This window comes from Ranitomeya imitator, chromosome 6, assembly GCF_032444005.1.
Source record: "Ranitomeya imitator isolate aRanImi1 chromosome 6, aRanImi1.pri, whole genome shotgun sequence".
Lineage (NCBI taxonomy): Eukaryota > Metazoa > Chordata > Amphibia > Anura > Dendrobatidae > Ranitomeya > Ranitomeya imitator.
The window spans coordinates 538,291,908-538,352,855 of NC_091287.1; the positions used below are offsets into that span (position 1 = coordinate 538,291,908).

At 44.7% G+C, this 60,948-nt stretch overlaps 1 protein-coding gene across 2 annotated transcripts; it reads right to left on the bottom strand.

The window, feature by feature from the left end:
• Nucleotides 1-5,793: 5,793 nt before the first annotated feature.
• Nucleotides 5,794-60,665, bottom strand: DNAAF11 (dynein axonemal assembly factor 11). Of its 2 annotated transcripts, none has more exons than XM_069731935.1 (12): nt 60,583-60,665; nt 57,897-58,064; nt 49,507-49,584; nt 45,073-45,245; nt 41,787-42,010; nt 39,293-39,469; nt 32,548-32,625; nt 27,952-28,017; nt 27,469-27,538; nt 22,673-22,768; nt 11,494-11,570; nt 5,794-6,075 (listed from the first exon to the last, which is right to left on the bottom strand). In XM_069731935.1, exons 1-12 carry the CDS (start codon nt 60,590-60,592, stop codon nt 5,889-5,891), a joined length of 1,404 nt encoding a protein of 467 aa, XP_069588036.1. In that variant the 5' UTR covers nt 60,593-60,665; the 3' UTR covers nt 5,794-5,888. The 2 variants fall into 2 exon arrangements, with proteins under 2 accessions (XP_069588036.1, XP_069588035.1); XM_069731934.1 differs by having other exon boundaries at nt 5,794-6,078.
• Nucleotides 60,666-60,948: the final 283 nt, after the last annotated feature.

Genomic DNA, 60,948 nt, shown 5'->3' on the forward strand with positions numbered 1-60,948 from the left:
GAGGTAGGGCACTGGACTTGGGCTCATCAAATACATCCCGGTAATCCGACAAGAACTCTGGGACCTCAGAAGGGGTGGATGATGAAATAGACAGAAATGGAACATCACCATGCACCCTCTGACAACCCCAGCTGGACACAGACATTGATTTCGAATCCAATACTGGGTTATGGACTTGTAGCCATGGCAACCCCAACACGACCACATCATGCAGATTATGCAACACCAAAAAGCGAATATCCTCCTGATGCGCAGGAGCCATGCACATGGTCAGCTGGGTCCAGTACTGAGGCTTATTCTTGGCCAAAGGCGTAGCATCAATTCCTCTCAATGCAATAGGATACTGCAAGGGCTCCAAGAAAAACCCACAGCGCCTAGCATGCTCCAAGTCCATCAAATTCAGGGCAGCGCCTGAATCCACAAATGCCATGACAGAATAGGATGACAAAGAGCAGATCAAAGTAACGGACAAAAGAAATTTTGACTGTACCGTACCAATGGTGGCAGAGCTAGCGAACCGCTTAGTGCGCTTAGGACAATCGGAGATAGCATGAGTGGAATCACCACAGTAAAAACACAGCCCATTCCGACGTCTGTGTTCCTGCCGTTCAGCTCTGGTCAAAGTCCTATCGCACTGCGTAGGTTTAGGTCCATGCTCAGATAATACCACCAAATGGTGCACAGTTTTACGCTCACGCAAGCGTCGACCGATCTGAATGGCCAAAGACATAGACTCATTCAGACCAGCAGGCATAGGAAATCCCACCATGACATCCTTAAGGGCTTCAGAGAGACCTTTTCTGAATATAGCTGCCAGCGCACATTCATTCCATTGAGTGAGCACAGACCACTTCCTAAACTTCTGACAATATATCTCTACCTCATCCTGACCCTGACACAGAGCCAGCAAATTTTTCTCTGCCTGATCCACTGAATTAGGTTCATCATACAGCAATCCGAGCGCCAGAAAAAACGCATCAATATTACATAATGCAGGATCTCCTGGCGCAAGGGAAAATGCCCAGTCTTGAGGGTCGCCACGTAATAAAGAAATAATGATCTTAACTTGTTGAACTGGATCACCAGAGGAGCGGGGTTTCAAAGTCAGAAACAGTTTACAATTATTCTTAAAACTCAGAAACTTAGCTCTATCTCCAGAAAACAAATCAGGAATAGGAATTCTTGGCTCTAACATAGAATTCTGAACCACAAAGTCTTGAATATTTTGTACTCTTGCAGTGAGATGATCCACACAAGAAGACAGACCTTTAATGTCCATCACTACACCTGTGCCCTGAACCACCCAAATGTCTAGGGGAAAAGAAAGACAAAACACAGTACAGAGAAAAAAAAATGGTCTCAGAACTTCTCTTTTCCCTCTATTGAGAAGCATTAGTACTTTGGGCCTCCAGTACTGTTGTGAACAGGTGATTCAGAACCACAATGGACCTAGTGGTTAAGAGCACACAAAGTGACCTGATAGTTACTAACATAGGACGAGCTCTGAGACGTGGGAACTCTGCTGACCGCAATCCCTAATCCTATCATACCACACTAGAGGTAGCCGTGGATTGCTCCTGACCAGACCTAGGCGCCTCGGGCACAGCCTGAGAAACTAGCTAGCCCTGAAGATAGAAAAATAAGCCTACCTTGCCTCAGAGAAATTCCCCAAAGGAAAAGGCAGCCCCCCACATATAATGACTGTGAGTTAAGATGAAAATACAAACACAGAGATGAAATAGATTTTAGCAAAGTGAGGCCCGACTTACTGAATAGACCGAGGATAGGAAAGATAGCTTTGCGGTCAGCACAAAAACCTACAAACAACCACGCAGAGGGGGCAAAAAGACCCTCCGCACCGACTAACGGTACGGAGGTGCTCCCTCTGCGTCTCAGAGCTTGCAGCAAGCAAGAAAAACCAATATAGCAAGCTGGACAGAAAATATAGCAAACAAAAGTAACACAAGCGAAACTTAGCTTATGCAGGGCAGACAGGCCACAAGAAAGATCCAGGAGAGAGCAAGACCAATACTGGAACATTGACTGGAGGCCAGGAACAAAGAACTAGGTGGAGTTAAATAGAGCAGCACCTAACGACTTAACCTCGTCACCTGAGGAAGGAAACTCAGAAGCCGCAGCCCCACTCACATCCACCAGAGGAAGCTCATAGACAGAACCAGCCGAAGTACCACTCATGACCACAGGAGGGAGCTTGACCACAGAATTCACAACACCCTGGGTGACCTGGGACTGAATCCTGTATATACCACTGGGTGACCAGGGACTACATCTTATACAGTATATACCCCTGGGTGACCAGGGACTAGGTCTTGTACAGTATATACCCCTGGGTGACCAGGGACTGAATCCTGTACATGCCACTGGGTGACTAGGGACTAGATCTTGTACAGTATATACCCCTGGGTGACCAGGGACTGAATCTAGTACAGTATATACCCCTGGGTGACCAGGGACTAGATCTTGTACAGTATATACCCCTGGGTGACCAGGGACTAGATCTTGTACAGTATATACCCCTGGGTGACCAGGGACTGAATCCTGTACATACCACAGGGTGACCAGACACTAGATCTTGCACAGTATATACCCCTGGGTGACCAGTGACTGAATTCTGTAAATAGCACTGAGTGACCAGAGACTGGATCCTGTATATACAACTGGGTAACAAGGGGGATCCTGTATATACCATTGGATAACCAGGGACAGGATCCTGTATATACCACTAGGTGACCAGGGACTATTGTATGTACCAGTGGGTAACTAATGGTTCTTTTCTATACATATATTGCTGGGTGACCTGGGTTCAGTATATACCACTGGGTCAGCAGGTATTCAGTCCTGTATATACCACTAGGTCTAATAGGTGTAAGCCGGCTTTAAGGGAGGAGGGTGGAGTAAAATGGACGGGAGAACCATCTGCGTAAAATATTTCAGACGCTGTGCGACGCAGCATCCAGCGCAGCACAGCCGGCTCCTACAATGTCCCTCTTGATAAATCTCGCCCATAGTTTCCGGTTTTCTAATTATTGAGGTATGACTTGAACCGCGAGGAGAAGCCAATAAAAAATGCATAATCGACCATCTGCAATTTATAATATTAGTGCCCTGTAAGTTTGCAGGGGGAACCTTGACGGTTCCCTCCGCAGCCCCCATAGAGTCCTGGCTGCGATCGTCCCCCCAACATGAGAACAATACTCTTACACCAGCTAACGACGGCTTTAATGACTAGAATTAATTCTATTTACAATGGATCCACAGCGATCCTCCGGAGGGGTGCGTGCCGTGCTCGCCGCTAATTACACAGGCAGAATATGCATTGTGTTGTGTAAACACATTCCAGGTAATTACGGCAGATGTGCATAATACTTTCGGTACGGTTTCCATTTTTTGGTTATATTGCCGACATTTTAGTGTGTGATAATATGAGGGATGACGAGAGATGCTGGGATATGTAGTCCAACGTTGCTCTCTGGTCTTGCATATGGCAGGCGAAACAGGAGCCAAATGTATTAAGAGGTGAATGCCTCTTAAAGAGAATCTGTCCCCAGGTTTTAGCCACCTAATCTGAAAGCAGCAAAATGTAGGGCCCGAGACACTGATTCTGGCGATGTGTCACTTACTGGGCCGCTTGCTGCGGTTTTGATAAAATCACTGTTTTATCAGCAAGAGGTTATCACTACAGGACTAGAAAACCTGCTGCCAGGTAGTCAAGCATATTCATGAGCTCTGTGTAACCCCTCCCCCTGCACGGATTGGCAGCTTTCTGCCAATCAGTGGTGTGGGCGGGGTTATCCAGAGCTGAACATTCAAAGAACAGCTAAATCTGTAGCAAATAAAGCAGTGATTGTATCAAAACTACAGTAAGCATCCCAGTAAGTGACACATCGCTGTAATCAGGGTCTCTTCCCCTACAATACGCTGTCCTCAGATGGGGTAGTAAAAACCTGGTGACAGATTCACCTTATTGAACTTGGTGCACCTTACTCCAGCGTACCCTTTGGTACCAAAAGCCGCTTTTTCAACCACATTCTAAGATTCGTATAACAATAAAAATAAAGGATGAAACATATTCTTAATCAAAAATCTATCGTTTAGTGTATACAGCTCCAATGCAGACCTATTAGTTTCCATGGTTACAGACTACAAAGAACTCTTGTGTAGTCTGATCTTGTAATCACAGATGACTCCGCTTCTTCTACTGTCTTTAACTTAGCAAGAAAATTGGCCAGAAGGACTGATGGCTGCAACATCAGACTCATATTTCCCTGTTTTGCTTTCAAGACTGTCCCGCCCCGATAAAATATAGGACATGCCTGCAAAGTGTCCCAAACGTATTGCCCTTGAACATATAGTAGTGGCAGCCACAGTGCCTCTTCTCTGCCAGTTGTACTGCCAACAATGGCCCACTAATGGCAGCAAGGACTTGTGTTTGTTTCTGATGCCTCGGGAGACTGTCCTGCTGCTGCCTGCAGAGCCATTCCTGATTCTGCCTGCAGTCTTTTCTGCTGCCGCCTGCAGAGTCTTTCCTGCTGCTTCCTGGAGAGTCTGTCCTGCTTCTGCCTGCAGTCTTTCCTGCTGCCACCTGTAGAGCCTTTCCTGCTTCTGCCTGCAGTCTTTCTTCCTGCCGCCTGCAGTCTTTCTTCCTGCCGCCTGCAGTCTTTCCTGCTGCCACCTGCAGAGTCTTTCCTGCTGCCGCCTGCAGAGCCTTTCCTGCTTCTGCCTGCAGTCTTTACTGCTGCCACCTGTAGAGTCTTTCCTGCTGCCGCCTGCAGTCTTTCCTGCTGCCGCCTGCAGTCTTTCCTGCTGCCGCCTGCAGTCTTTCTTCCTGCCGCCTGCAGTCTTTCCTGCTGCCACCTGTAGTCTTTCCTGCTGCCGCCTGTAGAGTCTTTCCTGCTGCCGCCTGCAGTCTTTCCTGCTGCTGACTGCAGTATTTCCTGCTTCTGCCTGCAGTCTTTCCTGCTGCTGCCTGCAGTATTTCCTGCTGCCGCCTGAGACTTTCCTGCTGCCGCCTGGAGAGCCTTTCCTGCTTCTGCCTGCAGAGTCTTTCCTGTTGCCACCTGCAGTCTTTCCTGCTGCCAAAACAGTCTTTCCTGCTGCCGCCTGAGGAGACTTTCCTGCTGCCGCCTGCAGAGCCTTTCTTACTTCTGCCTGCAGAGTCTTTCCTGTTGCCACCTGCAGAGTCTTTCCTGCTGCCGCCTGAGACTTTCCTGCTTCTGCCTGCAGAGTCTTTCCTGCTGCTGCCTGCAGAGCCTTTCCTGCTGCTGCCTGCAGTCTTTCCTGCTGCTGCCTGCAGAGTCTTTCCTGCTGCTGCCTGCAGAGCCTTTCCTGCTGCTGCCTGCAGTCTTTCCTGCTTCTGCCTGCAGAGTCTTTCCTGCTGCTGCCTGCAGAGTCTTTCCTGCTGCTGCCTGCAGAGTCTTTCCTGCTGCTGCCTGCAGAGTCTTTCCTGCTGCTGCCTGCAGAGTCTTTCCTGCTGCTGCCTGCAGAGCCTTTCCTGCTGCTGCCTGCAGTCTTTCCTGCTGCTGCCTGCAGAGTCTTTCCTGCTGCTGCCTGCAGAGCCTTTCCTGCTGCTGCCTGCAGTCTTTCCTGCTTCTGCCTGCAGAGTCTTTCCTGCTGCTGCCTGCAGAGTCTTTCCTGCTGCTGCCTGCAGAGTCTTTCCTGCTGCTGCCTGCAGAGTCTTTCCTGCTGCCTCATACTCAGACCCTGTGCATGTATACCTACGGCTCTGCGCAGACAGCAGAGACAACTGTAAAAGAGCTGTAGACATGAAATAACGGGGTATTTTTAATGACTATTTGCACAGGCAAACTTCAGAAATAACCTTATAAATATAAATGTGCAGTATACAATAGGCAGTTACAGAGAATTTCTTAGATAAGAGGAGGGACCTCTGAATGTTCAGTGAAATCTTCCTCATCCTCGGTCACATGTTTGGGTTTGCAGTTGCTCAGTACGAGAGGTCCTTGTGCTCCGCTTCTCTTCTGCTGGACGATATTTGCCACATCGGGAAAAGAACGCGCATTCGGATCCACTTCAAGTTTCTCCATTCTGTTTGAACTGCTGGAAATACAACAAAAGGCTGAAATCAGTGAGAGAAGAGGACGCTGCGATACAGGGAGCACAGAGACAGTCGGCGCTCCACGGGAGGAGGATAACAGGATGATGGACACAATCACCCTCAGCTATGGGGACAGCTAATGCTGATCAGTATACTGCCATATCCAGAGAGGTTAAAGCAGAATGAAAAAAAATCCCATCGCAAGCTGTAGTTTATAGGAAATGACATCACAAGCTGTAGTTTATAGGTGATGACATCACAAGCTGTAGTTTATAGGTCATGACATCACAAGATGTAATTTATAGACGATGACATCACAAGATGTAATTTATAGGTGATGACATCACAAGCTGTAGTTTATAGGTCATGACATCACAAGATGTAATTTATAGGTGATGACATCACAAGATGTAATTTATAGGTGATGACATCACAAGCTGTAATTTATAGGTGATGACATCACAAGCTGTAGTTTATAGGTGATGACATCACAAGCTATAATTTACAGGTGTTGATATCACAAGCTATTGTTTATAGATGATGACATCACAAGCTGTAGTTTATAGGTGATGACATCACAAGCTGTAGTTTATAGGTAATGACATCAGAACCTGTAGTTTATAAGTGATGACATCACAAGAAGTAATTTATAGGTGATGACATCACAAGCTGTAATTTATAGGTGATGACATCACAAGCTGTAGTTTATAGGTGATGACATCACAAGCTGTAATTTATAGGTGATGACATCACAAGCTGTAGTTTATAGGTAATGACATCAGAACTTGTAGTTTATAGGTGATGACATCTCAAGCTGTAGTTTATAGGTAATGACTTCAGAACCTATAGTTTATAGGTGATGACATCACAAGCTGTAGTTTATAGGTGATGACATCACAAGCTGTAGTTTATAGGTGATGACATCACAAGCTGTATATAATTGGTGCTGACATCATATAAACTGCAGTTTAGAACTGATGACACCAGAACATGCAGTTTAGAGATGATTAATTCAGAACCTGCAGTTTATAGATATTGACACCAGAATCTGTATCAAACAGATGTTTATAGGGTGGAGAGACCTCGGGCAGAAGTCGGACTCTTCTCTATAGAAAAACTCCATTCTTAGCTAAAATGGGGATGAGAATCTGGTACCAAGGTCATGAAATAGAAGAGGACGGGTAGACAAATCCCTTCCATCCTGAGTGGCAGAGATGGGCCCAGTAATGAAGCCCCTCTCACACGCGCACTACAGCCAATCTTCATCTTCACATAAGGAGGCTGCTGCTACATTTCCCAGACGTGAAGCTCTCCTCGCTGAGAGGCAGCTGTGGTGCCAACGTTATTATTTTAATTGTGAAATGAAAGAGTAACAAGGCGATTATGCGGAGTCATGATCCCGGCGAGCGGCGGCAGTCATGCACACAAATTTCAGATGTTGTGTACGCCGCAGTCCTGTTGGGATAATTACCGCAGCATTATTACCAACAAAGGAGCCCCGGGAGCAGGCGCAGCAACGGCGAAATGTTCCCATTCATACGGGATCTAATGCCAGAAAAATATGGTATGAATAACACTTATTTACCACTGATTAGCGGCTATATTCAGTAGCGATGCAGCGACGAGCCGCGCAGGCTTCACATACATGTCATCGCCGATAGCGCCATCACGGGCACGGATCACACTCAATAATGACTACAGTCATGCGCGTAAAGGACGTGTCTAGTCTAGAAAATCCATTTTCAAATATTGATGATACAAAGGTTATCAAGATCAGATTGGTGGGGGTCGGACCGGTGAGACCTAGTTGAATCCTAAAAAATGTGGGAGGAAAATGGGGGTGCTTCTTATAATTCAAAGGTAGCTAACTAGGGGATGGTGGCTGCAGTGGAGCGGGGTCGCAGGAGGCCGGCCGCAGCAGGAGTGGGGCGAAGCTGTGGACCCCGGCCAGGGAGGAGGGAGTGTCCAAGTGCTGCAAGACTACGGGCCCTAGGCTCTCCTAAGATGTCGGCATTAACAGGAGTCCTCCTTCCCATTGATTACCCTACGATGGGCTTTGAGAGAATGAACCCTGGAGGCTGCGCATGCGCAGATTGACATCTCATCTCCTGAAATGTTAATCTGCGCATGCGCTGCCTCTGGCGGCCATTTTACCGAAGCTGATCACAATGTAATCAATGGAAAAAAGGACTCTAATCAGTGGCAACATCTTAGGAGAGCCCAAGACCCACAGCCTTGCAGTGCAAGGACACCCCCTCCTCCCAGCCCGGGAGCCATGGCATCATCTCACACCTGCCTCCACCGCCATCCTCCTGAAGCAGCGACCCTGTCCTCTGTGACACCGCTCTACCACAGCCAATTTTATTTAAAAAAATGTTTTCCTATGTTACTCCGCCAAAATTTGGGGTGCGTCTTATAGTCCACAAAATACGATAATTCATTTTGTTTAAAATCGATTTGCTCATCCTTATCATCTACAGGCACTCACAACATGTACTTAAAGAGAACATTTCACCAAACTCTTCATAATGAACTGGTCACAGTTTTTTTATTTCACATTTTTATTGCAGAAATGTTAGCAATCAAAGTATTTGACATAATCAGTAACTTTCCATTAACTCAAGTGGGCGTTATCAGACAGTTTTCACTGGGGGCGTGTCCTTCTTCTCCCTGTATGATGCTGGCCAATCATAAAAAGGCAGCAACACTCAGAGTATAGAAGAACACGCCCCCACTACAGCTTGGAGCAGATTTCTCAGTGTGTGCGATGTATGTTAGACAGCTCTGATCGTCCTCCTGGTCTAACCTCTTGCATGATTAGAAAGTCATCTGTTATCTACTCCCAGCTTTAATACCTTTAAGATAAAGTCCCAGCAGTTCATGTAGGGGGAGGATAATCAAAGTGGGGTTTAATTGTCATATTACAAACCATTCTATCTGCTTAGCAATACTGCACATCACCAAAAGAACACCATACACAGAGTGAAGCATGATGGAAGCATCAAAATGCTTTGGGACTGTTTTTTAGGCAGATATAACTAGGTTTTTAGTCAAGGTGGAGGGGACTATGAACAGTTCTAAATATCAGTCAATTTTGCAACAAAACCTTCAGGCCTCTGCTAAAAAAAACCCCCGAAGACGAAGAGGAATTTTACTTTTCAGCAAGACAACGACCCTAAGCGATCTCCAAATCACCAAAAGAATGGCTTCACCAGAAGAAGATGAAAGTTTTGGAATGGCCCAGTCACATCCCAGACCTGTATCCAATTGAAAATCTGTGGGTGACCTGAATGGGGCGCTATACACAGGAGATGTCCTTGCAATCTGACTGATGTGGAGCTACTGCAATTCTAGTTTATTCTTCAACTGAATTCTACAGATTACAGATGACAATAAAGATGACAAAAGCTCTGAAATGATTCTTCTTGGTATGATTTTTTTTTCATGACAAAAACCTGTTATTTATATCCACTAAATATACATAGTGAGTTTGTCAGTAGAATAGTGAGTGTAGCTCTGGAGTATAATACAGGATGTAACTCAGGATCAGTACAGGATCAGTAATGTAATGTACGTACACAGTGACTGCACCAGAATAGTGAGTGCAGCTCTGGGGTATAATACAGCATGTAACTCAGGATCAGTAATGTAATGTATGTACACAGTGACTGCACCAGCAGAATAGTGTGTGCAGCTCTGGAGTATAATACAGGATGTAACTCAGGATCAGTACAGGATCAGTAATGTAATGTATGTACACAGTGACTGCACCAGCAGAATAGTGAGTGCAGCTCTGGGGTATAATACAGGATGTAACTCAGGATCATTACAGGATCAGTAATGTAATATATGTACACAGTGACTGCACCAGCAGAATGGTGAGTACAGCTCTGGAGTATAATACAGGATGTAACTCAGGATCAGTAATGTAATGTATGTACACAGTGACTGCACCAGAATAGTGAGTGCAGCTCTGGGGTATAATACAGGATGTAACTCAGGATCAGTAATGTAATGTATGTACACAGTGACTGCACCAGCAGAATAGTGAGTGCAGCTCTGGGGTATAATACAGGATGTAACTCATTAAAGGAAAAACCCTCTGCCTACCTTCTGTATGACACCCACAGTACATGAGGTGCATAGTAAATCTGGTCGTGGCTCAGCCTGAATATGTTTTTTTAGCTTGCTGCTCTTCTTTCTGCTTATATGAGGCAGCTGATGATGCAGAGGTAATAGATTAATGGAGCGATAGACTGTACATCCTCGGATCTGATTTATGTGCTGAGCAGATACAGACTGAAGTGTTTGCTGCACAGTTTATTCAGTATAAGCTCCACTTTCGCTTGCTAAGACCCAGACTTCCCAGAGGTATTTATGGCTTTCATATAAGATCTGTACGTATGGAGACTGCAGACCGCTGCTAACCCCTATATACGGATGATAATGGCGTCCATGTATAACTGTGATGGGGATGGAGATGGGATTCAAAGGAAATCCATTACTCTATTAACCTCTTAATAAATGGCCTCATTTTGGCCCTCGTGAAGCTTACTTTCGAGTGAAACGCGTGGGGTTATTATCGCTGTAGAATAGTTTTTGTGTTATTGGTGATTATTGCATTCTGATATTACTCTTCGGGCTCTTTTCATTAGTTATGTAATGTGTCTGGACTGCGGGTATTGGGAGCACAAAACCTTTGATTCAGAAGTGTGAGGTGGGGTTACCGTATATGACTATTGGCCGCCATGGCCATGATTGGCGGCCTGAGATTGGTGGCCATGATTGGCGGCCTGAGGTTGGTGGCCATAATTGGCCAGTGATCGGTGGCCAGTCATTGGTGGCCATGATTGGTGGCCTGAGGTTGGTGGCCATAATTGGCCAGTGATCGGTGGCCATGATTGGTGGCCTGTGGTTGGTGGCCATAATTGGCCAGTGATCGGTGGCCAGTCATTGGTGGCCATGATTGATGGCCTGTGGTTGGTGGCCATAATTGGCCAGTGATCGGTGGCCAGTGGTTGCAGCGCTTACATGTACTTGCTGCAACAAAGTAAACAAAGACCAGCAGGGGCCTCCGTAGCCTCGTAGCTGGAAACACAGACAACTTCTCACTATCCCTTTCATTAATTGAACTTAAATGGAGTCACACCCAAATTACCATTTACAGTAAGCATAGCCGCTATACAAGTCATACATTTACTGCATAAATCTGCCCCTGAGTTGCGCAAGAAGCGCTCTTTATTCCTGCCCCCTATATATGGGCTTAGTGTAAATTGTGCTTTGGGGGTGACAGACTCCCCTGTATAATAAATCTGTACGCTGTATGCTCGGGAGCTCCCCCTGCTGGTGACATCAGGATTCTATCAATGTGATGGTATAAAGTGATATTATCCATGAAATGTGTAACTCCGTGTTACCTGTCTTGCAGTTTCGTGCGGTTCTGGCTTCTCAGTGCAGAAGAGGTTGTCCTCGGCTTCTGGATAAGTTCTGAGGCCTGAAAGACAAAAAACGTTATATTGTTTAAAGGGCATTTCCATCCAAAGAAGAAACCTCCCTCGTCTGTGCTCTTTACAGATCCCACCCTTCCCAATTGCAGGGAATGCTACTTCCCGTCGCCCATCTTCTCATAACCCTCATCCTGTAACCAAGTACCATCTGATCTACCCCCATCCCTCACACTGGACCTGGCCAGGATGACACGTAGACCAGGGCGACAACACTCCATGTGTTCTGGACTGATCAGTGTCTGGATATTGGGGAGGGTCTGTTATGAAAGGCAATTCAGTATCACAATAGACATGGAGGTCAGAGCACATACAGTGATCTGACAATAACCCAGAATAATAGAACGAGCTCTGAGACGTGGGAACTCTGCAGACCGCAATCCCTGATCCTCTCCAAACACAACTAGAGGCAGCTGTGGATTGCGCCTAACGCTCCCTATGCAACTCGGCACAGCCTGAGAAACTAACTAGCCTGAAGATAGAAAATATAAGCCTACCTTGCCTCAGAGAAATACCCCAAAGGAAAAGGCAGCCCCCACATATAATGACTGTGAGTAAGATGAAAAGACAAACGTAGGGATGAAATAGATTCAGCAAAGTGAGGCCCGATATTCTAGATAGAACGAGGATAGGAAAGATAACTTTGCGGTCTACACAAAACCCTAAAGAAAACCACGCAAAGGGGCAAAAAGACCCTCCGTACCGAACTAACGGCACGGAGGTACACCCTTTGCGTCCCAGAGCTTCCAGCAAAACAAATAGACAAGCTGGACAGAAAAAATAGCAACAAATAGCAAAGAAGCACTTAGCTATGCAGAGCAGCAGGCCACAGGAATGATCCAGAGAAACACAAGTCCAACACTGGAACATTGCCAGGAAGCATGAATCAAAGCATTAGGTGGGGTTAAGTAGAGAAGCACCTAACGACCTCACCAGATCACCTGAGGAAGGAAACTCAGAAGCAGCAGTACCAGTTTCCTCCACAAACGGAAGCTCCCAGAGAGAATCAGCCGAAGTACCACTTGTGACCACAGGAGGGAGCTCTGCCACAGAATTCACAACAGTACCCCCCCCCCTTGAGGAGGGGTCACTGAACCCTCACCAGAGCCCCCAGGCCGACCAGGATGAGCCACATGAAAGGCACGAACAAGATCGGGAGCATGGACATCAGAGGCAAAAACCCAGGAATTATCCTCCTGAGCATAACCCTTCCATTTAATTAGATACTGGAGTTTCCGTTTTGAAACACGAGAATCCAAAATCTTCTCCACAATATACTCCAATTCCCCCTCCACCAAAACCGGGGCAGGAGGGTCAACAGATGGAACCATAGGTGCCACGTATCTCCGCAACAATGACCTATGGAAGACGTTATGTATGCAAAAAGAATCTGGGAGGGTCAGACGAAAAGACACAGGATTAATAACCTCCGAAATCCTATAAGGACCAATGAAACGAGGTTTAAACTTCGGAGAGGAAACCTTCATAGGAATATGACGAGAAGATAACCAAACCAGATCCCCAACACGAAGTCGGGGACCCACACGGCGTCTGCGATTAGCGAAACGTTGAGCCTTCTCCTGGGACAAGGTCAAATTGTCCACTACATGAGTCCAAATCTGCTGCAACCTGTCCACCACAGTATCCACACCAGGACAGTCCGAAGACTCAACCTGCCCTGAAGAGAAACGAGGATGGAACCCAGAGTTGCAGAAAAATGGCGAAACCAAGGTAGCCGAGCTGGCCCGATTATTAAGGGCGAACTCAGCCAAAGGCAAAAAGGACACCCAGTCATCCTGATCGGCAGAAACAAAGCATCTCAGATAGGTTTCCAAGGTCTGATTGGTTCGTTCGGTCTGGCCATTAGTCTGAGGATGGAAAGCCGAGGAAAAAGACAAGTCAATGCCCATCCTACCACAAAAGGCTCGCCAAAATCTCGAAACAAACTGGGAACCTCTGTCAGAAACGATATTCTCTGGAATGCCATGCAAACGAACCACATGCTGGAAGAACAATGGCACCAAATCAGAGGAGGAAGGCAACTTGGACAAGGGTACCAGATGGACCATCTTAGAAAAGCGATCACAGACCACCCAAATGACTGACATCTTTTGAGAGACGGGAAGATCTGAAATAAAATCCATAGAGATATGTGTCCAAGGTCTCTTCGGGACCGGCAAGGGCAAAAGCAACCCACTGGCACGAGAACAGCAGGACTTAGCCCGAGCACAAATCCCACAGGACTGCACAAAAGAACGCACATCCCGCGACAGAGATGGCCACCAAAAGGATCTAGCCGCTAACTCTCTGGTACCAAAGATTCCAGGATGACCAGCCAACACCGAACAATGAACCTCAGAGATCACTTTATTTGTCCACCTATCCGGGACAAACAGTTTCTCCGCTGGACAACGATCAGGTTTATTAGCCTGAAATTTTTGCAGCACCCGCCGCAAATCAGGGGAGATGGCAGACACAATTACTCCTTCCTTGAGGATACCCGCCGGCTCAGATAAACCCGGAGAGTCGGGCACAAAACTCCTAGACAGAGCATCCGCCTTCACATTTTTAGAGCCCGGAAGGTACGAAATCACAAAGTCAAAACGGGCGAAAAACAGCGACCAACGAGCCTGTCTAGGATTCAAACGCTTAGCAGACTCGAGATAAGTCAGGTTCTTATGATCAGTCAATACCACCACGCGATACTTAGCTCCTTCAAGCCAATGACGCCACTCCTCGAATGCCCATTTCATGGCCAGCAACTCTCGGTTGCCCACATCATAATTCCGCTCAGCAGGTGAAAACTTCCTGGAAAAAAAAGCGCATGGTTTCATCACTGAACAATCAGAACCTCTCTGCGACAAAACAGCCCCTGCTCCAATCTCAGAAGCATCAACCTCGACCTGGAACGGAAGAGAAACATCAGGTTGACACAACACAGGGGCAGAAGAAAAACGACGCTTCAACTCTTGAAAAGCTTCCACAGCAGCAGAAGACCAATTGACCAAATCAGCACCCTTCTTGGTCAAATCGGTCAATGGTTTGGCAATACTAGAAAAATTGCAGATGAAGCGACGATAAAAATTAGCAAAGCCCAGGAACTTTTGCAGACTTTTCAGAGATGTCGGCTGAGTCCAGTCATGGACGGCTTGGACCTTAACAGGATCCATCTCGATAGTAGAAGGGGAAAAGATGAACCCCAAAAATGAAACCTTCTGCACACCAAAGAGACACTTTGATCCCTTCACAAACAAAGAATTAGCACGCAGGACCTGAAAAACCGTTCTGACCTGTTTCACATGAGACTCCCAATCATCCGAGAAGATCAAAATGTCATCCAAGTACACAATCAGGAATTTATCCAGGTACTCTCGGAAGATGTCATGCATAAAGGACTGAAATACTGATGGAGCATTGGCAAGTCCGTATGGCATCACTAGATACTCAAAATGACCCTCGGGCGTATTAAATGCAGTTTTCCATTCATCGCCTCGCCTGATTCGCACCAGATTATACGCACAACGAAGATCAATCTTGGTGAACCAACTAGCCCCCTTAATCCGAGCAAACAAATCAGATAACAAAGGCAAGGGGTACTGAAATTTAACAGTGATCTTATTAAGAAGGCGATAATCTATACAAGGTCTCAGCGAACCATCCTTTTTGGCTACAAAAAAAAAAACCCTGCTCCTAATGGCGACGATGACGGGCGAATATGCCCCTTCTCCAGGGATTCCTTCACATAACTGCGCATAGCGGTGTGCTCAGGCACGGATAAATTAAACAGTCGACCTTTTGGGAATTTACCACCAGGAATCAAATTGATAGCACAATCACAATCCCTATGCGGAGGTAGGGCATCGGACTTGGGCTCATCAAATACATCCCGGTAATCAGACAAGAACTCTGGAACCTCAGAAGGGGTGCATGACGAAATTGACAAAAATGGAACATCACCATGTACCCCCTGACAACCCCAGCTGGACACCGACATGGATTTCCAATCCAATACTGGATTATGGGCTTGTAGCCATGGCAACCCCAACACGACCACATCATGCAGATTATGCAACACCAGAAAGCGAATATCCTCCTGATGTGCAGGAGCCATGCACATGGTCAGCTGGGTCCAGTACTGAGGCTTATTCTTGGCCAAAGGCGTAGCATCAATACCTCTCAATGGAATAGGACACTGCAAGGGCTCCAAGAAAAACCCACAACGCTTAGCATATTCCAAGTCCATCAAATTCAGAGCAGCGCCTGAATCCACAAACGCCATGACAGAATATGATGACAAAGAGCAGATCAAGGTAACGGACAGAAGAAATTTTGACTGTACCGTACCAATGGTGGCAGACCTAGCGAACCGCTTAGTGCGCTTAGGACAATCAGAGATAGCATGAGTGGAATCACCACAGTAGAAACACAGCCCATTCAGACGTCTGTGTTCTTGCCGTTCAACTCTGGTCAAAGTCCTATCGCACTGCATAGGCTCAGGTTTAAGCTCAGGTAATACCGCCAAATGGTGCACAGATTTAAGCTCACGCAAGCGTCGACCGATCTGAATAGCCAAAGACATAGACTCATTCAAACCAGCAGGCATAGGAAATCCCACCATGACATCCTTAAGGGCTTCAGAGAGACCCTTTCTGAACATAGCTGCCAGCGCAGATTCATTCCATTGAGTGAGCACTGACCATTTTCTAAATTTCTGGCAATATACCTCTATCTCATCCTGACCCTGACAAAGAGCCAGCAAATTCTTTTCTGCCTGATCCACTGAATTAGGCTCATCGTACAGCAATCCGAGCGCCAGGAAAAACGCATTGATATTACTTAATGCAGGATCTCCTGGCGCAAGAGAAAATGCCCAGTCCTGAGGGTCGCCGCGCAAAAAAGAAATAATAATCAAAACCTGTTGAACTGGATCACCAGAGGAACGAGGTTTCAAGGCCAGAAATAACTTACAATTATTTTTGAAACTCAGAAACTTAGTTCTATCTCCAAAAAACAAATCAGGAATAGGAATTCTTGGTTCTAACATAGCTTTCTGATCAATAGTGTCTTGAATCTTTTGTACTCTTGCCGAGAGCTGATCCACAAATGAAGACAGACTTCTAATGTCCATCGCTACACTTGTGTACTGAACCACCCAAATGTCTAGGGGAAAAAAAAGGCAAAACACAGTGCAAAGAAAAAAAAATGGTCTCAGAACTTCTTTTTTCCCTCTTTTGAGAATCATGAGTACTTTTGGCTTCCTGTACTGTTATGAAAGGCAATTCAGTATCACAATGGACATGGAGGTCAGAGCACATACAGTGATCTGACAATAACCCAAAATAATAGAACGAGCTCTGAGACGTGGGAACTCTGCAGACCGCAATCCCTGATCCTCTCCAAACACAACTAGAGGCAGCTGTGGATTGCGCCTAACGCTCCCTATGCAACTCGGCACAGCCTGAGAAACTAACTAGCCTGAAGATAGAAAAAATAAGCCTACCTTGCCTCAGAAAAATACCCCAAAGGAAAAGGCAGCCCCCCACATATAATGACTGTGAGTAAGATGAAAAGACAAACGTAGGGATGAAATAGATTCAGCAAAGTGAGGCCCGATATTGTAGACAGAACGAGGATAGGAAAGATAACTTTGCGGTCTACACAAAACCCTAAAGAAAATCACGCAAAGGGGCAAAAAGACCCTCCGTACCGAACTAACGGCACGGAGGTACACCCTTTGCGTCCCAGAGCTTCCAGCAAAACAAATAGACAAGCTGGACAGAAAAAATAGCAACAAATAGCAAAGAAGCACTTAGCTATGCAGAGCAGCAGGCCACAGGAATGATCCAGAGAAACACAAGTCCAACACTGGAACATTGCCAGGAAGCATGAATCAAAGCATTAGGTGGGGTTAAGTAGAGAAGCACCTAACGACCTCACCAGATCACCTGAGGAAGGAAACTCAGAAGCAGCAGTACCAGTTTCCTCCACAAACGGAAGCTCCCAGAGAGAATCAGCCGAAGTACCACTTGTGACCACAGGAGGGAGCTCTGCCACAGAATTCACAACAAGGGTCATATGTACATGAAATGCCAAGTGATCCCGTACACTGGGGGTCCGCAACGTAGGGTGCTTCCAACAAGTCCTGAGAGACACCTGTCAGCCATGCTGGGAGTTATAGTTTCCCAACAGCTGGAGTGCAGTCGGTTGCTGACACTCACCAGAGACATTGTTTTCAGTATAACAGCCATGTGCATTTATCCTGTAGACTCAATCGGGGCTGACAAGGGCCATCATGGGCTATTATATCAATTTCAAACCAGCACCTATTTGCTGTATGGCTACAGTGTGTTTTTTAAGCAGAGTCCATACTCTAGATGAGACTGTATAAACCTTACATACAGGTACAATAGAAATTATCCATCATCATGCTTCATTGTAGGCATCACCAGGCCACCACCATGCTTCGCTGTAGATATCACTGAGTCCCCGTCATGCTTCACTATAAGCATCTACCGAGACCCTTCCATGCTTAACTGTAGACTCCACTGAGCCGCCGCCATGCTTCACAGTAGGCATCATTTAGCCACCGCCATGCTTCACTGTAGGGATCACTGAGCCATCAGCATGCTTCACTATAGGCAATACTGAGCCACTACCATGCTTCACTGTAGGCATCACCAAGCCTTTTCCATGATTCACTATAAGCATCACTGAGCCACCTCCATGCTTCACTGAAGGCATCACTGAGCCACCGCCATGCTTCACTGTAGGCAGGATGTTCTTATCGTTCTTCCCCCCCTTCCAGAGATGGCCAAAAAAGTTCCAGTTTGGTTTCATCTCTCCACACAACAGAATCACCTTCTGTGACATATTCATATAGTTTTGTGTATATTGGAGCCAACTTCTTGTGTTTTGGTTTCGGTAGAGGTGACGTCTACACTGGACATGGAGACCTTCAGCGTTTAGTATGCGCCTTATCGTGTAAACCGAAACCTCAGTGCTGCTGTTACCAAATCTCGCTGCAGATCTTCTACAATCGCTTGTGGGATTTTGACCACCTGCGCCTTCAGCAATCTGTTGGCATCCTTCTCTATCTGCCACGTCCAGTGTTCTTACAACTTAGAAGTTGTGGCTGCTACTTCCAGCTGTATCTCTAGGAAAAGTCAATGCCTTTGTATCTTATTCTATTCTTTCTCATATTTGCACACACTTAATGATCTCTGCTGGTCACTTGTTGGACCACCCTCTTGACTTTCCTTTTCTGACGAGGTTGGAGTAACGCCTTGTTGCATTAGTCGTGTTAAGCTATTTACTTTGTCATTTTGATTCATCGACTAAATTTACAACATTTCTGCTGTTTGCAATAACAGCAATGAAACAAGGACAAAGGGGGTGAATAATTTTAATTGCAACTATAGCAGCTTGGAAACCTTAACCAGTCCTTATTACTTCCATGCCTGCACTTTGGTTGTTACTTTTCCATTTTTTCTACTTTTATGTTCCTCTTAGATCTGATAATAAAGTGACTGCGGTCCGTGTGCGGTTACACAGTAATGTGTGTGGGGATTGGAAATGCTGATGAGGAGAAAAACTTGTGTGTTTATCTGACTCCGGGATAAAAGCTGCAGATGAATTATTGATGGCGGAGAGTTCTCAGGGCTTGGATCAGATGTTCACTACCCCGGGATCACATCCACAGGGGAAGGAGAATTTATTGACTAAGAGGAAATTTCTCCGATAATCCTGTAAATAAATATGACTTGGTGTCTATGGATCTGTTTACACTTCATGCGCCATTTCTATCCATTGCATACGGAAATTGTACGTTTTTTTGGGCATTTCTAGGGATGGAAGTGTTCTACTTTTTGCCCAGAAACAAAAAATAATGTAACCTGATACAACACTGTACAAGAAGAACGACCAGCAGGTCAAAATACCTTCTAAAGGGTACAAAAACCTGTGTAAAATCAGGAGCCATATAAATGGCGGCACACGGAGTACCCATTGGATGCATAACAGAGGGTTGCTGCACTGTACACCCTGGGGGAGAACTAACCGAGTCAGGTTTGATCATAGATCAGTCTAGTTCTCAAAACGTGTTGGAGTAAGTGGCTCGTAATAAATTTGGGGGTTTCTTTTGAGAAGTCCGTGCCCCATAATATATAGATTTCAGCTATATGTATGGCATCTTTCTGGTGTAAAAATTTGGCACGATATGATAGGTCCTTCTCCCTCCCTGCTGTACGATTTTTAGAAAGGTGTTCAAAAGGGCAAAAAGAAACAACATTTTGCGTAAATAATATAACTTTTTTTTTGGAGCCAAACACATATTTTGACCGTGTATTCCTAAAAAAGTGAAAAAAAGAACAAACTCCCCCAGTCGGACACACACCCGGACATCCGGACATGCCCCGCCTGATGAGCCACACTGGAGCCGACCATCATGGACACTAGTGAAGTCCCGGTGGACACACCATGGTGCTTCCAAGGACTTCACACCAGCCGAGGCAGGGAAGATACCGCTGCCTGAGCCGACCAGCCGGGCATGAGAAGGAATAGATTTTCGGTTCTTCAAATCTTCTTTCTTCAGGTACGCCTGTAAAGAGGTTCCCCAGCCAAGGACAGGAAACCAACAGATGCGTGGGAGAGGTGCCGCCCTTTTTAGCCTATAGGTTTCCTGTCCTTGAAGGGTGGATCCCCTCTCGTGGTGCTGTCATGTCTGATCGATAGAACTGCAATTCTGCCATTATTATACAGTATTCAGCGTGCAGTAAAAATGACAAAATTACCTGGCGATATGATTTTTCAGGTCGGTTGCGACAATACGAAACATCAAGAACGGCATTGTTCACCCCAGTCTTGATTAGGGGATGTTCTGGAGTCAAGCACTCCTGATTCATGAAGACATGTACGCCTTGTCATGGATCAGGAGCGTCGGACAAGCGGCGTACACCTCTCTAGATTTTAGTTGTTAAAAAAAATTAGAAATTAAAAAAAAAAAAAAGTTGTATTTTTCCTGTGGATGGAGCTTGGGGTAAACCTGATATTTGTAATTCGGCTTCTCTTGCATTTGGGCGCGGGCGCGATGAACCAAAAATGTCAAGTCTGTATTATCTATAGTTCTTTCTTACGGATTAAATAACTTTAGATTTTCACAGACTGGCTTTTCTTTCTGATTCTTTTCATGAGGAATAGAGGAGGTTGGTGTGAACGTATACGTTTTATTTTTTAAAGTTTTTTTAAATATTTTTTTTTTCTGTTGGATTCATAACGGAGAGGGGGTCCTCTGGGTGCAGGTGTCTGGAGTTTTGGAACAGTTGCAAAAAAAAGGTTACCGGATATGCAAATATGACGAACACGCTGAGGATTTAATGTCTGAATTTGCGGCAGGAAAATTGAGAATACTGATATTTATAGTTGCAGGTTTTCCATATACAGTTGACTTTTACCTTCTTTTTTAATCTGCATCCAATAATCCTGAATATTTGCTAATCTGATGCTTTTTTGGTTCCAATAGCTCCAGGTTAAAGGAATTTTTGCTCTCTACCCATTTCGTGAATTTCCATCCTGTTGCTGAGGTTGAGCCCATAGGGACTAAACATCGTTGCCTGATCCCATGGCAGGATGGCCGACCCCTGCTAATAACCTGGAGGGTTTATGGGGGGTTAGCGCCAGTATGAGGCAGTAAAGGGGCTTTTTAGCGCAGCAGGACTCCGATGAATCAGCAGCGGTTTTGCATTGATTCGGATGACATGTAGATTTAATACATCTGTCTACGGCTGTTTCATAGAACATTGGAAAATCCCTCCCTAGAAGTGGAAAATCCATGTAACGCCATAATCAATACGTTCACCAGGAAATACGCGCCGGTCTCTGGGGACGCTGCGGATACCGTCCTCATGGCCCCTGGTGGCCGTCATGGAGCCGGGAAGATTACAAACCGCATAGATCACTCACAATATTGATACCGGCACTGACAGAGGCTGAAGGCTCCCCGCGGCCGCTCTGATCCACTGTCCAATAGGGAACTAATAGACGACGGGCGCCTTCTGTTCAGGATCAGGTTATAAAGCGCGCCCCTCGCTCTGGAGGACCCGTCCTGTCCTACATTACACGGACACCCCACTGATGTGAATGGACTCTGTGTAATGCTACATTCCCCCAGTGGTGGCGCTGTAGGCAAACTGAACCCTCGCTGACAGGTTTCCCCACAGATCAGAGCTGATCGCTGGGGGAAGGGGTCACAGCAGGGGGAAAACTTTCTGATCTTTTTGCAATTTGGGATTGTTCACAATGGAAGACCCCTTTAAAATGTTTAGGTCAGTTTTCATTGTTCTTCACACCGGCCCATAAGACGTTAACACAGCTTCACCTCTCTGTATGGTGCCACCTGGCATACCCAGCTCTGCTACATCAATGGCCTCAGATCAATTGCTGGGTTCTGCTAAATATATCCATATTGTTCCTCCAGACATACCCAGCTCTGCTACATCGATGGCCTCAGATACATTTCTGGGCTCAGCTAAATATATCTATATTGAGGCAAATGGCATACCCAGCTCTGCTGTATCATATCATTGCTGAACATATCTACATTGGGCAACCTGTCATACCTACCTCTGATACATCACTAGGCTCTGCTATGTCGCTTACCTCTGCTGAATAACTCTACATTGAAGCACCAGACAAACCCAACTCTGCTACATCATTCGACTGCTAAACATATCTACATTGAGCGACTTACCTAGCTCAGACACATCACTGGGCTCTGCTACATCATTTAAGTCTGGTCAACACCTCTACATTGAGCCCCCTGACATTCCTGGCTCTGCTACATCGATGGGCTCAGTTGGGCATCTGAACATGTCTATATATAGCGACCGGTCATATCTAGCTCTGCTACATTGCTGGGCTCTGCTACATTGCTTAATTCTGCTAAACATCTCTTACTAGTGGACTACGACTCTTTGCAGCATCCATGTCATCAGTCCTTGCTGCATTATAACCATTCATCAGGAACAAGGATTTTGAGGACCCACCTCACCAGGAGAGACGTATCCCGGCCTAAATGATAGAGTGGGTCTGCAGGTACCTTTGGCATGGTGACCACCAAATGCCCCGTTGTCTGTGACCTCCTGGCTGTGCTGCTGTCCGGCTTCACTTCTTCAGCAAGGACGAGCTGAAAGGGCTGAAAAAGGAAAGAAAATGCAACATGAATGAAGGCCAACGATCTGTCCGGCTGAGAAAAGACCCTCCAAACCTCGCAATGTATTGTAAATTCATGGTTTCCAACATATCGGAGTGCGATTATTCAATGCAAACCTTCATTCTCCACTCATTGCGAGCAACCGGGCAGAAAAGTTTTACCCCGGTGTGGAAAAAATGCTGCAAAAATAGAAGTGTGAAAGGGGTGATCTGATACCTTATAATTTCCTTTATAAACATCTGCTTTTACAACCTGAGCATGTTTGTCATTTGCCTTATTATAACATTTGCTAGCATTCTCCTAATCTTCCTGAGATGTCTGGGGAAGTCACAGGAGGCTGGAGCTGCACTTGCTTCCCCGCAACATGTATCGCCCCTCCTAAAAGTGTCTTCATTACCATTCTTTGAAGATGTCCTGAATCCATGGCACTGACAAAAGCTGCGGGAGAAGTGACAGAACTCTGCTTCTGCCCCCATCGCTGAAGATTGTTACTGTGAAAGAAGATGTCATCAAGGGATGGAGATATAAGCAGGGTGAGTGACAGCAACACAATCCCACAGCTTCTGTCACCACCATCAAACGAATCGTCATTTGGGAAGCGGTTCTGCTGTCACTCACCCTGCTTCTATCACCGCACCCGATTATGGTTTGTTTATCAGAAAGAATCTTTGGTGGCGGGGGCAGAAGCAGAGAGCCAGCACCTCTGTCACTTCTCGCATAGCTTCAGTCAACGATAAGGATTCAGGAAAGATGACGTCCTGAAGCTGCGGGGAAGTGACTGCAGCCCCAGCCTCCTGTGATGTTTCCTCAAATAAAACATCAGAGAAAATGAAGAAAGAAAACCCCTTTAGGGATTGGCTCTATAGAGAGAAAAGCAAGATATTTCATAGTAAAGTAAAATTACATAAAGCTTAGGGTGTAAAGATATATATTTTAGGTATCGGGCCAGATTTACGTACAGCTGCCGGGTATTCTGCTTACAATTTTATTCTGTTGTCCAAGTGCAATTAGTTCTTATAGCAAATATAAGTCTCTGTTACTGCAGCACAATGGTTAACATTAAGCAAGAAATGATGACAGCTATGATGGATCCGATTCCCAGCAGATCCTGACCTCTCCCAGTGATTTATAATGGGTTCTGTCAGGTTTCCGCTTATGTTTAATGGTAGCGATAGAGCTGCACGCTGCAATATTCTTGAGGTTAAAAAGGCTGAAATCCTCGATGGAAGCCCAACCGGAAACCTAAGACTAATGAAACTGGGTCTGGGTAATTAAAGAACTTTGAAAGTTTGTTTTTAAGGTTCAGAATGGGTAAAAAAAAAAAAAAAAAACCTACAAATACACAGGAAGCATATGCCAAATAATTTAGGTAAATACTGAAAAACATGAATAAATTAAAAGAATTAATCAGTGGGTACACACCAAATGGTTCAGCAAGCACAGGTTAATTAATATCTAAATATATATGTGTGAGTGATTATTTCTCTTTTAGATAAATTGGTCTCTCATGGTTAGTAAAAGCAAAAAGTAATCAATATTAATTCGTTTATGAGAAATAATTTTCATATTCAGTTAGTGCTTATAAAATTCTATGTAGAAGCAAAGGATTTTCCAATTGATGATGTATCTTTATACTAATAGACCCTTCAACAGTATAAGTAATAAATAGTATTGGAAAGTTCCAAATTTATATTAAAAAATATATCAAAAAGATAATATATTCAATAAATACTGTATTATTCAGGTCTAGTAGTATACCTAGTAAGTAGTCAAATAACTAAATTCCAGTGCAAGGTAGAAGATCAAAGTCAAGAGAAGACCTAAAAGAATACCACAGGAAAACACTCCTCACCTAAAAAACAATGTGCACCCTTCATATTAGTAGTAGTAATGGTGCTAATGGCACAAGTATAATGTCATTATCAAGGTTTAATCAGCGTAGTGCATAAGCTCAAATGCGTAGTGCTATTCAGTGACTAGGTAATAGTGGTGAGGAGGAGATAAAAGTTTTGCATGAATAAAATATACATAACCTGACTGCAGGCGGCGCCCCGACGCGCGTTTCGCGATAGCTTCTTCCTTTTGGGGAGTCTTGTGATGATTAATTCTTTTAATTAATCTATGTTTTTCAGTATTTAATAAAGATTTTTTTGTATTTACCTAAATTATTTGGCATATGCTTCCTGTGTATTTGTAGGTTTAATATTTAATGTGGAAGTGCCGCTTATAGCTCTTGTTTGTTTTTAAAAAAAAAAAAAAAAACTACAAAAACTACCCAAACGGATCCCTAGTAGATCACGTTTTGATACTGCCTGGTCCCCTGACAGGCTCCACTGCCTGCTGCAGCAAAGATGTCCCAATGACTGGTTGCAGTGGTAATCAGTGATTGACTGCAGCGGTCACATGTCCATATGTCAGAACGTCATTATCACAGCAAATAAAAGAGATTGGCGAGGCACTGAGCAGGGACAGAACTGTGATGAGTGGGATCAGGGATGAGAGTATTTTTAGGAGAGCACTTATGTGAAGATGTTAGTGAGGTCAGGACTGGATGTGACCGAGACAAGATGAAGGTCATAGACAACAGGGTCCCCAGCAGCACAGAGTATTTCAGGGCATGCCTTTCTGCCCCCTGTAGTTTACAGTTTTGGGAAATGTCCCAGTTTGACCTTAGTGAACGTCCAGTCTGTCATCGAGCTGATGTAATGGCCGATATTCCTGTGTGTGCAGAGAATGATCGAGTAAATGAGCAGCGGGAAGTGGCAGATCCCAAATATTCCTGCTCCTGAGGTCCCAGGTGAGCGCCCGAAGCAGAGATTTATCTAAGAATATACATTTCCTTTATTCCCTCCGGTTAGAAAGATGATCCCAGAAGAAATCGGTCTACAATCCGGATTCTACGCGCAAACGATGCTCTAAGGCTGGTTTCACACTTGCGTTTCAAAACGCATGCGTTTAAAAAAAAAAACTGCATGTGGTGAAAAAAACGCGGCGTTTTGACGCGTTTACATGCGTTTTTTCATGCGTTTGCGTTTTTTAAACGCATGCAGATAAATCTGTGACAGCTGCCAATCATCAAAATAAAGTAAAAAACCCACTATAAACAGAAAGAGCTAGGGTTAGGGTTAGGGATCCTAACCCTAACCCTAAAGGGATCCTAACCCTAACCCTAAAGGGATCCTAACCCTAACCCTACCCCTAAAGGGATCCTAACCCTAGCCTTAAAGGGATTAGGGGTAGGGGTAGGGTTAGGGGTAGGATCCCTTTATCAATTTTATGGTGTGGGGTGGTTTATAAGTGTATTTTTATTTTATTTTTTTAAAACGCATGCGTTTGCATGTGGTTAAAAACGCATGCGTTTACATAGACAGCAATGCATTTTTTTGCCGGAAAAATAAATACTACATGTTGCATTTCTGCAACACAACGCATGCAGAAAAAAAACGCATGCGTTGCAAAAACGCGTCAAAACGCATACAAAAAAACCCATGCATTTTTAATGTTAAATATAGAAGGAAAAAAACACATGCGTTTTTTACTGCAAAAACACACAAAAAAACGCAAATGTGAAACCACCCTAAAAAGCTGCGTTATCACAGATCTCACAATGTAATAATATTCTCCAAAATAGCATAAAACCAACATTAAATTGGCTCCTCTTCCCGGGTGCAGCTGAGGCTCATAAAGACAACCCCCAATTATGACCCAATGGACCCCCCTCAAAGGTAGAACGAGGCGCTGCTTTGTTGAGCGTCCGTACATGACGTGGTCAGCCATTCTTGTGATTGATAACGAGGTCGACGAGAACAAGATGCCAATAGTCTTCAGAACAAGATGCCAATAGTTGATTAAAGTCGTTCCCACCTTCATATATGGGTATTGTCAGATAGATCTTGTACACAAAAGAAATTTTGCAATTTACTGCTCATTAAAATTTTCAGCCGTTCTTAAGATATTAACAGGTTTGTTTTGTTTAAAGCTGGTTGCCTTGGAGATCGACCACCGTTTCTAGAAAGCAAAACATAAGCAGCCTTTACAAGCTTTTTCCATTGTTTTGAAGCTAGCCAGGATCAGAGGAGTGCGTTGTAAACTCCTAAACCCGGCCACCTCCAGCACAGGGCTTTCAAGCTAGACAGCAACAGTGGTCGGTCTCCTAGGCAACGAGCTGAAAACAAAAAAAAAGTGTTAATATCTCGCTGCTGTTAACCATTTAAAGATTTGTGAATTTCCATCAGCAGAACGCTTGTGCACATTGGCTCCTATCAGCCACACGTGATGGGATCGCGGGGTACCGAAGGGTTACCATGGCTGCAGGAGGCCCCCCATCACTGCCATCTTGGTACTCCTATAAAGCTCAGCCATAGTGTGAGCTTCACAGAGAATGAGATTTACACTATATACTGCAACACTAGTATGAGCGAACAGATGACCGCAGGTTCAAGACCAAAAGGGAACTAAAAATAACGAAAAATAAAATCAATAAAAATTTAAAATAAATAAATGTGTAAATAAAAAATAAATAAATAACCTTTTTCCCCTGTTAAAAATAAAAAAATATACATATTTGATTTGAAAAAGTTCAGTGTCTCGAAATATTATTCTACGGGGAGGTACACATGCCCGACTTCATCCTCAGAGGAGGCGACTCTTGTGTCTTTTTAATTTTTGCGGTGTTCTCTTACCTTCTTTTTCACTAGAACTCTTACATAGCCGGGCTGAACGTCGACATTAACAAGAGAGGTGTCCAGGTGTCTGTAAGAAAGCAGAAATATTATTCTATTGTGAACATAATACCATAAAATCCATACAAAATACCGTCAAACTGCTATCTCCCGCACAGAAAGGTAGAGCGTATTCTGCGGCATCGCCCGCGTTATATCCACGTATCACTAGAAGTTTATTTCTGATGCTTTCTGTATAAAACATCAGTCTCCACAAGTACCTGGATACTGTAACCCAATATTACATATGCGGTATAAGTATATATGCTTGTAGGGGAGCATATCTCCCCGTGTACATCCGCCTACAGAAGATGTCTGACCCTACAGACGGTTCTTCGTGCAGAATAATAGCACTGAGCTTGCACCTCAAAATCTGTAAAAAGTATATGGTGTCCTGAACATATACACAAGAGCTATGGAAAAAAAAAACACAGCAAGTCATACCTGTAGATGCCGAGATCCAAAATGTACTGATTGTTCTCCTCATCGTCAACCAAGGAGAAATCCAACCTTAATATGAGTGCGCCAATAATTAATAAAAGGAGGAAGCACAATCATCTCACACTAATTACATCTACAGCTAAATACACTGTAACAAAAGAAATAGTATAAATAGAAGCAAAATGAATATAAAGAACTATCCAAATACTGCAGCTGCATACAGGAATATAACTACTATAATACTGCCCCTATGTACCAGAATATAATTACTATAATACTGCCCCTATATACAAGAATATAACTACTATAATACTGCTCCTATGTACAAGAATATAACTACTATAATACTGCCCCTATGTACAAGAATATAACTACTATAATACTGCCCCTATATACAAGAATATAACTACTATAATACTGCTCCTATGTACAAGAATATAACTAATATAATACTGCTCCCTATGTACAAGAATATAACTACTATAATACTGCTCCTATGTACAAGAATATAATAACTATAATACTGCTCCTATGTACAAGAATATAACTACTATAATACTGCCCCTATGTACAAGAATATAACTACTATAATACTGCCCCTATATACAAGAATATAACTACTATAATACTGCTCTTATGTACAAGAATATAACTAATATAATACTGCTCCCTATGTACAAGAATATAGCTACTATAATACTGTTCCTATGTACAAGAATATAACTACTATAATACTGCCCCCTATATACAAGAATATACCTACTATAATACTGCTCCTATGTACAAGAATATAACTACTATAATACTGCCCCTATATACAAGAATATAACTACTATAACACTGCTCCTATGTACAAGAATATAACTACTATAATACTGCCCCTATGTACAAGAATATAACTACTATAATACTGCTCCTATGTACAAGAATAAAACTACTATAATACTGCCCCTATGTACAAGAACATAACTACTATAATACTGCTCCTATGTACAAGAATATAACTATAATACTGCCCCTATATACAACAATATAACTACTATAATACTGCTCCTATGTACAAGAGTATAACTACTATAATACTGTCCTTATGGACAAGAATATAACTACTATAATACTGCCCCTATGTACAAGAATATAACTACTATAATACTGCTCCAATGTACAAGAATATAACTACTATAATACTGCCCCTATATACAAGAATATAACTACTATAATACTGCCCCCTATATACAAGAATATAACTACTATAATACTGCCCCCTATATACAAGAATATAGCTACTATAATACTGCCCCCTATATACAACAATATAACTACTATAATACTGCCCCCTATATACAACAATATAACTACTATAATACTGCCCCTATATACAAGAATATAACTACACTAATACTGCTCCTATGTACAAGAATATAACTACTATAATACTGCTCCTATGTACAAGACTATAACTACTATAATACTGCCCCTATGTACAAGAATATAACTACTATAATACTGCTCCTATGTACAAGAATATAACTACTATAATACTGCCCCTATGTACAAGAATATAACTATTATAATACTGCCCCTATGTACAAGAATATAACTACCATAATACTGCCCCTATGGACAAGAATATAACTACTATAATACTGCCCCTATGTACAAGAATATAACTACTATAATACTGCTCCTATGTACAACAATATAACTACTATAATACTGCCGCTATGTACAAGAATAAAACTATTATAATACTGCCCCTATGGACAAGAATATAACTACTATAATACTGCTCCTATGTACAAGAATATAACTACTATAATACTGCCGCTATGTACAAGAATATAACTATTATAATACTGCCCCTATGGACAAGAATATAACTACTATAATACTGCCCCTATGTACAAGAATATAACTACTATAATACTGCCCCCTATAATCAACAATATAACTACTATAATACTGCCCCTATGTACAAGAATATAGCTACTATAATACTGTTCCTATGTACAAGAATATAACTACTACAATACTGCCCCTATATACAAGAATATACCTACTATAATACTGCTCCTATGTACAAGAATATAACTACTATAATACTGCCCCCTATATACAAGAATATAACTACTATAATACTGCTCCTATGTACAAGAATATAGCTACTATAATACTGCCCCTATATACAAGAATATAACTACTGTAATACTGCTCATAAGTACAAGAATACAACGCTATAATACTGCCCCCTATAAACAAGAATATAACTACTATAATACTGCTCCTATGTACAATATAGCTACTATAATACTGCCCCCTGTATAAAACAATATAACTACTATAATACTGCTCCTATGTACAAGAATATAACTACTATAATACTGTCGCTATGTACAAGAATATAGCTACTATAATACTGCCCCCTGTATAAAACAATATAACTACGATAATACTGCTCCTATGTACAAGAATATAACTACTATAATACTTTCGCTATGTATATGAATATAACTACTATAATACTGCCCCTATGTACAAGAATATAACTACTATAATACTGCTCCTATATACAAGAATATAACTACTATAATACTGCTCCTATATACAAGAATATAACTACTATAATACTGCCCCTATGTACAAGAATATAACTACTATAATACTGCCCCCTATATACAAGAATATAACTACTATAATACTGCTCCTATGTACAAGAATATAGCTACTATAATACTGCCCCTATATACAACAATATAACTAGTAGAATACTGCCCCTATGTACAAGAATATAACTACTATAATACTGCTCCTATGTACAAGAATATAACTACTATAATACTGCCCCTATGTACAAGAATATAACTACTATAATACTGCCCCCTATATACAACAATATAACTACTATAATACTGCTCCTATGTACAAGAATATAATTACTATAATACTGCCGCTATGTACAAGAATATAACTACTATAATACTGCCCCTATGTACAAGAATATAAATACTGTAATACTGCTCCTATGTACAAGAATATAACTACTTTAATATTGCTCCTATGTACAAGAATATAACTACTATAATACTGCCCCTATGTACAAGAATATAACTACTGTAATACTGCTCCTATGTACAAGAATATAACTACTATAATATTGCTCCTATATACAAGAATATAACTACTATAATATTGCTCCTATGTACAAGAATATAACTGCTATAATACTGCCTCCTATGTACAAGAATATAACTACTGTAATACTGCTCCTATGTACAAGAATATAACTACTATAATATTGCTCCTATATACAAGAATATAACTACTATAATATTGCTCCTATGTACAAGAATATAACTACTATAATATTGCTCCTATGTACAAGAATATAACTACTATAATACTGCTCCTATGTACAAGAATATAACTGCTATAATATTGCTCCTATGTACAAGAATATAACTACTATAATATTGCTCCTATGTACAAGAATATAACTACTATAATACTGCCCCTATGTACAAGAATATAACTACTATAATACTGCTCCTCTGTACAAGAATATAACTACTATAATACTGCCCCCTATGTACAAGAATATAACTACTATAATACTACCCCTATGTACAAGAATATAACTACTATAATACTGCCCCTATGTACAAGAATATAACTGCTATAATACTGCCTCCTATGTACAAGAATATAACTACTATAATATTGCTCCTATGTACAAGAATATAACTACTATAATACTACCCCTATGTACAAGAATATAACTACTATAATACTGCCCCCTATGTACAAGAATATAACTACTATAATATTGCTCCTATGTACAAGAATATAACTACTATAATACTGCTCCTATGTACAAGAATATAACTACTATAATACTGCTCCTATGTACAAGAATATAACTACTATAATACTGCTCCTATGTACAAGAATATAACTACTATAATACTGCTCCTATGTACAAGAATATAACTACTATAATACTGCTCCTATGTACAAGAATATAACTACTATAATACTGCTCCTATGTACAAGAATATAACTACTATAATACTGCTCCTATGTACAAGAATATAACTACTATAATACTCTCCTCCTATGTAAACAATATAACTACTGTACTACTGTCTCTGATGTGCACGATTAACCTAACTTGGTAGCACAGTAATAATCATTTACTATGGGTTATGTGATAAGTGACAAGTATTGTAAGTGCGCTAACTATAAATAATGTCTATTAATTAGCGCTCTACGTACTGTATCCGTGGTGTATTGCAGTATATAAACTTACTTGCCAAATGTTCTTTCCTGTTTGCATGGAAAAGTAACTTCATATGAAGCGGCAGAGACTTTCATTTCTCACATGAGTGCTTACAATGAATGATAATTCCCCGGTTGCCTGGTTCCAGGACATGGCTATAATTAACGGGGAATCTCGGGGAGGCACGAGCCGCCGCGCAGTTTTACAGATCTGTCAAATGTGTTTTTGTATGGAGGATTGTAGATCTGACTCTGAGCACAACAGGCGGTTATAAAAAAGCTGCTCACAAACTTCATTCACGGTGTGTTTGGTTAGTCACTTACTTGGGTTCGTTAACATTCAGAGCGCGTCCATCCTCTGTGATCAGCGTCCTCGGAGGTTTTACTTTCTTTTTGTCTTCACTGAAGTAAAAAATGAGAAAGAAACAATCATTCTCTGTCTGGGATTCCATATTACTGAGAGCATAGGCGCACATTCATCACTGCTGCATCCATTGCAGAACACACAGAGCATAGAAAGGTGTCAGGACATAGAGAGCATCGCAGCTATCATAGGTGTCAGGATGCACAGAGCATCGCAGCTATCATAGGTGTCAGGATGCACAGAGCATCGCAGCTATCATAGGTGTCAGGATGCACAGAGCATCGCAGCTATCATAGGTGTCAGGATGCACAGAGCATTGCAGCTATGATAGAAAGGAGTCAGGAGAGGCCAAGCATCGCAGCTATGAAAGAAAGGAGTCAGCACACACAGAGCATCTCAGCTATTAAAGATAGGTGTCCGGCGACGCAGAGCATCACAGCTATGATAGAACGGTGTCAGGAGATGAAGAATACTGCAGCTATGATAAAAAGGTGCCAGGAGATGCAAAACATCACAGTTATGAAAGACAGGTGTCAGGAGACGTAGAGAATTGCAGCTATGATAGAAAGGGGTCAGGAGACGCAGAGCATCGCAGCTATGATAGAAAGGGGTCAGAACACACAGAGCGTCGCAGCTATGATACAAAGGTGTCAGGACACGCAAAGAATCGCAGCTATAATAGAAAGGTGAAAGCACACGCCAAGCATCGCAGCCATGATAGAAAGGGGTCAGCACAAGCCAAGCATCACAGCTATGATAGAAAGGGGTCAAGACAAGCAGAGCATCACAGCTATGATAGAAAGGGGTCAGCACAAGCCAAGCATCACAGCTATGATAGAAAGGGGTCAAGACAAGCAGAGCATCACAGCTTTGCTAAAAAGAAGTCAGCACACCCACAGCATCTCAGTTATGAATGATAAGTGTCAGGAGACACAGAGCATCACAGCTATGATAGAAAGGTGTCAGGAGAAGCAGAACAACGCAGCGATGATAGAAAGGTGTCAGGAGAAGCAGAGCATCGCAGCTATGATAGAAAGGTGTCAGCACATACAGAGCATCACATCTATGAAAGATAGGTGTCAGGAGAGGCAGAGCATCGCAGGTATGATAGAAAGATGTCAGCAAATACAGAGCATCACAGCTATGATAGAAAGGGGTCAGGAGACACAGAGCATCGCAAGTATGATAGAAAGGTGCTAGGACATGCATTCCATCACAGCTATGATAAAAAGGGGTCAGCACACGCAGAGCATTACAGCTATGATAGAAAAATGTCAGGACACACAGAGCATCGCAGGTATGATAGAAAGGTGTCAGCACAGAGAATCACACCTACCGTATGAAAGATAGGTGTTAGGAGACACAGAGCATCACACCTATGAAAGATAGGTGTCATGAGAGGCAGAGCATCACAGCTATGATAGAAAGGTGTCAGGAGACGTAGAGCATTGCAGCTATGATAGAAAGGGGTCAGAAGAAGCAGAGCATCGCAACTATTATAGAAAGGTGTCAGCACATACAGAGCATCACAACCATAAAAGATAGGTGTCAGGAGATGCAGAGTATCACAGCTATGAAAGATAGGTGTCATGAGAGGCAGAGCATCACAGCTATGATAAAAAGGTGTCGGCACACGCAGAGCGTCGTAGCTGGTCAGGACACACAAAGCATCGCAGCTATGAAAGATAGGTGTCAGGACGCACAGAGCATTGCAGCTATGATAGAAAGGAGTCAGGAGAGGCTGAGCATCGCAGCTATGAAAGATAGGTGTCAGGAGACGCAGAGCATCGCAGCTATGATAGAAAGGTATTAGGACACGCAGAGCATCGCAGCTATGATAAAAACAAAAGGGGTCAGGACATGCAGAGTGTGGCAGCTATGATAGAAAGGTGTCAGCACACACAGAGCATCACAGCTATGAAAGATAGGTGTCAGGAGACCGAGAATCACACCTATGAAATTAAAGATAGGTGTCAGTAGACACAGAGCATCGCAGCTATGATAAACAGGGGTCAGAACACAGAGCATCGCAGCTATGATAGAACGGTGTAAGAACACGCAGAGTGTGGCAGCTATGATAAAAAGGTGTCAGGACAAGCAGAGCATCACAGCTATGATAAAAAGGGGTCGGGGCATGCAGAGCATCGCAGCTTTATTGGAAAGGTGTCAGGACAAGCAGAGTATTGCAGCCTGTTATTACAAGAGTGTTTATTCTAAAGAACCTACAATGGGCAAGTGAGTATGAGAAATGGAACACGGAGCACTTGTAGAAGGCGGACTGGTCTGAGAAAGCTGGTGGAGGCAGTGTGATGCTCTTGGCTAAGGACCAGCAACCTTCAGCACTGAAGCTGTTGTGAATCTACAATTCCCACCACTCCATGGCAGCCAACAGCTGCTGCACTACGCCTTGGTGAAAAGTGGGATGCTTACTGATCTGAACTGTCAATCTTCAGGAGTGCACCAACCTTCAGGAACCAGGAAGTCGGGAGGCCATGCGCCCCTGAAGACACAAGTTAGGAACATTCCTTTAAGGTAATTTCTCCCCATACATAATTACATCGATTACACATGATGGCATCAACAGCTAGGATCCCATCGTAGTGGATGGGTAATTTCACAGGTCGCTTAGTTATGTCTAGATAGAGCGTACAGGTGATAGGTCTGTACTAACTCTAGAAAGCAATGCATCGTTCCTATTCCCTCATCCTAAAAAGAGACATCTATAAATCAAAGAGTATTTATAATAAAAGGAATGGAAAAGAATGAAACTACAGCTCAGTGTGAAAATGTCCGCAAGCAGAAAAGAGATAAAAAGCTGACAGCATCTGAAAAACTACAAAGCTGGCAACATAAGACGGAGCAGCGATGACTGGTAACACATCACAGCGAGTCCTGCCGCACCGCCGGCTATTACCAGGGAAATGTCTGCATTCATGTAAAGTGCTGATCTCTGAGGACGAAGGACAAAGCCGACACGTAACGACTACAGAGCCCCTGTGTGCAGAAAGAACAAAAGCAACAATGCCGGATCTCACCGAAAAAATTATGTGCTGAGCATGCAAGCTGCAAATCTAATAGACTTATCACCAGAAAGATATCTCCAATGCATCGGCCACTACAGGCCTCATTACCTGCAACCTGCGATCACTGCCTGCTGTCAGGTGCAATCCACCTCTAGCGGCAAAGACCCAAGACAGAGAAAGTGGGGGCGGCCTGCCTCTCCATAGGAAGCGAGGGGGTGGTCCGGTCTGCCTCTCATCAGGAAGTGGGGGCGGCCTGCCTCTCCACAGGAAGCGAGGGGGTGGTCCGGCCTGCCTTTCCACAGGAAGTGGGGGCGGCCTGCCTCTCCACAGGAAGCGATGGGGTGGTCCAGTCTGCCTCTCAACAGGAAGTGGGGGCAGTCTGCCTGTCCACAGGAAGTAGGGGTGGTCTGCCTCTCCACAGGAAGCGAGGGGGTGGTCCGGTCTGCCTTTCCACAGGAAGCGAGGGGGTGGTCCGGTCTGCCTCTCAACAGGAAGTGGGGGCAGTGTGCCTGTCCACAGGAAGTAGGGGTGGTCTGCCTCTCCACAGGAAGCGAGGGGGTGGTCCGGTCTGCCTCTCCACAGGAAGCGAGGGGGTGGTCCGGTCTGCCTCTCATCAGGAAGTGGGGGCGGCCTGCCTCTCCACAGGAAGCGAGGGGGTGGTCCGGCCTGCCTTTCCACAGGAAGTGGGGGCGGCCTGCCTCTCCACAGGAGGCGAGGGGGTGGTCCGGCCTGCCTCTCATCAGGAAGTGGGGGGCGGCCTGCCTCTCCACAGGAAGCGAGGGGGTGGTCCAGTCTGCCTCTCAACAGGAAGTGGGGGCAGTCTGCCTGTCCACAGGAAGTAGGGGTGGTCTGCCTCTCCACAGGAAGCGAGGGGGTGGTCCGGTCTGCCTCTCCACAGGAAGCGAGGGGGTGGTCCGGTCTGCCTCTCATCAGGAAGTGGGGGCGGCCTGCCTCTCCACAGGAAGCGAGGGGGTGGTCCGGTCTGCCTCTCATCAGGAAGTGGGGGCGGCCTGCTTCTCCACAGGAGGCGAGGGGGTGGTCCGGTCTGCCTCTCATCAGGAAGTGGGGGCGGCCTGCCTCTCAACAAGAAGTGGGAGGCGGCCTGCCTCTCATCAGGAAGTGGGGGCGGTCTGCCTCTCCACAGGAAGCGAGGGGGTGGTCCGGTCTGCCTCTCATCAGGAAGTGGGGGCGGCCTGCTTCTCCACAGGAAGCGAGGGGGTGGTCCGGTCTGCCTCTCATCAGGAAGTGGGGGCGGCCTGCCTCTCCACAGGAAGCGAGGGGGTGGTCCGGCCTGCCTTTCCACAGGAAGTGGGGGCGGCCTGCCTCTCCACAGGAAGCGAGGGGGTGGTCCGGCCTGCCTTTCCACAGGAAGTGGGGGCGGCCTGCCTCTCCACAGGAGGCGAGGGGGTGGTCCGGCCTGCCTCTCATCAGGAAGTGGGGGGCGGCCTGCCTCTCCACAGGAAGCGAGGGGGTGGTCCAGTCTGCCTCTCAACAGGAAGTGGGGGCAGTCTGCCTGTCCACAGGAAGTAGGGGTGGTCTGCCTCTCCACAGGAAGCGAGGGGGTGGTCCGGTCTGCCTTTCCACAGGAAGCGAGGGGGTGGTCCGGTCTGCCTCTCAACAGGAAGTGGGGGCAGTGTGCCTGTCCACAGGAAGTAGGGGTGGTCTGCCTCTCCACAGGAAGCGAGGGGGTGGTCCGGTCTGCCTCTCCACAGGAAGCGAGGGGGTGGTCCGGTCTGCCTCTCATCAGGAAGTGGGGGCGGCCTGCCTCTCCACAGGAAGCGAGGGGGTGGTCCGGTCTGCCTCTCATCAGGAAGTGGGGGCGGCCTGCTTCTCCACAGGAGGCGAGGGGGTGGTCCGGTCTGCCTCTCATCAGGAAGTGGGGGCGGCCTGCCTCTCAACAAGAAGTGGGAGGCGGCCTGCCTCTCATCAGGAAGTGGGGGCGGTCTGCCTCTCCACAGGAAGCGAGGGGGTGGTCCGGTCTGCCTCTCATCAGGAAGTGGGGGCGGCCTGCTTCTCCACAGGAGGCGAGGGGGTGGTCCGGTCTGCCTCTCATCAGGAAGTGGGGGCGGCCTGCCTCTCAACAAGAAGTGGGAGGCGGCCTGCCTCTCATCAGGAAGTGGGGGCGGTCTGCCTCTCCACAGGAAGCGAGGGGGTGGTTCGGTCTGCCTCTCATCAGGAAGTGGGGGTAGGCCTGCCTCTCAACAGGAAGTAGGGGTGGTCCGGTCTGCCTCTCATCAGGAAGTGGGGGCGGTCTGCCTCTCAACAGGAAGTGGGAGGTGGCCTGCCTCTCAACAGAAAGTAGGGGTGGTCCGGTCTGCCTCTCAACAGGAAGCGGGGGCGATCTGCCTCTCAACAGGAAGTAGAGGTGGCCTGCCTCTCAACAGGAAGCGGGGGGGGGGGGGGAGGGGCGATCTGGTCTGCCTCTCAACAGGAAGCGAGGGCTGTCTACCTCTCAACAGGAGGAAGTAGGGGGCGGTCTGCCTGTCCACAGGAAGGGGGGCTGTCTGCCTCTTCACATGAAGTGGGGGCGGTCTGCCTCTTCACATGAAGTGGGGGGCGGTCTGCCTCTCCACAAGAAGTGGTGGGTGGTCTGCCTCTCCACAGGAAGTGGGGGGCGGTCTGCCTCTCCACAAGAAGCGGGGGCGGTCTGCCTCTCTAGTGGAAGTGGGGGCGGTCTGCTTCTCTACAGGAAGTGGGGACGGTCTGTCGCTCTACAGGAAGTGGGCGTGGTCTGCCTCCTTACAGGAAGTGGAGGTGGTCTGCCTCTCTACAGGAAGTGGGGATGGTCTATAGGAAGTGGAGGCGGTCTGCCTCTCTACAAGAAGTGGGAACGTCTTTGTCACTCTACAGAGTGGAGAGGAGGATCTTTGTCTCTCTGCAGAATCTTGGAGCTGGTCCTTATCTCTCCATTACTACTCTCTTGTCTTGTCTCTCACACTATATATAAGCATTACAGAGAACTGACTGTCAGTTCATGACAAGCAAACGATTGGCCAATGGTAAACTAAATACATTCAGGGAAGTGAGGGGAAACAAAAGTTCCAGCATCTATTGTGCTGGGAGAATGCTGATGCAGATGAATCTCTCTTATGATGTGTGTCAGTGTTTCTTAACCATTGCTTGTTTATGAAGGAATGGGAATCTATTTTAAGTTTAACTCTAGGGCCCCATCATATTTACATGCTTAGATAACATGCTTGAGGTTAATCCAAGAAGTACAGTTGTAATGCATCTAAAAGAATGGCAAAATAAAAAAAATAAAAAAATTATATATATATATAAGTTTAGATTTTGACACCAACATAGATAAGGATTCTTTACTGTAAGAGCAGTGAGACTATGCAACCTCTTCCAATGGACATTTGGATGTTGAACTTTGGAAAAGATAGCCGCAGGATGAAGACCCTTGACCCAAACATACTTCCAGTATGGAACAAATCAAAGGGGTTGTCACAAAACCAATGTGAATAGGTGATGAATTTATTATCGCTGAGGGTCTGACCGTTGGGAAGCCCACTGATCATAATAACAGGGGTAGTGGCATCTGCGACCATTGCTCCAGTCGCTGTCTATACAGTCTGGCTGCACAGCGCTGAGGATACAATAAACCTAGACTGACGATAAGTATCCCCTGGTGGACCCCAGGTCTCCAGGCTCAATACTAAGCCCGCTTCTTCCTTACCCATTGATCTCTTTAGATTTCCGCTTTTCCTCCATGTATCTGTGAGTTTCCAATCTACTTTCTGGAGTGTAATGTGACGGCTGCTGCCAAAACGCTTGGTCCTCTTCACCGTCATCTTCTCTCATGTCCTCGGAGTTCACGTCAGGGCAATTTTCTTTGTTTTCTGTACATTCAGGTCTGAAAAAATAAGTCAATAATTAACAGTGTAATGTTAGTCCCATAGAGTCCAGATAAGAGCGTCTGTCACATAGATCCCCCACAACAGTACCTACTCTCAGAGCCCCCATAACAGCTCTTGCCCTGTATAGAGCCACGAGACCACTACATGCTTCCCATAGCCCCCATAAAGCTGCATGCTGCATAGAGCCCCCATATTAGTGGTAGACCCATAAAATTGCTAATCCCACAGCGCCCTCATAACAAGAACCCAAACTCCACAGAGCCCCCATAACTGTGCTTACCACACAGAGCCCCCATAAAAGAGGTCTAACCCCACATAGCCCCAATAAAGCCCTAGCTCCATAACTGTGCTAGCCCCCCAAAGCCTCCCTAACTGAGCCTGCCTGACATATCCCTCATATCACTACTAGCCCATAATGCTAGCCCCAAATAGCCCCCATACCTGTACTAGCCCCATAGAGCCCCCATACCAGTACTAGCCCCATAGAGCCCCCATACCTGTACTAGCCCCATAGAGCCCCCATACCAGTACTAGCCCCATAGAGCCCCCATACCTGTACTAGCCCAATACAGCCCCCATACCAGTACTAGCCCCATAGAGCCCCCATACCTGTACTAGCCCCATAGAGCCCCCATACCTGTACTAGCCCCATAGAGCCCCCATACCAGTACTAGCCCCATAGAGCCCCCATACCAGTACTAGCCCCATAGAGCCCCCATACCAGTGCTAGCTCCATAGAGCCCCCATACCTGTGCTAGCCCCACATAGCCCCAATACCAGTACTAGCCCCATAGAGCCCCCATACCTGTACTAGCCCAATACAGCCCCTATAACAGTGCGTGCTTCACATAACCCCAAATATCAGAGCCCACATAACACTCCTAGCCCTCGGCGAATGCCAGTATCGCCAGCCTCCATGTTCTCATCTCGGTGCCTGTCATACTCTCCCCATTAGTGCCAGCTCCCTGCCCTTCACGCTGACTGCCACGTGCTCTCCTAATGGTGATAGCCCCCATGTCAGCCACACGATCCCCCCATAACGGTCTATGCAGAGATCTCCTGGCGCTCTCGTGTTGCGCTCTAACAGAGCTCTGCTTTAATCCGCCATATGTAAGATAATACTGCACAGCATCTTGCAGCAGAACGCGTTTCACTCCATTCTGAGCCTTTAATATTGGTTGATGAAGGCTTATAATGGGCAGACGTGTGATTCTTCTCACAATTCTTGCCAAGCAGGCGACCTCCAAGACGAATGAGCCTGGCTGAAGACGCTTCCATCTCTCTGCACTTTCCCCAGTGACACAAGAGCTGGAGAAGCAGCCAAGCAAAATGTCCCTCGTCCTAAGAAGCAATTAGCCGAATAACAAGGTGACGGGGCCTCGGGAGATTACAAATGCGGCAGAGATTTGGGACGTCGCCGGCTGCAGCTCAACAAACTTTTCCGTGGTTTCCTGGTGCATGAGGGTCGACAGAGTCCTTATTTCGGTAAAATACGCTGCTCAGGCCACGGTCACCTTCACAACCTAACTTTTTTTTTTCACGCTGACAAATCTACAGTAAAAAATGAAGCAACTTTCCCATTAAATGTGCCCTACTGTTTTGTAGCTCCAGCTCCTCTGCATACCAGTGCGTTCCCACGGTAACAGACAACAAGCAAACCCGTCGTAGTCAGATCTGGAAGTCACAAGAATGAAATTTTTCCTCTATTGGACATAGGAAACCTGACACAGGACTAGACTAAACAAGACTGGGGTTTCTCGGATATCATGGGGTGAGGGATTTGGGTTGGGCAGGGTTTGAGGGCGGAGAGTGACACAGGGATGTCTCTGGTGTTCTTTAGAGGAACCTATCATGTGAAATAATGCTATTAACCTGCAGATATGGGGTTATTCTGCAAAGTCTTCAGCAGACCTCCTGCTGTCATAGCAAACTGCCGGCGACCCGTGATCACGTCACAGGCTAAGAATGATGCGCCCCCACATGCCGGCGCACTGTGAATGCCGCTGTCAGAGTTTCACAGCAGCATTTGACAGGTTAACAATATTGGGAGGAGCTCGGTTTCACCCGCCAGTGAAGCCCAGCCAGCGACTTGGCTTCACAGGAGTACCAACATGGTAGCCATGGGGTCTCAGGAGGTCCATGGCTGCCATCGTAATACATCCGCATCTTGTGATTTTGTCGCAGAGAACTGGCACTACATGAACCAGACCCTCTAACTAATCTTCATTTTATTGGTGGGATACATTTCCCTTTAAGCCTCAGCCATTAGGAAGGTACCATCTCCCCCCCCCAGACACGACCAGCCGCACGTACAATCTGTTGTTGATGTCAGTGTACCAGCGGCCATCGTAGCCAGGCTTCTTCCCGTGCTTGCTGACGCTCGGCTGCGAGCAGGATTTGCTCTGGGCCTCTTGTCGCTCCCGCGCTCTCTTCAGCCGATAACACTCCTCTTGTTCCTTAATTTGCTGCTGCACTTGGTGGTAATCCTGCAGGGCCTGGATCCGCTCCGAGCGCTCGATCTCCTTCCCATCCAACCACTACAAGGAAAAACAACGTAACAGTCGCAGCTCCCACAAGGGGAAGGACAGAAACAAATATAATCAGAACAGAAATGACATCTGCAATGTAACATTAACAAGAGGCGAGAAGACGCCAGACCAGAGATATAGAGAACTGTGATCTCCACGGCTATAAGGACTCAGGAAACACTGCCGACATGTGACATACAGGTCATATATACAGGCGCAAATCCAGGAAACAGGGCCGCAAGAAGCATCTCACTACATATGTACTCAGAGATTGTTACAATGTAACAATCAGAGGAAAAAGAATATAACTACAATAATACTGCCCCCTATATACAAGAATATAACTACAATAATACTGCCCCCTATATACAAGAATATAACTACAATAATACTGCCCCCTATATACAAGAATATAACTACTATAATACTGCCCCCTATATACAAGAATATAACTACTATAATACTGCCCCCTATATACAAGAATATAACTACTATAATACTGCCCCTATGTACAAGAATATAACTACTATAATACTGCCCCTATATACAAGAATATAACTACTATAATACTGCTCCTATGTACAGGAATATAACTACTATAATACTGCCCCTATGTACAGGAATATAACTACTATAATACTGCTCCTATGTACAAGAATATAACTACTATAATACTGCCCCCTATATACAAGAATATAACTACTATAATACTGCCCCCTATATACAAGAATATAACTACTATAATACTGCCCCCTATATACAAGAATATAACTACTATAATACTGCCCCCTATATACAAGAATATAACTACTATAATACTGCTCCTATATACAAGAATATAACTACTATAATACTGCCCCCTATATACAAGAATATAACTACTATAATACTGCCCCTATGTACAAGAATATAACTACTATAATACTGCTCCTATATACAATAATATAACTACTATAATACTGCTCCTATATACAAGAATATAACTACTATAATACTGCTCCCTATATACAAGAATATAACTACTATAATACTGCTCCTATATACAAGAATATAACTACTATAATACTGCTCCTATATACAAGAATATAACTACTATAATACTGCTCCTATATACAAGAATATAACTACTATAATACTGCTCCTATGTACAAGAATATAACTACTATATACTGCCCCTATGTACAAGAATATAACTACTATAATACTGCTCCTATATACAAGAATATAACTACTATAATACTGCCCCTATGTACAAGAATATAACTACTATAATACTGCCCCCTATATACAAGAATATAACTACTATAATACTGCCCCCTATATACAAGAATATAACTACTATAATACTGCCCCCTATATACAAGAATATAACTACTATAATACTGCTCCTATGTACAAGAATATAACTACTATAATACTGCCCCATGTACTTGAATATAACTACTGTAATACTGCTCCTATGTACAAGAATATAACTACTATAATACTGCCCCTATGTACAAGAATATAACTACTATAATACTGCTCCTGTGTACAAGAATATAACTACTATAATACTCCTCCTATGTACAAGAATATAACTACTATATACTGCTCCTATGTACAAGAATATAACTACTATAATACTGCTCCTGTGTACAAGAATATAACTACTATAATACTGCTCCTATGTACAAGAATATAACTACTATAATACTGCCCCTATGTACAAGAATATAACTACTATAATACTGCTCCTGTGTACAAGAATATAACTACTATAATACTGCTCCCTATGTACAAGAATATAACTACTATAATATTACTCCTATGTACAAGAATATAACTACTATAATACTGCCCCTATGTACAAGAATATAACTACTATAATACTGCTCCTATGTACAAGAATATAACTACTATAATACTGCTCCTATGTACAAGAATATAACTACTATAATACTGCTCCTTTGTACAAGAATATAACTACTATAATACTCCTCCTATATACAAGAATATAACTACTATAATACTGCTCCTGTGTACAAGAATATAACTACTATAATACTGCTCCTGTGTACAAGAATATAACTACTATAATACTGCTCCTGTGTACAAGAATATAACTACTATAATACTGCCCCTATGTACAAGAATATAACTACTATAATATTGCTCCTATGTACAAGAATATAACTACTATAATACTGCTCCCTATGTACAAGAATATAACTACTATAATATTACTCCTATGTACAAGAATATAACTACTATAATACTGCCCCTATGTTCAAGAATATAACTACTATAATACTGCTCCTGTGTACAAGAATATAACTACTATAATACTGCCCCTATGTACAAGAATATAACTACTATAATATTGCTCCTATGTACAAGAATATAACTACTATAATACTGCTCCCTATGTACAAGAATATAACTACTATAATATTACTCCTATGTACAAGAATATAACTACTATAATACTGCCCCTATGTACAAGAATATAACTACTATAATACTGCTCCTATGTACAAGAATATAACTACTATAATACTGCTCCTATGTACAAGAATATAACTACTATACTATGATCTCGGCAGTGCATTTTTGCTTTGCAATGATAACCCCACTGTGGTAATAAACAGCTTTCTATGTCACGTGAACAGTGTTTTCAGTATCTTTCATGAGAATCTATTTCCATACATACGGTAGTTTTCTGTCCTGCAGTAATGCTCCTTTCTGGACTGGTCATTTCGGGGCATTAGCGGGTGACTGCCGATTGCCTTTCTACGTTCCTTTGACCCTTCGTTAGTACTGGACAGTGGCCGTCCTGTAGCACCCGCACAGCCATACATAAGCTGACATTAAAGGGGTTGTCCGGCTCACTCTATGTGACTCCAGACTTCTGCCTGGTGACAGTGTTGGACGCGCGCTCTTGTCTCGATTCCCCGGTGTTGCGCTCACGTGATCGTATGTATGTGATTCGCATACTTCCGGCCATAATCACACGCTGTCACCATCCAGAAGTGGAGTGACCGTGGACCCGCCATCAGACCACGCGACGTGCACATTTACTAGGACGGTACCTTCAGCTGCGGGAGCGTAGCCACCACGTACTTCCGGTAGCCTTCAAACTGAGCACAGGGGTTTCCCACCATGTAAAGCTCTCGGAGATGGATGTTGGGTTTGAGGCTTTGGATACTGGACACTTCCCCCACAAAATTCACGGTGAGGTCAAGCTTCTGTAGAGACTCACACCCTGGAGGACGGGAAGACGCTGGTTACATATAGCGGACATACGCCCTACAAATCACACACATGACCTGGCTTGTACGTGGTACTGTCCATATGGCTGAGGAGGGGGCTACAAACTTACCCTACAGTACCCTCTGGTGGGCATATGAGCCCCACTACTCTGTAGTAGGACTACGGCGTCCATAGCACTAAAGATCACACCCATCTCATAATATGTAGTAGGTGTAATAATAATAATTATATTTGCAAATACGTCCAATTAGAGATGCAGTACAGTTCTTCTGATTAGCTATGTCACTTTCCCCGTGTGTAGGGCGTTGCAGGAGCTTAGGTATCTATGGTTACGGCCATTAACAGCTAACTGACTATATGAGTGGTCATAACCATGAATACCTAAGCTACAGGAATGCCCTGCACATTAGGAAAGCAACATAATTAATCAGAAGAACTATACTACATTTCTAATTGGAGGTATGTGCTAATTTTATTGTTATCACACCTACTACATATTGAGGCAGGATGTTGGAGATGGGAGTACCCCTTTCCAAATGGAGCCATTTTTCGTTTTTTGTGCCTTCATTTTTTTTCTTCCTCCTTTTCTTTCAAGAGCTCTTTTTATTTTTCCAGGAACACGGCTGTATGAGGGCTTGTTTATTGCAGGACGAGTTGGAAGTTTGAATGACACCATTCATTTTACTATATCAAGTACTGAAAAACAAGGAAACAATTAAAGTGGGGCAAAATAGTGAAAAAAAAAAACAAAAAAACAATTCCACCGTTGCTTTTTAGGTTTTCATTTTACGGTGCTTATTGTGCGGTAAAAATGACCTGGAAACACGATTCTTCAGATCGGGGCGATTAACGGCAACACGTGAATTTTTTATATTTTTTTAAGTGCAAAAAATAAATAAATAAATCAAAATAAATTTTTGGTTTGTGTCACCAATGTCAGAGATCCAGAACCTTTTTTATTTTTCGGTCCTTTTGAGCTGCGTGAAGGCTTGTTTTTGGTATGGTGAGACCAACGAAAAAAGGAAATCCTGGCAAATTATTTTTTTACCTTTACGACTCTTACCAAACGCTTTCATAAATCAGACTTTTAAAAAGGGGTATTTCCATCTCCAAGATCCTATCGCAATAAGCAGTAAGTGTATTAATAATAATACTAGCAAATACCTCCAAATAGAAATGTAGTATAGTTCTTCTGATTCGCTATGTCTCTTTCATCATGTGCAGGCATTGCAGAACCTTAGGTATCCATGGTTACGACCACTGACAGTTAGTTAGTTGTTAGTGGTTGTAACCATGGATACCTAAGGTCCTGCAATGTCTGCACATGAGGAAAGAGACATAGCGAATCAGAAGAACTATACTACATTTCTAATTGGAGGTAGTTGCTAATATTATTATTATTACACCTACTACATATTGGGATAGGATCTTGGAAATGGGAATACTCATTTAAGAAAGCACAAAAGGTCTTTGTTTTCAAAGAGGGAATTAATTTGTTATTTGCTACTATTTCTTTTTTGTACCATTTTAACAAATATAACGCTTTCATCATTTTTTATTGCATTTTTTGGCGGAAGGGGCGATGACTAAGAAGTGTTTTTGTTTGTTTTTTACTTTTGGCATATTTTTTATTTTATTTAGGGGACCAGAACCTGCAAAGTTTGCTTGTACTTTGTACATACTGTGGTATTGCGGTATATAGTGAAATGAACAATTTTCCATTGAGGCCGGAGCTGGGCTTTATAGGTCCACCATGACGTGGGCCTTCAGTAACCCCTCGGCACCGTGCAACTGCATGTCAAGGGCAATGGGTGCAGAAACAGATGCTCAGACCAGTTAGAAACATACCGTATACATGCTGCTGTCAGTGATTGGCAGCATCTATAGGGTTAAGCAGCGATCACTCCTACCTCTATTCGCTGCTGCTAGAACCAGATTCTGGGTGTAAAACAGAGCCAGCAGCCGCCCTGTATGGAGAGCGCTCAGCTCCGGGGCACACGCCATACACCGGTATCCACACGCCATACACCGGTACCCACGCCCCATACACCGGTACCCACCCGCCATACACCGGTACCCACGCGCCATACATCGGTACCCACGCGCCATACACCGGTACCCACGCGCCACACGCCGGTACCCACGTGCCATACGCCGGTACCCACACGTCATACACCGATACCCACGCCCCATACACCAGTACCCACACGCCATACACCGATACCCACGCGCCATACGCCGGTACCCACACGCCATACAACGGTACCCACGCGCCATACGCCGATACCCACGCGCCATACGCCGGTACCCACGCGCCATACACCAATACCCACACGCCATACACCGGTACCCACACGCCATACAACGGTACCCACACGCCATACACCGGTACCCACGCGCCATACGCCGATACCCACGCGCCATACGCCGGTACCCACGCGCCATACGCCGGTACCCACACGCCATACACCGGTACCCACGCCCCATAAACCGGTACCCACCCGCCATACACCGGTACCCACGCGCCATACACCGGTACCCACGCGCCATACACCGATACCCACGCGCCATACGCCGGTACCCACACGCCATACAACGGTACCCACACGCCATACAACGGTACCCACGCGCCATACGCCGATACCCACGCGCCATACGCCGGTACCCACGCGCCATACACCGGTACCCACGCGCCATACACCGGTACCCACGCGCCATACACCGGTACCCACACGCCATACAACGGTACCCACGCGCCATACACCAGTACCCACACGCCATACACCGGTACCCACGCGCCATACGCCGATACCCACGCGCCATACGCCGGTACCCACGCGCCATACGCCGGTACCCACGCGCCATACGCCGGTACCCACGCGCCATACCCCGGTACCCACGCGCCATACAACGGTACCCACGCGCCATACACCGGTACCCACGCGCCATACAACGGTACCCACGCGCCATACAACGGTACCCACGCGCCATACAACGATACCCACGCGCCATACAACGGTACCCACGCGCCATACACCGGTACCCACACGCCATACAACGGTACCCACGCGCCATACACCGATACCCACGCGCCATACGCCGATACCCACGCGCCATACGCCGGTACCCACGCGCCATACACCGATACCCACGCGCCATACACCGATACCCACCTGCCATACACCGATACCCACCTGCCATACACCGATACCCACCTGCCATACACCGATACCCACGCGCCATACACCGATACCCACCTGCCATACACCGATACCCACCTGCCATACACCGATACCCACCTGACATACACCGATACCCACGCGCCATACGCCGGTACCCACGCGCCATACACCGATACCCACGCGCCATACGCCGGTACCCACGCACCATACACCGATACCCACGCGCCATACACCGATACCCACCTGCCATACACCGATACCCACGCGCCATACGCCGGTACCCACGCGCCATACACCGATACCCACGCGCCATACACCGATACCCACCTGCCATACACCGATACCCACCTGCCATACACCGATACCCACACGCCATACAACGGTACTCACACGCCATACACCGGTACCCACCTGCCATACACCGATACCCACGCACCATACACCGATACCCACGCGCCATACGCCGGTACCCACGCGCCATACACCGGTACCCACACGCCATACAACGGTACCCACGCGCCATACACCGATACCCACCTGCCATACACCGATACCCACCTGCCATACACCGATACCCACGCGCCATACGCCGGTACCCACGCGCCATACACCGATACCCACGCGCCATACACCGATACCCACCTGCCATACACCGATACCCACACGCCATACAACGGTACTCACACGCCATACACCGGTACCCACCTGCCATACACCGATACCCACGCACCATACACCGATACCCACGCGCCATACGCCGGTACCCACGCGCCATACACCGGTACCCACACGCCATACAACGGTACCCACACGCCATACAACGGTACCCACACGCCATACAACGGTACCCACACGCTATACACCGATATCCACGCGCCATACACCGATACCCACGCGCCATACGCCGGTACCCACGCGCCATACACCGGTACCCACACGCCATACACCGGTACCCGATGTGGAAATTACATATATGTCCCGAGTTTGGTTTAATGCATTGATGATTTTTTTCCCCAAAAAAGTGGACAACTCCTTTAAGGGGGGCACATTCATTGGGTTAATCGCACTTACCTTCCAAATTTTCAATCTTTTCTATGTTGTTCAAGGCTAAATTCAGATATTCCAGTTTCTTCAGTCGGCCGACATTCTCTGCAATGGAAAAACAAGCGATCAGCCAGGATCAGCGATTATAGGAACACGGACCACCAGGGACGCTGCGACTGTGATAGATTCTGCGTGTTACCAGACAAGGAAAGCGCAGAGGAAACAAGCAATGGCGCCTGTGATCAGCTGCGGAGCGGATTTTACCACCAGTCAGTGACATAAGAGCGATCGTCTGAAACAATTGCACTACTATTTCATTTACTCAGTGGCACCTTTGGCAAAATAAAAGCCCTAATATTAGAAAAAAAAAAATATATATATATATATATATATATATATATATATATATATATATATATATAAACCAAGGATTCAAGCTTCAGGAGGCTAATTTGCATATTCCAGGTGCCTTCTGGGAGAAGCGAAGTCTCCCTAAGCTAGAAGATCGTTGGGTACAGCCGGGACCAGCTGCTTCGAAAGCATCACCAAACCAAGGATTCAAGCTTCAGGAGGCTAATTTGCATATTCCAGGTGCCTTCTGGGAAAGCGAAGAGTCTCCCTAAGCTAGAAGATCGTTGGGTACAGCCGGGACCAGCTGCTTCGAAAGCATTGCCTGTAGGACATTATTGCAAGAGAGCTTGGCTGAGTAGATTACACAAGAAGGAAAACACACAGCAAGTCAGCAGGATCTAGGAGCAACATGGCAGATGTGACAACCTACATGGTGAGCTGCAGCATGTGCTACATGTTCACAGATCAACCAGAAGAAGAATCCAATTTCACCTGTCAGAAGTGTAGACTAGTGGCCCTTTTAGAAGAAAAGGTGCGGGGTCTGGAAGAAAGAATAGCAACTTTGAAACTCATCAAAGAGAATGAAGACTTTCTAGACAGAACAGAAGCATCTCTACTGGTCACAGAAGGTGCAAAAAGTGTCAGAGAACCTCCAAAAGCAGATGAGTGGAAGCATGTGACCAAAAGAAGCAAGAAGACCATGGAGAAATCACCAACCACACAACTGAAGAACCGATATCAAATCTTTGTAGAGGATGAAGATGGCACACCTAAGAATGAAGCAATACCAGCAAGCAAAAAAGAAAAGGGCACACAGCAACAAGTGACAGCAAAAAGTACAGCCAAGAAGCAACGAAGAGTGGTGGTGGTGGGAGACTCACTACTGAGAGGCACCGAAGCAGCCATCTGCAGACCGGACATAACTGCAAGAGAAGTATGCTGCCTTCCAGGTGCGATGATCAAGGATGTGACCGATAGGATACCAAAGCTCTTCAGCTCCAAGGACGTCCACCCATTTCTTCTGATACATGTTGGCACCAATGACACGGCAAGGAAGGACCTACCGACAATCTGCAAGGACTTTGAAGAGTTGGGGAAGAAAGTAAAGGAACTGGATGCACAGGTAGTTTTTTCTTCTATCCTTCCAGTAGACGGGCATGGCACCAGGAGATGGAACAGGATCCTTGATGCAAACAACTGGCTAAGACGATGGTGCAGACAACAAGGATTTGGATTCCTGGACCACGGTGTGAATTACTGGTACGATGGACTCCTCGCCAGAGACGGACTACACCTCAACAAACCTGGGAAACACACATTCGCCAGAAGACTCGCTACACTCATCAGGAGGGCGTTAAACTAGAAGAAGAGGGGACGGGAAGAAAAACATTAGACTCGAACAAAGACGACCCAGGAAAACATACTCAGAAGGGAGGTAAGAACATTTCTAAAACAATCCACAGTGAGGAGATTGGAACAAAACAAAATCCTCTAAACTGCATGCTCGCAAACGCCAGAAGCCTGACAAACAAGATGGAAGAACTAGAAGCAGAAATATCTACAGGTAACTTTGACATAGTGGGAATAACCGAGACATGGTTAGATGAAAGCTATGACTGGGCAGTTAACTTACAGGGTTACAGTCTGTTTAGAAAGGATCGTAAAAATCGGAGAGGAGGAGGGGTTTGTCTCTATGTAAAGTCTTGTCTAAAGTCCACTTTAAGGGAGGATATTAGCGAAGGGAATGAGGATGTCGAGTCCATATGGGTTGAAATTCATGGAGGGAAAAATGGTAACAAAATTCTCATTGGGGTCTGTTACAAACCCCCAAATATAACAGAAAGCATGGAAAGTCTACTTCTAAAGCAGATAGATGAAGCTGCAACCCATAATGAGGTCCTGGTTATGGGGGACTTTAACTACCCGGATATTAACTGGGAAAGTGAAACCTGTGAAACCCATAAAGGCAACAGGTTTCTGCTAATAACCAAGAAAAATTATCTTTCACAATTGGTGCAGAATCCAACCAGAGGAGCAGCACTTTTAGACCTAATACTATCTAATAGACCTGACAGAATAACAAATCTGCAGGTGGTTGGGCATCTAGGAAATAGCGACCACAATATTGTACAGTTTCACCTGTCTTTCACTAGGGGGACTTGTCAGGGAGTCACAAAAACATTGAACTTTAGGAAGGCAAAGTTTGACCAGCTTAGAGATGCCCTTAATCTGGTAGACTGGGACAATATCCTCAGAAATAAGAATACAGATAATAAATGGGAAATGTTTAAGAACATCCTAAATAGGCAGTGTAAGCGGTTTATACCTTGTGGGAATAAAAGGACTAGAAATAGGAAAAACCCAATGTGGCTAAACAAAGAAGTAAGACAGGCAATTAACAGTAAAAAGAAAGCATTTGCACTACTAAAGCAGGATGGCACCATTGAAGCTCTAAAAAACTATAGGGAGAAAAATACTTTATCTAAAAAACTAATTAAAGCTGCCAAAAAGGAAACAGAGAAGCACATTGCTAAGGAGAGTAAAACTAATCCCAAACTGTTCTTCAACTATATCAATAGTAAAAGAATAAAAACTGAAAATGTAGGCCCCTTAAAAAATAGTGAGGAAAGAATGGTTGTAGATGACGAGGAAAAAGCTAACATATTAAACACCTTCTTCTCCACGGTATTCACGGTGGAAAATGAAATGCTAGGTGAAATCCCAAGAAACAATGAAAACCCTATATTAAGGGTCACCAATCTAACCCAAGAAGAGGTGCGAAACCGGCTAAATAAGATTAAAATAGATAAATCTCCGGGTCCGGATGGCATACACCCACGAGTACTAAGAGAACTAAGTAATGTAATAGATAAAGCATTATTTCTTATTTTTAGGGACTCTATAGCGACAGGGTCTGTTCCGCAGGACTGGCGCATAGCAAATGTGGTGCCAATATTCAAAAAGGGCTCTAAAAGTGAACCTGGAAATTATAGGCCAGTAAGTCTAACCTCTATTGTTGGTAAAATATTTGAAGGGTTTCTGAGGGATGTTATTCTGGATTATCTCAATGAGAATAACTGTTTAACTCCATATCAGCATGGGTTTATGAGAAATCGCTCCTGTCAAACCAATCTAATCAGTTTTTATGAAGAGGTAAGCTATAGGCTGGACCACGGTGAGTCATTGGACGTGGTATATCTCGATTTTTCCAAAGCGTTTGATACCGTGCCACACAAGAGGTTGGTACACAAAATGAGAATGCTTGGTCTGGGGGAAAATGTGTGTAAATGGGTTAGTAACTGGCTTAGTGATAGAAAGCAGAGGGTGGTTATAAATGGTATAGTCTCTAACTGGGTCGCTGTGACCAGTGGGGTACCGCAGGGGTCAGTATTGGGACCTGTTCTCTTCAACATATTCATTAATGATCTGGTAGAAGGTTTACACAGTAAAATATCGATATTTGCAGATGATACAAAACTATGTAAAGCAGTTAATACAAGAGAAGATAGTATTCTGCTACAGATGGATCTGGATAAGTTGGAAACTTGGGCTGAAAGGTGGCAGATGAGGTTTAACAATGATAAATGTAAGGTTATACACATGGGAAGAAGGAATCAATATCACCATTACACACTGAACGGGAAACCACTGGGTAAATCTGACAGGGAGAAGGACTTGGGGATCCTAGTTAATGATAAACTTACCTGGAGCAGCCAGTGCCAGGCAGCAGCTGCCAAGGCAAACAGGATCATGGGGTGCATTAAAAGAGGTCTGGATACACATGATGAGAGCATTATACTGCCTCTGTACAAATCCCTAGTTAGACCGCACATGGAGTACTGTGTCCAGTTTTGGGCACCGGTGCTCAGGAAGGATATAATGGAACTAGAGAGAGTACAAAGGAGGGCAACAAAATTAATAAAGGGGATGGGAGAACTACAATACCCAGATAGATTAGCGTAATTAGGATTATTTAGTCTAGAAAAAAGACGACTGAGGGGCGATCTAATAACCATGTATAAGTATATAAGGGGACAATACAAATATCTCGCTGAGGATCTGTTTATACCAAGGAAGGTGACGGGCACAAGGGGGCATTATTTGCGTCTGGAGGAGAGAAGGTTTTTCCACCAACATAGAAGAGGATTCTTTACTGTTAGGGCAGTGAGAATCTGGAATTGCTTGCCTGAGGAGGTGGTGATGGCGAACTCAGTCGAGGGGTTCAAGAGAGGCCTGGATGTCTTCCTGGAGCAGAACAATATTGTATCATACAATTATTAGGTTCTGTAGAAGGACGCAGATCTGGGTATTTATTATGATGGAATATAGGCTGAACTGGATGGACAAATGTCTTTTTTCGGCCTTACTAACTATGTTACTATGTTACTATGTTACTATATATAATTATAATATATAGATTAAAAAATCTATAGAACACAAATTCCTTAAAAAGTAAAAGCAAAAAAAAATGAACCGTATATGACCAAAAATATAAATAATAATAATTAATTAAATAATGTCTGCCTTTCATGGCCCCTGATACAGGCATACTAAGTTGGGTCATATATCAAACAAACCATTGCACAATGTAAAAAAAAAATGTTTTATTAAAGTTTATAATATATATATATATATATATATATATATATATATATATATATATATATATATATATATATATATATATATATATATATATATATATATAGTAACATAGTTAGTAAGGCCGGAAAAAGACGTTTGTCCATCCAGTTCAGCCTATATTCCATCATAATAAATCCCCAGATCTACGTCCTTCTACAGAACCTAATAATTGTATGATACAATATTGTTCTGCTCCAGGAAGACATCCAGGCCTCTCTTGAACCCCTCGACTGAGTTCGCCATCACCACCTCCTCAGGCAAGCAATTCCAGATTCTCACTGCCCTAACAGTAAAGAATCCTCTTCTATGTTGGTGGAAAAACCTTCTCTCCTCCAGACGCAAAGAATGCCCCCTTGTGCCCGTCACCTTCCTTGGTATAAACAGATCCTCAGCGAGATATTTGTATTGTCCCCTTATATACTTATACATGGTTATTAGATCGCCCCTCAGTCGTCTTTTTTCTAGACTAAATAATCCTAATTACGCTAATCTATCTGGGTATTGTAGTTCTCCCATCCCCTTTATTAATTTTGTTGCCCTCCTTTGTACTCTCTCTAGTTCCATTATATCCTTCCTGAGCACCGGTGCCCAAAACTGGACACAGTACTCCATGTGCGGTCTAACTAGGGATTTGTACAGAGGCAGTATAATGCTCTCATCATGTGTATCCAGACCTCTTTTAATGCACCCCATGATCCTGTTTGCCTTGGCAGCTGCTGCCTGGCACTGGCTGCTCCAGGTAAGTTTATCATTAACTAGGATCCCCAAGTCCTTCTCCCTGTCAGATTTACCCAGTGGTTTCCCGTTCAGTGTGTAATGGTGTAATATATATATATATATATATATATATATATATATGTACAGTACAGACCAAATGTTTGGACACACCTTCTCATCTAAAGATTTTTCTTTATTTTCATGACTATGAAAATTGTACATTCACACTGAAGGCATCAAAACTATGAATTAACACATGTGGAATTATATACTTAACAAATGTCTTATATTCTAGGTTCTTCAAAGTAGCTACCTTTTGCTTTGATGACTGCTTTGCACACTCTTGGCATTCTCTTGATGTGCATTTATCACCCTCTCCTGGTTTTGGCTACAAATACTGATGTAAAATCCTGACCAAATACTGATAGTGTGATGGCAGCCTTATTCTTATGGTGCAGTCAGATAGCCATATAAACTGGACCAAGATCGGATGGCAATGCTCGGACCGGCTGCAGCGCCCTCGACCTGAGCGTTACAGCTGATTAGAAACATATGAAGCTGTCACGCTTGGGTTGGGAGGGCCGTCGGCCAGCCCGTGCATTGTGGTCCGATATTGGCCCGATTTATAGGGCTGTCTGACTGCGCCCTTTGAGATGATGCACGTTGATTCTCAGGATGCGGGTCAGTAGTCCATGGCGTCCTACACGCCGTCATCTCCGCCACCTCTTTTGACCAGTAGGCCTGGAGCAACGTCATCCTTGCATTGCCGGTGATGGGGGCAGTATGCAGGGTTCACATGTGGCGTGGCGGCTGGGCCAGGGTCCTACGAATCAATTAGCTCTTCCAAAGTTATTCTCAGTGTTAGGCCGGCGTCACACTCGGCGTAAGACAATACGGTCCGTATTTTACAGCCGTAATATGCAGAAAAGTCCCCAAAATAGTTGTCCGTAGCTCCTCCGTAGGCAGGGTGTGTCAGCGTATTTTGCGCATGGCATCCTCCGTATGTAATCCGTATGGCATCCGTACTGTGAGATTTTCTCGCAGGCTTGCAAAACCGACATACGGACATACAATGGATCCATGTGCTCAAAAAAACATAAAAACATATGTACTGTATATATATATATATATACTAGATTGTGGCCCGATTCTAACGCATCGGGTATTCTGGAATATGCATGTCCCCGTAGTATATGGACAATGATGATTCCAGAATTCGCGGCAGACTGTGCCCGTCGCTGATTGGTCGAGGCAACCTTTATGACATCATCGTCGCCATGGCAACCATTGACATCATCGTCGATACTGTGCCCGTCGCTGATTGGTCGAGGCCTGGCGGCCTCGACCAATCAGACGCGGGATGTCTACGTCCTTTATGACATCATCGTCGCTGTGCCCGTCTCTGATTGGTCGAGGCCGCCAGGGATTTCTATGTCGATACTGTGCCCGTCGCTGATTGGTCGAGGCCTGGCGGCCTGGACCAATCAGAGACGCGGGATTTCCAGGACAGACAGACAGACAGACAGACAGACGGAAAAACCCTTAGACAATTATATATATAGATATATATATATGTCATTGAGACACATAAATGTATATATATTAATATTTCATCCAGCGCGAGATAGCTTAAAAGCCGGTAATTCAATTACCGGCTTTTGCTTTCTCCTTCCTAAACCCGACATGATATGAGACATGGTTTACATGCAGTAAACCATCTCATATCACCAATTTTTTTTTCTGCATAATCCACACTACTAATGTTAGTAGTGTGTATGTACAAAATTTGGGCGCTCTAGCTATTAAATTAAAGGGTTAAATGGCGGAAAAAATTGGTGTGGGCTCCCATGCAATTGGCGGCCTCGACCAATCAGAGACGCGGGATAACCAGGACAGACAGACAGACAGACAGACAGAAAAACCCTTAGACAATTATATATATATATACCTATTCTATGTGTACATATTTATTCTACCTATTCTACTGTAAGCTGTCAGTGTGATTTTACTGTACACCGCACTGAATTACCGGCTTTTCTCTCTAACAGCGCTGCGTATTTCTTGCAAGTCACACTGCTTGTCCGTGTGTAATCCGTATTTTTCTGGCCCCCATAGACTTTTATTGGCGTATTTTATGCGCAATACGCTGACAAACGCAGCATGCTGCGATTTTGTACGGCCATAGAAAGCCGTATAATACGGATGCGTAATATACGGCTGATAGGACCTGACCCATTGAGAATCATTGGGCCGTGTGTAATGCGTGTTTTACGGATGTATTTTATGCGCTCATACGTCCGTAAACTCGCTAGTGTGATGCCGGCCTTAAATCTTTTCATCTATCCAAAACTTGTAGATCGCTGGGACTCCCAGTGTTCAGACCCCTAGAATGGGGCTATAAAATGCTCGGTTGGGAACGGTGGTCTCTGATCCTGTCATCCTCTATGGGACTGCTGTTGTCTGATGTCCCATAGAGAATGAATGGAGTGGTGGCCACTGATGGGCGAAGTAGGGGTCTGATCCAGTGGGACCCCACCTATCTGAAAGTTTTAATGATGGGAATAACCGTGTTGTTAAAGGAGTATTGACAGCTGTTAAAATATTAAAGGGATTTTCTCATCAACTTCTCTGAGTGAAACAGCAAGACTGACTCCAGACAGACAACGGATTCTGGGATCTGTAGTCCTACAGAACAACACACTGACCTATTCTGGGGATGAGGTTGTTCTGGAGGTAGAGGATTTTCAGCTCTCGGCACCATTTGTCCAGGTGCTCGATCCTCTCCAGATCTTGCTGGTGAAGGGAAATTTCCTCCAGGGAGAAGATCTCGCAGTTGTTGTGTTCGGCTCGTCTCCGGATCAGATCTTCTGTGACTGGGAAGAAGATGACAAAAATGGGAGCTCAGTCCTCGCCACAGCGTCGGCTGCTCTTCAGCTCTGCTACACTAGGACACGGTTATCGTCAGCGACTCCAATCACACACACAAAAATACTTTATTGAAATAAACCCACTGACACTTTCTATCATTCACCACTTCATTAAAAAAAAAAAAAAGTTCCCACGTAGGTCCGATGTAGTCCGCCAAATCTGACGTAGTGCGGAGCGCAGAATGACCAGATGTGAGAGAGAGAGAAAGAAAGAAAGAAAGAAAGAAAGAAAGAAAGAAAGAAAGAAAGAAAGAAAGAAAGAAAGAAAGAAAGAAAGAAAGAAAGAAAGAAAGAAATAGATTTCAATGGAAAACCGGATCAGGAGGCCGGATTCATCGTTTTACACTTTTTTGGCCGGCTCCATCACTGTGCGCTTTTTTCGCTGGATAAACAAACGTTCCTCTGGACGTTTTCTCCATCGGCCGGAAACGACTATTTGGACGGATCCGGAAAAAAAAAAAAAGATGAAAAGTGTGGCCATCAGGCGCTAATACAACTCTATGAGAAAAAAAAAGGATCCGGTGTAAAAAAAAACAACACAGATCCGTTTTTTTCCAAAAATTGCCAGATTGTGCCTGAAACCAAAAACCTGATGTGTGAAATTAGCCTAACGCTCCCAGTCATCCTGTGCTCTGGACTACGTCAGATTTGGTGGACTAGATCGGACCGGCGTGGTGAATGAGGGAGTGTCGGGGGGAAGGGGGGCGGTTTATTTCAATACAGTATTTGTGTGTTTCTTCTTAGGCCTCTTTCACACTTCAGTTATTTGGCGTCAGTCTAAAACCGCCATTTTCCTCAAATAACGGATCCGTCATTTTTTTTTGACGGATCCGTTATTTTCCCATAGACTTGCATTAGTGACGGATTGTGACGGATGGTCGTCCGTTCCATCCGCCATGCGACGGATCCGTCGACATTTGGCGGACGTTTTCTGAAAATAGACGGACATTGGAACGTTTTTTGTCAACGCCGAAATGGCGGATCGCGACGGATCCGTCGCGTCCGCCATTCCATAGAATGGGCGCCTATGGGTGACGGATCCGCCGCAACCGTTTTTTCGGCGGATCCGTCGCCCCAATCCGTTTTTTCAATTGCGCATGCTCCAAAAAGTAGATACTTCTCCCAGACAACCCCCAAGTAACGGATCCGTCAAAAAAACGGATCCGTTAGAACCGTTTTCGCAACAATTGTGACGGATCCGTCAATCCGTCACTATGTCGGTAGTGACTGACGCCAAAAGACTGAAGTGTGAAAGAGGCCTTACTGGGTTAGTAATGGGGAGAGCGTGATTGATTCATCTCCATTACTAACCCCTGGGCTCGATCCCAGCTGTGTTTTTGGAAAATTCACAGCTGACATCAACCCCAACTACCGTTACCTCGATGGCCGACGCAACCAGCGCAATCGGGAAAAGTGAAGGCGAAGAGCCAGAACTGGAGCATCTCATGTAGAGGTCAGCGAATTTCTTTAGGTCCCCGCTTATTCGGCAAGCTATAGCGAATAAGCTGCAGAGGGAACCCGGATACATGGAGCGCGCCGGCTGATCAGCTGTCCGTTGCCGCAGCTCCATGCGTCGCGGCTGTGTCACAGCACATGTATGGAGAGCCTGCGTGTTGGGCCTGTTTGCTGGGCTCTCCATGTATGTACTGTGACAGTGACACAGCCGCGACACATGGAGCTGTGGTGCCGATCAGCTGATCCATGTATCCGGGTTCTCTCTGCAGCGCTATATCTTGTGGAATAAGCGGGGACCCGAAGAAATTCGCTGACCTCTAATCTAAAGTGATGCGCCACTTCTTGGGTGGGTGCAGGCTGGTATTTTTAGTCTGGCAAGGGTCCAATAACCAGAGACCTTCCTGGCCTGATCATATCAGCCCCCAGCTGTCTGCTTTACCTTTGTTCGGTTACCAAAAAAACCCCCCAGGCCGTTCTTGTCAATCATTTATTTCTTTAATCATAAAACGCCATAGATCCACAAATGTGGAATATGTCGGGGGTTGTGCAGTCATCTGTCTGCATCTGTTATCTATCTCTATGGCTTTCACCGCTGACATCTGTACACACCGGTTTATTGCGCTTTTATCTGACTTCATTGAAGTCAATGGGTGAAAAAAAAAATCTACAAAAGAACTGGCACACTGCACCAAACAGGCGAGTCGCAGAGAAGCAGCAGCGTGTGCACACGGCCTAAAGCTACAAGGATGAGACAAAACTGGAAATATATCAAAAGGAGACATTAATAAAAGGTGAAAAAAAAAAAAAAAAAGAGTAAATGCAATCACGGATCAAGGTCCTGAGGTTTCCACATCCCTGCACCCTCCCCCCCCTAATAATATGAATGCAGTGGCTGTGGGACTACAGGTCCCAGCAATGTCACTGCAGCGAGACAGCATTTGCTGGAAGTTGTAGTTCACAAGCACAATATAAACAGATGCAGGTTACACATGAGGACGCGGACACTCACTGAGCACCATGGCGGCGGACGGACGGACGGACGGATGGGTAGAGACGTCTCCGCTCCGGTGTGTGCTGAGAGAAGCGGCTCTGTAACCATGACAACGAGCTGGGGACGGAAGGAGAGACGGACCAAAAGAACCGCAGAGTGATGTGGTGATGTACAATAATGCTCCAGCAGAGGGCGCTGAGTACACGCGTCATCGTAAAGCGAGATGTGACTGAACAGCGCTGGCTTTTGCGACATTTCTAATTTCAAGTTCTGTAAAGTCAATGAGTGGTCGGAGGGTACCGACTAGAACGGAGGTGATTTTTTGAGGTAATGGCAGTGTGAAGACACGATAGCAGGAAGTAGCGTTGTGCTGAGGCTGCTAGA

What these genes read in the sequence shown, in the direction of transcription:
- DNAAF11 (XM_069731934.1), bottom strand. An exon ending in CTGAATGTTAACGAACCCAA is followed by an intron (nt 28,018 to 32,547) that starts GTAAGTGACTAA and finishes ACTCATATTAAG; the next exon opens with GTTGGATTTCTCCTTGGTTG. An exon ending in CGCACGAAACTGCAAGACAG is followed by an intron (nt 6,079 to 11,493) that starts GTAACACGGAGT and finishes TTGTATTTCCAG; the next exon opens with CAGTTCAAACAGAATGGAGA.